Here is a 72,089-nt window from a genome sequence, read left to right as displayed (position 1 = left end):
CTCACATCCCAATTGGGCTAACTGCCAGAGCACATCTAGTTGCTCTTCCACTAGATCTACTCGCTGATTGAGGACCATAATTCCTCCTTTCATCTTTCCATCAAGTGAGGATTGGCGGTCCAGAGCAGTGGCTACTGAATCCGCAAGATTATTCAATTCTGCAGCTGCTTTAACAGAGGTGTCCAAGGCTATGGCAGCTGCAGTGGCAGCCACTGCAGCCAGAGATATTAAAGCCACTATGGCAGCAGTGACACCAAAGTCACGTTTCTCACGAAACAAGGTCATGGAATCAGGTGAATCTACTGGGACAGGGACCCAGCGAGGAATGCGGGCCACTAAAGCATTGGAATGGATAGTTATATTCCAGCACTGAGACAAGAAACAAGTGTCATTGGAGCAAGAGTCAAAACTGTTATTGGATAAGATAAATAGAAATGGGGGATACACGCATACCGGAGTAGGTGGATATTGGCCAGGGGCTGGTGCAACTCTTTGACATGAAATATTATAAGTAGTCTTATTCACCTGGTATACAGTCTTGCCATTTAAGGCTGGGCTTGTAGTTTCGTAGGTGCAGGAACTATCAGACATCCCGATCCCTCCCCCTTGTAGGACAATAAAGGGAGAAAGGTCTGAACATGAACCATTAACTCCACACAGCAGCCATTTATCGAAGGGGTTCCTGCCTACATCTTGTTGGAACTCTCCTCCTTCTGCCACCCTTCTATAAACACTGCCGGAAATTTCCTCCATATCTGGGGACAAGGAAAATTTGTGTCCCTTATCTGCCCAGGTTGTAGCATGTGACTGGCAATCAGTCCAGGGCCATTGTTCTCCCTCATAATCTCCCACACAATGGGGAGCATATTTGGGTTGACGGGGACAGTAAGGGAAGAATATGTTGCTGTAGTTAATCTGCTTAATAGGAGGTTTCATAAATGTACCATTAATCCAAAGGACCTTTAGGCTTACTACTGCATTAGTGTAGGTCTTATTCTCATGAAAGGACTGACTAAATTCACCCGATTTTCTATCACGGCTAAACCACCCGTACATATGCTGTTTAAGGGACAGGCAATTTGAGTGGTTACGAGTGGTGAAGCACAAAGATCCATCGGTTTCAAAGGTTCGGTTTTCTCCTAAAGACGCTGCTAGGGAATCTAACGGCAAATAAGGCAGGTTCATGCTAGAGTTAGTAGTAAAAAAGCGTGGAAAAACTGCTGCATTATAGCGAACAGGCATGGGCTTAGGGAAGACTGACAATATTCCCCATCTCAGTACTCCCTGAGTCAGGATTCCCATCGACAAGATCAGGATCCACAGGCACAGAGACGCCATCTCCTTTGTTCAGGACTTTCCTGGTCAGGCGTTCCGGGATCCAGAAGGGGTTTTCTTCACCCTGGGGGAAAACACACACAGCTCCCCTGGATCTTATTATAATTGGATCCGGGCCTTTCCATTGGTTAGATAATACATCCTTCCATTTTACCAGTTCTTGTGGGTCTTTTGGCCACTGATTATGGCGGTCTGCCGCTGTATGGCCTTGAGTATCCAGGTTCAAAAAATTGAGAGTGAAGAGTGCTAGGGCTATAGCTGTTTTGGGTGTGGGGGGTATGTCCTCAACTCCCCCTTTTTGTTTAATTAGATAGGATTTGAGAGTGCGGTTCGCGCGCTCCACAATTCCTTGACTTTGTGGATTGTAAGGAAGACCGGTGATATGTTTAATTCCCATGTGATGACAAAATTGAGCAAATTTGGCAGAAGTATAGGCGGGACCATTGTCTGTTTTGAGGATTTGGGGTAACCCCCATGCGCTCCAAGCCTCAAGACAGTGGTGAATGACATGGGAAGCTTTCTCTCCAGACAATGGGGAGGCAAATATGACTCCCGAACAAGTATCTACAGATACATGTACATATTTCAGCTTCCCAAAGGAAGAAATATGTGTTACGTCCATTTGCCAAACCTGTAAAGGCTTAATACCTCTAGGATTGATCCCAACATGAGGTGTGGGAAGAAAACTGCAGCAGTGTTGGCAGCTGAGAACAATGTTCCTAGCTTCGGCTCTGGTTATGCTAAACCGCTTTCGCAGCGTATCGGCAGTGACATGAAATTGTGAGTGGAATTTTGAAGCTGTGGCGACAGGATCTAGCAGAGGGAAAGCTATACTTCTAGTTGCAATGTCTACTAAGTGGTTGCCTTGGGTCATAGGCCCGGGAAGGCCTGAATGTGCTCTAATGTGAGTCATATATAAAGGAGAACGTCTAAGGAGTAATTGTGATTGTATTTGTTTGAACAGGGTAGCTACTGGACTAGATGCTTTGATCAGTCCTGCTACTTCTAGGGAATTAACTGCATTAACAACATAACTAGAGTCTGACACAATATTTAAAGGTTCATGAAAGGTTTGTAGTACTTCCAAAACTATATGACATTCTACTATCTGTGGAGTATTGGGTGTATAGTTTTTCGTTACAACTTCGCCATCATGGACATAGGCGCCTGTACCTGTCTTGGACCCATCTGTGTAGACTGTCTTTCCATGTGGTAGCGGGGTTAAGCTAGTGACTCGAGGGAACACCAGGGGATGATTTCTAGCAAAATTGATGAGGGGATGTTTTGGGAAATGATTATCAAAGGTTCCTGAGAAGCTATACGCAAGTATGGCCCAATCATCATTCATAGCACATAATATTTGTATCTGCTCCATATTGTAAGGGGTTATGATTGTTGCTGGAGCTTTCCCAAAATATGTAAATGAGTTTTTTACTCCCCTTAGAGCGAGATTGGCTATGGCAGCTGGGTAGTATTCTATCGTTCTAGCCTGAGAGGCTTGGGGATGGATTCAGAGCAGTGGCCCTCGTTGCCACAAAACTGCAGTTGGCAGTCCCTGAGTAGGAAGGATGCATAATTCAAAGGGTTCATTTAATTGTATCCTATTCAATTGTGCTGTCATTAAGGCCTGTTCTACCTTATGGATAGCTTGCACTGCCTCAGGTGTAAGGGAGCGTGGAGATGTTAGTTGTGAGTCTCCTTCTAGGATTTTAAACAGTGGTTTCAAGTCAGTAGTAGGTACCCTTAAAAATGGCCGCAACCAATTAATGTCTCCTAGGAGTTTCTGGAAATCATTCAAAGTTCGCAGCTGATCATGTCTTATCTTAAGCTTTTGGGGGCAAACTACATCTGTATAAATGGTGGCTCCTAGGAATTTGCTAACACTAGATTTTTGAACTTTCTCACTGGCTATAATCAGTCCCCAAGTCTCTAGGGATTTAGTGAGCTTCACATAGGCCTCTTCTACTTCTGCTGATTGTGGGGAGCAGAGAAGGATATCATCCATATAGTGAATAATTTTCAATTTGGGGTAGTTTTCGCGAATTGGTGCTAGCGCTTGCTGAACATACAGTTGACATATGGTGGGGCTATTTGCCATCCCTTGAGGGAGGACTTTCCACTGAAATCTGGCGTCTGGTTGCTCATGGTTAATAGCTGGCAGGGTGAATGCAAACCTTTCTTTATCTTTGGTGTTTAGGCGTATGGAAAAGAAACAATCTTTGATGTCTATCATGATTACTTTCCATTCTTTGGGTAGAGCAGAGAGAAGTGGCAGTCCTCGCTGGACAGGTCCAAACAGCCTCATTTGAGCATTTACTGCTCTCAAGTCATGAAGCAATCTCCATGATCCTGACTTTTTTCTGATTATAAATATGGGCGTATTCCATGGAGACACAGAGGGTTCTAAATGTCCTAATTGGAGCTGTTCTTGTACTAAGTGGTGAGCTGCTTCTAATTTCTCAGAGGATAGGGGCCACTGAGGAACCCATACGGTCTCCTCTGTAAGCCAAGGTATGGGCATGGCGTCTTCAATGGCCCCTAGGAAAAACCCAGGCCATGACGGTCATTTTTTACTTTGGGAAGGATAGGCTCTATGCGTCCCTGTTGGTGTTTCCCTAGTCCTTTACCAGGAATATATCCCATATCCATCATCATGCCTTGGGCAGGGGTGGAGTATTCATTAATAAGTTTAAGGCCTAGGCCCCGCATGACATCTCTCCCCCACAAATTGACTGGTAGTGGGAGCACATAAGGGGTAACTGTACCTTTTTGCCCTTCAGGCGCCTGCCATCTCAATGGTTTGGCACTAATGGTAGGACTAGACTCATATCCTAAACCTTGTAAAGAGTGTGAAGACTGGGTTACAGGCCATTTGGAGGGCCACCAGTTTGCAGAGATAATACTTTTATCTGCTCCAGTGTCTAGGATCCCTTCAAAACTCTTTTCTTCTATTTTGAGGGTCAATTTTGGTCTGTCTGCCAAATCTAATACTATAAAGGCTGAGTTATAATTAGAGGAACCAAAGCCCTTTTCTCCTCTCTCCGTGGTGGTAGCTGGATAATTGGCATGGAGACTAGGCAACACTAAGAGTTGGGCTACGCGGTCTCCTGGGGATATAGGGTAGATTCCCCTGGGGGCTGAACACATGATTTTTACCTGTCCTTCATAGTCTTGATCAATAACCCCGGGGTGGACTACAAGGCCTTTCAAGGTAGCAGAAGAGCGCCCCAAAAGCAACCCTACTGTATCTGGTGGTAAGGGGCCTTTAAAGTCTGAGGGGATGGGTTGAACTCCCATCTGTGGGGTTAACACTATTCTGGTGGTGGCACGGATGTCCAATCCCGCGGAACCTGGAGTGGCTCTCCTTGGGGGGCTGTGCTGCTCCTGAAGGACACTGGTGTGCTGGCTGCCCCATATATTTGCGGGCCCTGGAGGCGGGGGCCCCTCTGGGAGTTTTTTGGCGACTCTAAGGGTTTCCCTTCTATGTCTTTAACAGATCGGCATTCCTTAGCCCAATGTCTGCCTTTCTTACATCTCGGGCACACTCCAGGGGTTTTCTGGGCCGTCTGTTCGAAATTTGGGCCTCTACAGTCTCTCTTCATATGACCTAGTTGTCTACATTGAAAACACTTAACATTCTTATTAAGGGTTTTTGCTTGTCTATGACTCTGTAATATAGCGGCAGCTAGGCCTGCATTGGTGAGGGGCCCTCCTACCTCCCTGCAAGCTTTCAACCAAGCAGACAATCCTTTCTGCTTCCAGGGGGTAATTGCCTGTCTGCATTCTCTGGTGCACTGTTCAAACACTAGTTGTTGGACAAGGGGCATGGCCTGTTCTTGATCTCCAAACACTCGGCCTGCAGCTTCCATCATGCGAGCGACGAAGTCTGAAAATGGCTCGCTTGGTCCCTGAATTATTTTTGTTAAATTACCTGACACTTGTCCTTTATTAGTGAGGGCCTTCCATGCCTTAGTAGCACACGCATTTATCTGTGTGTACAATGGTACAGGAAAAGCGATCTGGTTGGCTACCCACTGTCCCTGGCCTGTCAACATATCATAGGACCAATGACACGCGGGTTCCCCCGCAGCAGCGTTATCACGCGCCTGGGTCATGCTTATATCATGCCATAGTGCCTTCCACTCTATATACTGTCCCATGCTAGAAAGACAAGCTTTTGCTAGATATTGCCAGTCTGAGGGTGTCATAGCTGATTCCGCCAGCCTTTCAATCTGCGCTAGGGTGTAATTAGCACTGACTCCATAGGTCCGAACAGCCTCTGCGAGGTCTTTAACCTCTTTATGGGTAAGGGGTTGATGGGCACGTGCTCCATTGTCTTCGATTACGGGGAACATCCGTCTAATTGCCCTTAAATCCTCTGGAGCACAGAAAGAATGTGCGCCGTTCGCATAGGGCGGCGGGGCTAAGGGCGATGAGGAGCGTCTCACTTTCATTTTCCTTTTAGTTTGCGTCTCCGTTTTGCTGACATCTGTACTTTTGCATTTAGCAGTTCTAGAGACTCTGGTCTCTTCCTCCTCTTCCGGGGACATTAATTCATCTTCTGATTCCCTATTGGAGAGTTGGAGTTCCCTCAACTCTTTCCAGGGGTATTTGCTATTTTCTCCGAGGCGGTCGTCACCTGCTTCTCGGGGCTCTTTCGCTTTTGCCCTAGACGGGCTCCCTCCCTCACTCTGGGGATTTTTAACTTTTGTTTTAGCGGTCCTCTTTCGGCCGCGAGCCAGCTCTGTCTCCCGTTCCGTTTCTGACATACTTTCTTGGATGTCGGACAAAGCTCTCTGACCTGCTTTTATCACCTTTTCACATTTCTCATCTTGTAGGCAAGCTCTAATCAGTTTCCATAGCGGTCTAGTGCCTCCTCTCAATTGTCCCTCTTCTTCTTCTCGATCGAGATCTTTCCCTAACTTGTCCCAGCTCGGGATGGAGAGGGACCCTGAACAGATAAACCAAGGGGCAACTCGGTCTACTTCTTTTACAAAGGAGCCTAAAACTTTGGTGGAAACTTTCAAATTCCTTTCCTTGAGAACTGCCTGTAAGGCTGAAACTAATGATGGTGCATTCCCCATGGTGTCTCTTTATCTACAGAGAACCATCAGCCGCCACCCTTAAAAGCGCGTCTCTCGGAACTTACCTCTCCGGGCTTTCTTCCGTCCTGCAGTTCTGAATCCTCTCCAGATGTCTGAAGGGTCCTCCCTGTGCCGGTGATGTTCTGAGTCCCGGGTTTCGGCACCACCTGTCGCGCGCCCCGTCCTCGCCAGCAAGAACAGCATGCAACAACAGCAGGATTCTTCTGCAGAAAGCTTTAATCTTCAGCTCTTTTGTGATACAATCATCAAGGGAAGGACCCAAAGGGGAAGACTGGGCTAGCTATATAGTTCTCATGCTCTAAGCTGATTGCGCGCTGCTTGTGATGCTCTATTAGCATAGCTGCTATGATACGCCAATTGGTTAGCAGGGGAAGGTCTAATTAGCATGTGGTATGCGGCCAGGAAGTGGCGGGATTATCCAGAAGTAGTCTTTGTTTTACCTACAACTTTTTCTCAAGCTGGGCGCCATTTTTGGGTGTGGCAGGTACGGCTACCAACACCTCCAGAGCCATAGCCAACCACCAGAACGCTGTGATCCAGGTCTGTGCAGTTGCAGCATGCATCATAATGCATGCCTGCAGAAGTAAAATTATAAGCTGGGAGATTCTAGACATTGTCTTGTGAAAGGATTTGAGCCCTGGGCAAGTTCTCTATGGAATCAGTGTGACCAAAGAAATTGACAGAAAAACCTTCTTTGGGGTGAAAGGGCTTATTACCAGGCTTGTTCTCCAGCAGTATGTCGAGCACTAGCATCTCTGCCCCTGACTAGAGCACCAGGCCAAGCTCTCTATATAGCATGATAGCTTATTGCCTAAAGGTGTGGAAGCAGTAGCCTAGCAACAGGCCAGTTACATCACCAGGTGGTTTAAGTTCAGTGCGGATCCTGACCATCAGAACCCCAACTTCCCCACACTCCACCCCTCCAAGATTCTCACTACAATCTACATGCTTTCAATCTTCCGCAATAGTCCCTGTGCAAGAAAGCTGGAGCACTGTTACCAGAATCCACAATATCAACAGAGGATAACAACAATTTAGGTGTAATAAAAATTAAGATACAGCAAGATTTTGATACAGGTAACAAAAATTATAATAATCCTCAAGCTAGAGTACATTCCCAATCCACAAAGACTTCAAGGGTGATAAGACACATGTTTTAATGCACCAGCATAGGCAAATCTTGTCCATCAGGTAGGATCCATGCATGAGAGTGGTCCTGTGATAGGACTGTAGCAGGAAGGGGGTCCCTTCTCGGTCTAGTCATATTGTACTTTTACTCCTTTCCCCATGGGGGTTACTGAAGGGTCTATATATAGTGCTACTGGAGGTGCATGCACTGGCCATAATGATAAAACAAAACTCTCCGGTAAGATGCTCCTACCTTCTGGCCATTCAGGATATACTACTGTGACCTTTGGCGGCCACTCTGCTGTTATTCCAGGAATACAGAGGAGGCCAGCTTCCAGGCCTTGTCCCCAAGGTGCCAGGAGAGCCAGCCATCGTTGGTCCATGTGTCAAAGGTCCAAGGCCACGTCCACTCAATGGAGTCTCCGGGGTTCAGTGCAGTTGGTGCTGGCAGCAAGATGTTATTCTGGTAGCTGAACCTTGGCTTCAGTGATTCTTCCTTGGTTTGTACTTGCCGTTGTATGGGGGAGGCAGCCATATGTGGTAACATGTCTACAGGGCTCAGAGCTCCCTTTTGGGGTTTCTCATTCCAATGCCCTAGCACAGTCCATAAGCAGACTGACCATCCCCACAGACTATTGGTATCTGACTTTAGTCCAGAATTTAACAAGCCGCTGTGACTCTCTATCATGCCTGCTGCGGTAGGACTGTAGGGCACATGAAACTTCCATTTTCTTCCCATCTAATTTCCTTCCATCTGCTCCTGCCCGTATGAAATCAATCCACACTTGGGTCTTTGTAACCTTCGTGGGGACCCTGTAAATTCTTCTTGTGAATAACAGGTCTTATTTCCTTCTAGATTCTAGTTGCCTCTGCCTCTCCTAAGTCTGCTACTGTATGTGTCACCTCGCTTATGGGCTGCCCTAAGCAAGAGGAAAGAATGGCCACTAGAGACCCAAAGAGGGATGTAGGAGCCGTTTGAAGTATAATATTTCTTATCCCAGTAGTGAGTATCTCTTCATCTGGCCATAGTTCTCTGGACTATAGATTGCATTTCTTAAGCCTAGCTCTCATAGCACCTGTTGGAGCTCAGCATATGTCTGCCATCTAAGAGGAGAGGATGGCAGATCACCCGATTGGGCCATACAGCACGAAGTGCAGCCATAAGCCAATCGAGGAGGGAGTGACTCCCTGGGGTCTGATGTGCATTTTGTAATTGCTGCCTCAAGGCGGGCTGCACTGCCAGGAAAGATAGCTCTCCCATCTCTGATCCCGACAGAACAACTCCATCCACCCCTAAGTCCCACAGATGCAGGAGCCAAGCTGATATTGACTCGGAGGGCTTCTGCCTAAACCGGGATCCCAAATCTACCAGCTCAGCCTGAGCATAGGGGTGGAGCACAGAGTGCTCCATGACCTGGGGAGGGAGCTGCTCCTCTCCTTTGGGGACTTTCTGCTGCTAGGTCTTTATTTCTTTACAACCACTGGGCATGCTTTCAATACAGGAGGAGCCAGTGCCTCTGGCACTATCCCTTCATCCTTCCTCAGCTCCTCCATTTCTGGGGCTGATGGCACCTTTCTCTTCCCTCCCCTGAGTGCCTCCTCTGCTACAACCTGTACCTTTTCTATGTGCCTCACAGCAATGCTACCTCTGTCTTCAGAAGGTCTCTTACCTTCAGCTCAATGCTTTGCAGCTGACGTTCTCATGCCACCTCGGCCTGTGCTTCCCTCAGGAGTTTGTCTTTTTCCTTGATGGCCTCTTCCTCCTTCAGAGCACCTGGCAGCACTTCCATCTTGTCTCCAATGGCACCTGGCTGCCGGTGCTCTCGTGTTGCCACCTCTCATATCAATGTCATCTCTTTCTTCAGGGAATCCGCAGAAGTTTGCTGTTGGTCTCCTCTCTGCCTCTGTCCCACATATAAGGGAGGAGACGTGATGAGACATTGAAGATAGGAAAGGGCCAGCCAGGGGACTCTAGGAGTAACAAGAGTCATGCCAAAAAGGCACTCCTCAGATTTATTGAGCAAATGAACACAAACATCCAAAGAATTCTGAGTAGGGGGTTCAAAACATGACCAACACACAATCATTACCTGGACAGGGGCCCAGTCCTGGGGAGGGGCCCAGTCCTCTAGGAGGAAAGCCACCTCAGAACACATACCTGTTGGGGTCAATCTGCTGTCTCCCCATTCACAGGGGCAGCCCACTGAAGCAGATTGTCTTTTTCCTTGGTCAACAATGAACCCTGCTGACTTCCACCAATTGTCTTGTCAATGGGTTTCAGCCCCAGGCAAGTTTGCTATGGATTCAATGTGACCAAAGAAATTGACAGAAAAACGTTCTTTGGGGTGAACGAGTTTATTACCCAGCTTGTTCTACGACTGGTAGGTCGAGTGCTAGCATCTCTGCATCCAGCCAGAGCACTGGGCCGAGCTCTCTATATAGCACAATGATAGCTTATTGCCTATGGGTGTGGAAGCAGTAGCCTAGCAACAGGCCAGCTACATCATCAGGTGGTTTAAGTTCAGTAAGGATCCTGGCCATAGGTACCACAACTCCCCCACAGACATATAAACAGAATCAGAAATGAGAAAGGAAATATCACTACTGACACCACAGAAATACAAACAATTATGAGAGAATACTATGAAAAATTATATGCTAACTAACTGGATGACCTAGAAGAAATGAACAACTTTCATTTCTCCAAGGCTGACCCAGGAAGAAACAGAAAATTTGAACAGACTAATTACCAGCAAGGAATTGAATTGGTAATCAAAAACCTAGCTAAGAACAAAGACCTGCGCCAGATGATTTCACTGCTGAATTTTATCTAACATTTAGTGAAGACCTAATACCCATCCTCCTTAAAGTTTTCCAAAAAGTAGAAGAGAAGGGAATACTCTCAAACTCATTCTACAAGGCCAGCATCACCAAAATACCAAAACTTGGCAGACACCACAAAAACAGAAAAGTACAGACCAATATCCCTCATGAACATTGATGCAAAAATACTCAACAAAATATTAGCAAACCAAATTCAAAAATACATCAAAAAGGTCACCCATCATGATCACGTAAGATTTATTCCAGGGATGCAAGGATGGTATAACATTAGAAAATCCATCAACATCATCCACCACATCAACAAAAAGGACAAAAACCACATGATCATCTCTATAGATGTTGGAAAAGCATTCGACAAAATTCAACATCCATTCATAATGAAAACTCTCAATAAAATGGGTGTAAAGGGCAAGTGAATCAACATAATAAAGGCCATATATGAAAAACCCACAGACAACATCATACTTAACAGCGAGAAGCTGAAAATTTCCTTTAAGTTCAGGAGCAAGACAACGATGCCCACTCTCCCCACTTTTATTCAACATAGTACTGGAGGTCCTCGCCACAGCAATAAGACAACACAAAGAAATAAAAGGCATCCATATTGGTAAGGAAGAAGTTAAACAGTCTATGTTTGCAGATGATAGAATATTGTACATTAAAAAACCCTGAGGAATCCACCTCAAAACTAGTAGAACTAATAACTAAATTCAGCAAAGTTGCAGGATACAAAATTAATACACAGAAATCAGTTGCATTACTATAAACTAACGATGAACTAGGAGAAAGAAAAATCAGGAAAACAATTCCATTTACAATTGCATCCAAAAATAAAATACCTAGGAATAAACCTAATGAAGGAAGTGAAAGATCTATACTTGAAAACTACAAGACACTCATGAGAGAAATTAAAGAAGATACCAATAAATGGAAATACATCCTGTACTCATGGATAGGAAGAATTAATATTGTCAAAATGACAATCCTGCCTAAAGCAATCTACAGATTCAATGCAATCCCCATCAAAACACCAACAGTACTCTTCAACAAACTATAGCAAATAGTTATAAAATTCATATGGAATCACAGAAGACCCCAAATAGCCAAAGCAATAATGAGAAGGAGGAATAAACATGGGGGATTATGCTCCCCGACTTCAAGTTCTATTACAAAGCTGCAGTAATCAACTCAATTTGGTATTGCACATAACAGACCCATAGACCAATGGAACAAACTAGAGAGTCCAGATATAAACCCAGGCATATATGGTCAATTAATATATGAAAAAGGAGCCATGGATATACAATGGGGAAATGACAGCAATTTCTACAACTGGTGTTGGTAAAACTGGACACCTACATGCAAGAGAATGAAACTGGATTATTGTCTAACCCCAAACACAAAAGTAAAACTCAGAATGGATCAAAGACCTGAATGCAAGTCATGAATTCACAAAATTATTAGAAGAAAACATAGGCAAAAATTTCTTGAACATAAACATGAGCAACTTTTTTCTGAAAGCATCTCCTTGGGCAAGGGAAACAAAATAGAAAATGAACAAATGGAACTACATCAAACTAAAAAGCTTCTGTACAGAAAAGGACACAATCAGTAGAACAAAAAGGCATACTATAGCATGGGGGAATATATATCTAACAAGGGGTTAACATCCAAAATATGTAAAGAACTCACGTGCCTTAACACCCAAAAAGCAAATAACTTGATTAAAAAATGGGCAGAGGATATGAACAGACACATCTCCAAAGAAGAAATACAGATGGCCAACAGGCACATTAAAAGATGGCCCACATTCCTAGTTATCAAGGAAATGCAAATTAAGATTACAATGAGATGTCACCTCACACCAGTTAGGATGGCCAACATAGAAAAGACTAGGAACAACAAGTGCTGGCAAGGAAGCGGAGAAAGGGAACCCTCATACACTGCTGGTGGGAATGCAAACTAGTTCCACCATTGTGGAAAACAGTATGGAGGTTCCTCAAAAAACTCAAAATAGAAATACCATATGACCCAGGAATTACACCCCTAAGAATTTTCCTAAAGAATGTAGGATCCCAGTTTCAAAAAGACATATGCACCACTATGTTTATCACAGTAGTATTTACAATAGCCAAGAAATGGAAGCAACCTAAGTGTCCATCAGTAGATGAATGGATAAAGAAGATATGGTACATATACACAATGGAGTATTATTCAGCCATAAGAAGAAAACAAATTCCACCATTTGCAACAACATGGATGGAGCTAGAGGGTATTATGCTCAGTGAAATAAACCAGAATGGAAGAAAGAGAAGTACCAAATGATTTCACCCATCTGTGGAAGATAAGAACAAAGGAAAAACCGAAGAAACAAAACAACAACAGACTCACAGAACCCAAGAATGGACTGACAGTTGTAAAGAAAAAGGGACTGGGGATTGGGGTGGAGTGGTGGGAAGGGAGGGAGAAGGGGAATAAGAGGCATTATGATTAGCACACATAATATAACCAGGGGCGGCACCACACAGGCAGTATAGCACAGAGAAGACAAGTAGTAACTCTACAGCATCTACTATGCTGATGGACAGTGACTGTAATGGGGTTTGTGGTGGGGACTTGATGATGGGGGGAATCTTGTAACCACAGTGTTGCTCATGTAGTTGTATATTAATAATACCAATTTTTTAAAATGGAAAACTGGTGTCCATCAAGAGCATCTCCTTTACTGTCCTAGAATAAAACTCTCAGATAAAACTGTTTCTACACAGATAATTTTCTTTTCATCTTATGTTATTTTTTACTGATGTATAGTAGATATACAATATTATGATGGCTTCAGCTGTAGAACAGACTGATTCTAATGTGTGAAGTGCTCACCATGGTCAGTGCGGTTACCAACAAAGACGTTACAACGTTATTAACTAAATTCCCTGAGCTATACTTTTCATCACCCTGAATTATTTACTTTATAATTCATATTTAGTCATTCTTTATGACCTTTGCTTGTTTTGCTTGTCCCCACCCCCATGACAACCATCAGATTATTCCAACACAATTAATCTTAAATGCTCAATACAATGCTGTGGCTGTGATATAACAAAGATATTGAGGAAATATTTATAGGGAAGTGTACCGTCAGCATGTCAACGCTGGAGCACAGCATATGAGAAGATGTAATGAAACTCGCAGATACATGTACCATGCATAGAAGCTCAGAATGCAGTGTCTCCAGATGCCCATGGATGTCAAAGGCTGAATGGCAATTCACACACTGCACTCCATGCTGACATGATTTTCAGAGGTGAGGACAGAGCTCATAAAATATAAATACACACACACACACATATACGTGCTTACACCAACTTATAAATAGTTGTGCTCTTGGAAAACTAGCCATGCATGAAACCATGCCACCCATACCTTCTGGGTCAAATGTAAAACACAGTTCAGTCTCAGATTACTAAACAGGTTTTTCTCCTGTGTAAATGTCCTTGTAGACACGAAGTCAGGTTGACTCAGGATAATTCTTCCCTCTCCTATCACTGTGTGTAAAGTTGGGACACCTGGCACCAACTCTCAGTGGCATCCACAAATATTGAGAAATAAAATCACTGCCTGCGATGTCCAAAATGCCCACTAGGGGAGTGATGCCCTGTTGGCAAAGAAGGATCAGAGGTCACTAGCACAGAGTGGGGGTAGGAACATTTGAGCTTTCAGCTGAGCTGTGAGTTTGTTATATGAGATTGCAGGGTGTTTACTGGAAAACATAAGAGCACTCAGCTGGAATAGATCAGCAGATCAGAACTGGAAGCTGTGGTCTCCCAAGACTGGGATCACACTGAGACATAAAGGCAGGTGGCCCCCTCTGAAATGCTCTCACAGGGGTCACCTCTGAGTCCAGTCATTTATATAACACCTCCTCCCTGAGCTTCCTGCTTATGCCTAGTGCTGGGGACACCATGTCCACCTCAAGCTGGCTCATAGTCCAGAGGGTGAGAGTCTCACTCAGTTACCCTATGGGCCAGTGGGGTCAGGATGGACACCCCACCTGGGCCTAAGCCTGCTGGGGAGGAACTTTGGGAGAGATCACAGCAAAGTGGTCTCATGGATGTGTGGAAGTTACCAGCCTAAAGCCAAGGGCTCATCCTAGGTAGGGAGAAGGGGCCACCTCAGGCTGAATTCCACAGCTCCAATAGATGGTTATGGGGAGCCTGAAGCCAGGCTGGGCTAGTGGAAAAGGAGGCCGGGGCGTGAGGCTTGGATGGAGGCAGGGGGCAGGATGGATGCCTCACTACACAGAAAGTGAGGTGCATTCTCTGGGTGCACAGACACTTTGACAGCACCTTCCAGTCAAAATCTAGCATGTTAGGTTAAATGTCAGAGTGCCACATGCTTGTATCTCCCAAGACCCTGGATTGGAGTGGGTCTAGACATTCCAATTCCCAGGACTGTGATTAGCACCTGGAAGCCTCTGTGAATGTTTGTTGGTGAATAAACGAAAGAATGAATAAGTGAATCATGAATTATCCAGAGTTGGGGCAACTCCTGCTCCCCCTGCAGGACTGAGAAAGAAATAAGAGGAAAGGCAATCTTGTCCCCCCTGCCATGCATGGCATTTAGCTTTGTCGCTCATGATTTCCCTTCTCCTCAGCACCTGGTCCCATCACAGGGTTCTGTGGACCCGGACCCACCACCAGAGAGGATCAAATGCCTCTGGCCAGGTTAACAGGGTGATGCTGCTTCACTTGTAAATAGATCTCTTCATGGGAATGGCTCCACAGAGCTCATTAAACACCAAAACACAGTGGAAATGTGCAAAGACATGAACACATAGAGCAGCTTGGTGGAGCTCCGGGCTGGGCCTAGGGAGAAGGAAGTGTCTGTGGTGGGTGCAGGACCTCCTCGGGGTGATGGTGATGCCTGGAATGAGACACAGTGGTGGGTGTAAAGATGGTTTGTGCACCAAAATCTGAAACAGCCCGCTTTAAGTTTGTTAAACTGGTAATCATATGTTCTGTGCACTTTACAGCAAAGTGCTTATTATGTAAAAGGGAGAGAACAAAATGTATCTGGTTTTTACTGCAGACCAGGAAGAAGGCAGTGGGGGTGCTGAACCATGAGCACTAGCCCTGGTGCCCAGCACAGGGCTTTCTCTCTGCCTGGGCTTGACAGGCCCCTTTTATCTGTGTTCAGGATGCACACCGAGGACTTCATTCAGCAGCAGTGACCCCATGGCACCTCCAGGAGAGAGCCGGACTGTAGCCATTGGCCACCTGGGGGCTGGGAAACTGCCCTGTGGCCTCTCTCATGGTTGGCTGCAGAGGGGTTTGTTCAAACTCTGCCAGTCCAGACTCCCCCCACCAGCTGCCCCCATGTGTCCACCTTAGCCCCTGGCCTCTGAAAGGGTATCTCACCACCACCGTCCTTAACCAGAAGGACTCAGGTGACACGGGCCCATGCAAGAGATTTTATTATCTGAAAGAGAAAGTGGCTGCCCTCAGAGAGAGGGAGCAACGGGACAGCAGGCACAGGAAGCAGCAGAGACAGAGAGGGCAGCAGTGTGGTGCAGAGCATTGTGCCTTTTATTGTGGTGGATCTGCTCAGCCTGTTGCCTTGGGGGAGGGTCGGGATGTTTAGAGATAAGGTGAGGTGAGCCCAGGCAAGCCCTGGCATATGTGCTTGGGACCATGTGGTAAATGGAGGATAAATTATTATACTCTTACATTCCTCTCTTTTCTGTTTTATAAGTGGTAGAGGATTTGGGAAGGAGTGAAGGTCAGTCTTCAGTAACAGCTTCCTGCTGATTAGGGGTGATGAAGTTCATTTTTGTATTGAGGGGGGTGGTCCTCAGATGAGCCCTTGGTCTACAGTGGTGATGGTGATGCCGGGGTTCTTGTTTGCAGAGCCGAAGAATGAGCTTCACAGTCAAGGTAGGAGAGTGTAAAGGAGGGCAGAGAGCATCAAGAGTCAGGAAAAAGGACTAATAACATTTAACCTAACTGCCTAAAGCATGGGCCACCCAGTTTTGAATAAACAACCCGAGGCTAAGCTTAGAAATGCACCTGCTTTAAGTTAGATAACTAGAAGTGGGCAACAGCCTGGGGACATGATCCGTGATAAGTCACGTAGACATGCTTGGGTAAGCAAGAGATAACAATTGAAGTGGTCAAGCAACTGGAGTGTTCCTATATAAGCAATACCTAAAGTTGCCTGGGGGTCGGCAGCTCGGACTCGGCCTGCGTGTCAGGGGAAGTGCTGTCGACCCCAACTTGCTGGCTGAATAAACTTACATCTCCATGCCTGTGTGCTTTGTTCTCTTGGGAAAACCCTGAGTTCCTGGACCCTAACATTTGGGAGCTCGTCTGGGATCCATGCGGCTTCCCTGAGAACAAAGGACGGCTGGAGGCAAGGTCTAATTGTCCGGACGGGGCAGTGCAATTCGAGGGTCGCCCTCTCGTGTCTGCATAAATCCATTATAAAGTGGGAGTCGCCATCCTGTGTATGGTCTCGGGTTAGTGATCCCGAGTGAGAGAGTCCGGGTTGGTAGTCCCGGCCCCCAGGTTAGCGACCCTGGGTGAAGCCCAGGTAACTAATCCTGGCCCTAAGGTTTGAGTGACTCGGCCTTAGGAAGGCAAGTCTGATCAGCAGAAAACTGGCGCCCGAGGAGGAAAAGATCGAGCTCGTCACCCTGCGGCGGTCCGAGTGGAAGCCTTTCGGGAGAATAATGAGAGTTTTTGGGGATCCTAAAAATGGTGAGTGTGGTGCGCACCAGAGTGAGAGAAGGACCGGTCCGAACGAGTGTGATCAGATGTGGTGTGTGTGCTTGGTGTTTATTTTACTGTGTTTTGGTTTCGGTTTATATTTTTTTATGCGCTTCTTATTTTAAGTTTCCTTGTTCTAAGGCTCTCCTGCTCTCTCCGTTCCTCCTTTCTGCCACTACATCATTCCCCGCGGGCACGGGTTGGGCAATTAAGAGCCATTAGGGCGCCTGCCGCTAGAAGACTCCCGTGACAGTATAAAGGGGTCACAGCCGCGAATCCCAGATAAATTTGCGTTCCCCGCAGAAGAAAAACTGTGCAACAACAGGCACCCGTTCACAAGCACATATAACAGTCATCTTGTTTGAAGTGGCATCTTCATCCTTCGCCTTTGTTTCCCTCATATCCTTTTTCTTCTTCTTTTTCACTATACTCCTCCTTTCTGCCACTACATCATTCCCCACGGGCACGGGTCAGGCAATTAAGAGACATTAGGGCACCCGCTGCTAGAAGACTCCTGTGACAGGATAAGGGGGTCACAGCTGCAAATCCCAGATAAATTCGCGTCCCCCACAGAAGAAAAACTGTGCAATGACAGGCACCCATTCACAAGCACATATAACAGTCATCTTGTTTGAAGTGGCATCTTCATCCTTCGCCTTTGTCTCCCTCATATCCTTTTTCTTCTTCTTTTTCACTATGGGTCAGGCTCAGGCTACTCCTAAGAGTCTGATCCTTTCCCATTTCCCGGAGGTCAAGAAACAAGCCTTAAATATGAGCCTTGGCATCAAGAAGGGTAAGCTTGACACCTTTTGCTCAGTCGAGTGGCCTTCCTTTAGAGTAGGCTGGCAGACCCAGGGATCTCTTTCCCTGGACCTTATTGGCAAAGTCAGAACCATTATCTCCCGACCAGGCCCTGAGGGCCACCCTGAGCAACTCCCCTATATCTTAGTCTGGGAAAATCTAGCCGAGAATCCTCCATCCTGGCTGAGGCCCTTTTTAGTGGGGAAACCTCATACTGACCCACTAAAGACCTCCGTCCTAGTTGCTCAGGAAAAATTAGAGCCCTCTGATCGCAGGGCCAGAAATCCTGTGTGCCCGAGTGCACCACCTGTCCTCCCAGACAGTTCTCTCTACCCCCTTCTGCTAATTGAGCAGCCACCCCCGTATGCAGAGGAGGGGGGTGAAGCTGCCGGGAGGATAGAAAACGAGGCTGGGGAACCCAGTGGGAACCAGGCGGCCGCAGCTTCCCCAGACTCTTCAGCAGAGGGAGGCAGGAGGCCGGAAAGAGCTTCCCCACACTCCCCCACCCTGGCCCCATGCTGGGCGCCAGGTAGAACAAGAGGAATGCAATTAAGGCCTCGGGGGGCCAGGGAACAAGAAGGGGAGGCTCCCTCCTCTACCTCAGAAGGAGCAGTGCCGGTTCTGCCTGTGCACGCCATCGGTACAGGCATCGCTCAACAATATCAATACTGGTCCTTTTCATCTAGTGACCTCTATAATTAGAAGACTCAGAACCCTCCCTTCTCAGAGGACCCCAAGTGTCTTATAGGTTTAGTAGAGTCCATTATGTTTACCCATCATCCCACATGGGACAACTGCCAGCAATTGCTCTGCACTCTCTTCAGGACGGAAGAGTGAGAGCGTATCCTCAATGAGGCCAGGAAAAATGTCCTCAGAGAGAATGGAAGACCCACTACCCTCCAGCCCATCATCGATGAGGCATTCCCACTTACGTGCCCGGATGAGGACTTCAGGACTGCAGAAGGTAGAGAGCGTCTCTGGGTCTACCGCCAGACTCTGATGACCGGTCTCCGGGCGGCCACCAGACGGCCCACTAACCTGGCTAAAGTAAAATCTATTGTTCAGGGGGAAATAGAAAGCCCAGCCGCGTATCTGGAAAGGCTGTTTGATGCTTACAGGCAGTACAACCCCATAAACCCAGAAGCAGAGGAACACAGATCAGCTGTAGTCCTCTCATTCATCAACCAGGCAGCCCCCGATATCCAGAGAAAACTCCACAAGCAAGAGGACCTGGGGGAGATCTCTATTAGAGAGCTGCTGCAGCAGGCGGAGAAGGTCTTCAATGCTAGAGAAACTCCGGAAGATAGAGAAGAAAGGCTGAAGAAAGAGAAATAGGTAATACAAGAGAAAAATAGGAAGGAAGACAGAGAATTTCAGAAGAGGGAGAACAAGAAGCAGAGGGAGGAGACGGCCAGAATATTCCTGGCTGGGGTGAAAGAGGGCCCTAGGCCACCTCGAAGAACAGGACCCTGCCAATCCCGACTAGGACAAGATCAATGCTCCCTGTGCAAGAGATATAGACATTGGGAAGAGGTAGTGCCCCCAAAAGAGGGAACAAGGAAGAGGGAACCCTGTTAAAACCCTGCACCTAGGAGAGGAAGATTGACGGAGACGGGGCTCGGCACCCCTCCCCGAGTCCTGGGTAACCCTGTGCTTGGAGGGGACTCTGGAGCACAATATTCAGTTCTCAACCAGGCCCACGATTCCCTGAACCCAAGATGCACAAGTATAGTCCAGGGAGCGACAGGGTCCAAGAAATGTGCCTGGACCACTAGCAGAAAAGTGGACCTAGGAAGGCATCAGGTCTCTCACTCATTTCTGGTTGTACCTGAGAGCCCCGCACCGCTGTTAAGTAGAAACTTACTATCCAAGGTTAGGGCGTGCATTCATTTTGAACCAGAAGAGATAAAAATCATGGACAAAGAAGGGCAGCCCCTACAACCAGAGCATGTGTTAACTCTGTCCCTGGCCTATGAACATCATCTGTTTCAGGCGGATCAAGAAAAGGCGGGCCGAAGAGAAATAGACTCTTAGTTACAGAAGTTCCCTTCCGCATAGGCCGAGACCAGAGGAATTAGTCTCACTAAACACCTATCCCCAGTCGTTGTTCAACTCAAAGCCGCGGCTCTACCCATCCGGGTCCGGCAATATCCAATGCCGGAAGAGGCTAGGAAAGGAATAGCACCCCATATCCATAGACTATTAGAAACAAGAATCCTTAAAACCTGCCAATCTGCATGGAATACGCCCCTGCTTCCAGTAAGGAAGCCTGGCAGTAGAGATTACAGACCGATGTAAGACTTGCGAAAGGTCAATGAGAGAGTAGAAGACATCCATCCTACAGTGCCCAACTCTTACACCCTACTCAGTTACCTGCCACCCGCACATGTGTAGTATACTACTCTAGACCTGAAAGACGCCTTCTTCAGTATCCCACTCTCTGAAGTTAGTCAGCCTTTGTTTGCCTTTAAGTAGCAAGAACCAGGGGGAGGAAGAAAAAGGCAGCTTACCTAGACTAGACTGCCACAGGGCTTCAAGAACTCTCCCACCTTATTCAAAGAAGCCCTAAGCCAGGACCTAGAGCACTTTCGCAGAAGCCACCCCCGCGTGACACTGCTGCAGTATGTAGATGACCTGTTGCTAGCTACAAAAACCCGTGAAGAGTGTGAAGAAGCCACAGGGAACTTGCTGGCTGAACTAGGCGAACTGAGATATCGAGCCAGCGCCAAGAAAGCCCACATCTGTCAGAGGTCAGTAGTCTAGTCTACCTGAGGTACGAAATATCTAATACGGCCAGGTGGCTAACTCAGGCTATGAAACAAACTATCCTGACTATCCCCGTCCCTTCCTCACCCCGGGGAGTGAGGGAATTTCCTGCCTTGATTTCTCTCTGGGACACCGGCGCCTTGGTCCGGGAGCACATCAAAAGGCTGCCTGCCCAGCCCCCAAGGTGGGCTGAGGTATTGTCTACTTGCTAAAGAATCTTGCTTCCTGAACTTCCTGGGTGTTAAAATGCAATCTTATCTTTAAAATGGAATTCTTCTTGCCTTTTACTATGGTCTGCAGCTGGGTCTGCATGCTAAGTTAGTTGCTCAGTTTGCAGAATCACCTTGTCAGATCTGAAGGAGGAAAGACAGCACATAGGCCTGGGCCTTTTAGCATGCTAAAGTGAATCTTACACATGGTTACAAATGATTAGCATAACAAAACATGTGCTACTCTTCTTTATCTGGGGAACATTAACTGATCTCACTAAAGAATGATTCTAGAGCTCAGTGTTTAACATTGAGTTTTAGTAGGGGGGTTTCCTTGCATGTAGTTACATTGCTCTGACTACAAATATCCCACCCTGACCCCTCCAGAGCTCCTCACCCTACTCTGACTACATCCATGGTCCCTGTCTCACTAACAGTAGAAGATTTGGAAAGGAATGAAGGTCAGTCTTCAGTAACTGCTTCCTGTTGATTAGGGGCAATGGAGTTCATTTTTGTATTGAGGGGGGGTGGTCCTCAGATGAGCCCTTGGTCTGCAGTGGTGATGGTGTGTTCCAGGTTTAATAAGGATCATCGTCTTTGGAGAGGGGTTGGTAATCCTGTAATATAAGCTGGTTAAAGGTTTGGTTATAAATTGTTTGCATTTGGGCTGATTTATATGTTTATGTAGGGCGGCTGAATTAATAGCATTTTTTTGGGACATATGTGTAGGCAGTAAAGCAACCTGTAGGGCAAAGGGAATCCTTAATGGTGCAATCTTTTGGACAGTCTCAAAGAGAAGAAAGGGCTTGAAAGGAAAGGAGCGACACACAGCAGCAATTCACCGGAGAATTCCGCTTTATTAGGGAAAGGTACTGGGTTATATAGGAAGGGGCATGGGGTAATTGTGGTGTTACTTCTACAGGGCTGGTGGCTGTTGGCTAGGTGCTGGGATTGGGAGGGGGGTGAGAGGTGATTGGGCTTCAGGTGGCGCCGGCAGGAACCGAGGACCCCCCCCCCCGAAGAGAAGCCGGAAGTTTGCCATCTTACTGGTGGGGGCCCTTCAGGGCTGGCATTGGGAAGATAGGTCTGGTGAGAGAATAAGTACTGAGACCAGGGTTAATAATCCTGAAGCATGACACATGGCACTTGTAAGGGAGGTGTTAGGACTCTGTGCTGGCAGAAACTTCTTCAGTGGTGAGTGGAAGCAGAGATGAGCAGAGCAAAATGTGGAGAGTAAGAGGTCCCATCAGGGTGAAGGGGTAGGAACCTATGGGAGATTTGGTGGGAGGGGAATAAGCTGAGACAAACAGCTTAAGGTGGGAGTAGTGTATCTAGTGGGGAAGACCCTGGAGTTTAACCGCAGTTGGTGTGGAAAGGATTACTGTGTATGGTTGAAAGGAAAGGAGCGACACATAGCAGCAATTCACCAGAGAGTTCCGCTTTATTAGGGAAAGGTGCTGGGTTATATAGGAAGGGGCATGAATTGATTGAGGTGTCACTTCTACGGGGCTGGTGGCTGTTGGCTAGGTGCTGGGATTGGGAGGGGGGCGAGAGGTGATTGGGCTTCAGGTGGCGCCGGCGGGAACTGAGGACCCCGAAGAGAAGCTGAAAGTTTGCCATCTTACTGGTGGGGACCCTTCATTCCCCCCTTTCTCCTCTATGGTTTTGTGGACGTTGCTTTCTGTCTGGCTGCTTCCTGCTGAACAGGGGCGGAGAAGGGAGTGAGGGCTTGAGGATTGGGAGGAAAGGGTTGATAGGACTCCCCGCAGTAAGGACGAGTAGATGTGGACTTCTTCAGGTTTGGAAATCAATGAAGGTTCCCTGTAACTATAGGTTGGCCAAGAGGATATGGGTGTCAGGAGCCAGGCGTCTGTGGCTATTGTTTCTAGGAACAGTTTCCAGTGGAGAGAGGGGTCCATCTCAGCGTGTGGTAAGGAGGTCACGTGAGGGTGAGGGATCTTCTGTGGATAGAAGCAGGTAGTTCCTGAGTAAAAGCTGGTTGAAAGCTTGATTAGAGATTTTTCCGACTTGGGATTTGATGAACTTTATTATACAGGGTAAGAAGAGACAGGCGAGAAGAATGATTATTATGGGGCCTGCAATGGGACAGAGCCAGGTGAGGAGGAGGTTTGTTAGTATTGACGAGAATGGGTTGGAATTGGAAGCAGAGTGGAGACTGGAGGCAAGGTCGGTGAGTTTGGTAATGTCAGTTTCTACAATGCCAGATTCGTTGATGTAATAGCAGCACTCTTCCCAGAGGAAGATGCAGGTGCTACCCTTCTCTGCTGTAAGGAGATCTAGGGCCCGCCGGTTTTGAAGGGTTACTTTAGCTAGCGAAATGACCTGTCTTTGGAGAGAGGCTAGAGAATCGGCAGTGGATGTCAGGGCTCCCTCAAGTTTGGCGTTGAGATCTCTAACTGCCTATAGAGAGTGACCCAAGGCTTCTCCCGAAAACCCTGCCCCAATGGCTGAGGTGGTCTAAGAGATACTGACCATGATGGGAAGGAAAGCAGCCCTTTTTGTGCGCGAGGGCAAGGGAGGTTGGAGCTCAAGGAATTCTGCCATGCTGTAAAGTGTTAACTGTGGGAGTAGGGTGACGAGAATGCAGGGTGTATCGCAGTTGAGAGGCAGTGAGTTGAAAAGACTGCTATTACACTAAAAGAAGTGTCCCGGTTGCGTAAAAGTCTTAGAGCCGGAGGTAGGGGTGTAGATAGAGAGGCAGTGAAGTGCGCTGGAGGGGGGTGGAGTTGGGCCTACACAGTGGTGGATGGTGAGATTATCTGAGTATTCTGGTTCCCATAAGGGTATGTCTGCCAGGGGGCAGAGGGGTTGTCTTTCTGCATGGAAGGAGTAGTTGGAAATATTAAGGGGCATGGCGGCCAGCAGTGGGCGCTGTAGTGATGTGCACAAGAAACAATTGGCGGTGTTAAGGGTGTGGTTGAGAAAGATGGTGGTGTCCTGAATGAGCTGTAATGAAGAGTAGGAGAAATGGGAAGAGGGGTGGGGATAAGAAGATGAAGAGGCACTATCAAGAGTTTGGATAATGACTTTTTCGGAATGTCTGCTATCTGATGCAACTTGAGAGATCTGGGAATGAGAGGGAACATACTTTCGAGAGATATGAAGGGTACTGTGGGGGGGTCGAGGACCCCCCGTAGTAAACTGAGGCTGTGACTCTGGCAGCCCATGAAGAGTCCCAGGGATCTGGGATTGATAAGGAGAATGAGCCATTGGGATATTTCATGAAACGGTTGGAGGAGTAATACTGTGGGTACTGGAAGTTACCTATGTAGTGAATGGTGCAAGACTAGTAGGGACATCTCCTGTAGGTATCTGGCCATCGCCTGCAATAGGCTTGTTTTTGGTCATAGAGGAAGCAGAGGTAGGGAGAATAAGGGTAGCTGCTAGTGAACACTTCGGTGGAGGGAGGAAAGTGGAGGTATAAAGGCTCAGAGCAGCTTTTCAGAGGGCAGTCTGGTGTGGCAATGAGGGCAGTAACTTTTGTTTGATGCTGTGTGTAAGTCTGTCTGACTTTGAATCGCCATACGAAGGAGGCTGGGGTGGTGGGGAAGACAATAGGAATGAGGAAAAAAAGCGAGAGAGCAGTAAAGGAGGAAAAAGTCATGATTCGGGTATGGATGGCAAAGGGGGTGAATGGGATTTTGGAGGAAAGAGGACAATAAGGTCAGGAGTCTGGAGTGAGGGAAAGTTTATAAACTTTTGTAGGTTAAGAGATCTTTTAGGTGATGTGGGGACAGAATGGTAAGGGGCACCCTGAATGTCAGTTTATGAGCTGCCTTCTGCAAGAGCTGCCCAGCGGCTAACGCCCGTAGGCAGGGGGCCCATCCCCGAACTGTGGGGTCTAATTGCTTGGAGAGATAAGCTACTGGGGCAAAGGATGGGCCATAATATTGGCCTAGGACTCCTAGAGCTTGACTGGAAAACTCATGAATGTATAATGAGAAGGGCTTCGACAAATCAGGAAGATGGAGAGCTGGGGCTTCCACAAGGGCTTGACAGAGCTTAATGAAGGAGTGTTGGGGTGAGGAGGATAATGGTTTTTTAGGGGGGGCTCTTGCTGAGGTCGTATAGGGGTTTTGCCAACAGGGAGCAGGGAGAAGTTAGGGATTTACGGTCTAAAATATCTAGCCAGGCTTAGAAAGGAAAGGATTTCTGTCTTGGTTTTGGGAATGGGCAGGTCAGAGAGGAGCCATTTACTGTCTAAGGTAATGGACTTTCTTTGTTGAGATAGAAGGAATCTGAGGTAAGTGACAGGAGGGGAAGAGATTTGAGCTTTGACGGGGGATACTCGGTAACTTCTGGACGCTAGAAGGTTAAGTAGGGAGGCAGTGTCAAGTTGAGACTGTTCTCACGAGAGACTGCAGAGTAGAAGATTGTCCATGTATTATAATAAGGTGGACTTGGAGTGATCATGATGAAACTGTTTGAGGTCTTGAGCTAGGACCTGTCTAAAAATATGGGGACTATCTCGGAAGCTTTGTGGCAAAACTGACCAAGTGAGTTGTTTAGAATGCCTTGTGTATGGGTCCGTCCAGGTGAAGATGAAAAAATCTTGGGAGCAGGGGTCTAGAGGGATAGAAAAATGGGTCTTTGAGATCTAGGACTGAGAAGTGGGATGCTGAGGCTGTATGGATTTGGAACTAAGGGATGGATAGGGACAATGGCCATGTTGATGAGGCGAAGGTCTTGGACAAGGCGGCAAGATCCGTTGGTTTTTTTAACAACTAATATGGGGGTATTAAATGGGGAGTGAGTGGGTCTGCTTGAATGATGGGTTGGAGGCCTATGAGGGCTGAAGTGGTTAGGGGGTATTGGGCCTGACAGATATACTGAGAGGGGTCACATAATTTGATAGAGGCAGGGGGACATAGGGCCACGGAGGGGCTTGTAATGTCCCAAACTTTGGGATTTACAGGGTGTATGAGGGCAGAACCGGAGCTTTCATTGGGTAGAGGGGGGTTGTCGGCTATGAGGGCCATCAGAAAGGGAGTACTGGGGGCTGTGGGAGTGGATATAGTTATGGAAACGTGGAGGAGGGAAAGGATGTCTCGTCCTAGTAAAGGGATGGGACACTGGGGCATAACCAGGAAGGAGTGGGAGAAAGGTATGGGATTGTCTTGGATTGTGCATAAAAGGGTGGGTGGGGGGTTTAATGGGAAAATCTTTTTACCTCCTACTCTGACTATAGGAGTAATGGCTGGCGTGGTAGGGCCCCGGTATTCTCACAAGACTGAGAAGGTGGCTCCTGTATCTAGGAGGAAGGAGATGGGGTGACCGTCTACTGTTAAAGTAACCCTGGGCTCCTGTTTGGTGATGGAAATGGTCGGGCGAGAAGCCCCCGGGCCCCATCAATCTTCTTCTGCCAGACCCACTACGGCGGGCTTAGGATGGGGGTTGTTCATCCAGCCTCCCCTTCGGGTGGTTGGGCAATCAGACCCCCAGTGGCCCTTTTTGTGGCATCTGGGGCATAGGGTGGTAGGAGATCTGGGGGAGGGGCACGCCCTTGACCAATGTCCCTCTTTTCTGCACTTGAAACAAGCTCTTGGGGGGCTTGTTTGTAGAGGGGCGCCCAGGTTGTGGTTTTATCAGCTGTGCCAACATCTGGAAATTGGCCTGATCAGCCTTTTGTTTACGGCATTCTTTCTCCTCCTCCCGCTTATGGAAGACTTTAAAGGCCACTGTTAGGATCTCAGTCTGTGGGGTAGCGGGGCCCTGTTCTAACTTTTTGAGTTTAGCTTTAATGTCGGGGTAGCCTTGAGCTAGGAAGTATGTCATAAGGACATGTCTTCCTTCAGGTGTTTCTGGGTCCAGGCTGGTATACTGTAATAGGGCTTGAGTGAGTCTGTCTAAGAACTCGGAGGGGATTTCATCTCTCTTTTGAATTATGTCTTGGAGCTTTTGAAAATTGACTACTTTACAAGCTGCCCTTTCTCAGACCTGCTATTAAGCAGGAGCAAAAATATCTCGAGAGCGGAGACTCATGGCGGTGTTATAATTTCAGTGTGGGTCTTGTTCGGGGACAGCAGTGGGGCTAGGGGGATAGGTGGGGTCAGTCCTGTGGGTTTCAGTAGCCTGCATTTGAGCGAAGTACTAAACTCATCTACGCTCATCAGGGAGGAGAGTATTTATCCAGGAGCATGAAAATGTCATGATGTGTGAGGCTGTAAGACTGGAGGGTCTATTGAAACTCCCTGATGTATGTCATGGGATCAGTGGAAAAGGAACTTAGGCATTTCTCTAGTTAGGCTAAATCTCTTAAGGAGAAAGGGACGTGAACGCGCACGATGCTTTCGGATTCTGCTACCTCCCGGAGGGGGGCGATAATTTTGGGAGGCTCTCGGGACTGAGTCTGAGGGGGACTGAAGGGTTCTGGCTCAGTCTGTGGTGGAGTGACGCGGTCTAGCCGTGCCTAGTCGAGCACGTCCTGAAGTGCAGAAGGGGGGCAAAGAAAATAAAGAAAGATAGAATCGGACCCACATGTTGCCAGCTAGCAGCCCAGCTGCTTACTTCTGCCGCTCTAGTTGGGCTTGAACTCATGACTCTGAATTAAGAGTCCCAGGCTCTACTGAGCTACAGCAGGGCTCCAGTTAATTGCTTATGGAATGCGTTGTTTTCTATTCCTGCCACATCGGCAAGTGGGGGAAGGGCATAGCTAGAAGCAGGGGCGGTGTTTCTACACATCTTCAAGGTCTCCCTATTTTCAGAGTGAGGAGTCTTGGCAAGATATGTTTTTGTGGACAGATAACTTCTAAGGACTGCACCGGTTGTTCTCTAGCTTGTGCTTTCCCATGCTGCGTTCAGACATGGGGGGAGGTGCTTTCCCATTCTCTCTACAAACATGTGAGAAGACAAAGGCGGTCCCTAACAGGGGAGAAACAGGTGATGAGGGCAAAGATGGAGGAGGCCCCTGGTACCTAGTTAAAGGGGGGCTGAAAGGCTCAGGCTTAATCTGCAGGGAATGAAGGTGGAGGAGGTGAGATGGGGGAGGAGATGGTTGGGGAAGAAGGGAGAAGGGCTGTTGTAGGAGAAGAAGGGGAAGGGAGTGAACAGGAGGCTTCTGCGGGGGCAGTGGCTTGCAGGCTAGGAGAACTTGGGAGGGGGCGGGGAGAGGAGGAGGCAGAAAGCTTCGATATAGGGAATCTCTTTCCATTTTTTCAGGCGCTGGCAGTAGTTAAAAACATTGCGAGTGATGTTAGGATCAAGAGTTCCCCCTGCGGGCCATTGCTTGTTATTGTCTAGGGGGGTATGTCGGCCAATCTTGGGAGCAATATTTACGGAGAAGTTTTGGTTTTATATCAGGCGTCAGGGAGAGGGTAGCCAGATGCTTAAGCAGGCATTCAAGAGGTGAACTTTCAGGGAGGGATGAGGAGGCTCCCATGGCTAAAGGACATAGAAGGAGACAAACGGGAAGACGAACGGAGATCCTCGTACTGGAAGCAGACCACAAGGAGACAAAGGGCGTCCCTGATGATCCTTAGTGGTCTGCGGAAACTCGTATATGAGTCGGAATTTCTTGAGAAGTGTGGGTCGTCACCCAGACTTCCCTAAGAAGGCAGAGTGCCGGAGTCTCGAGGTACCTAGCGCTAGGCGTTTTCGGCGGATGGAACAGAAGGAGGAGGGGGGGAAAAGGGAGCGTTCTCATCCACAAAGGAGTCACCTCGTTTATGGCTGTTGGAGGGGGCTGCCTGAGAGTCAACCGCAGCCGTGAAGGCCTGAGGCGGGGATTTATGACTGTCGGAGGAGGGGTTTGAGCGTCCGCCACAGCCGTAAAGGCTTGAGGCGGGGATTTATGGCTGTTTGGGGAGGGGCCTGAGTGTCTGCCGCAGTCGTGAAGGCCTGAGGCGGGGAGATTTCCCTCCTCATCCCCGAGCGTCAGGGCCTTGCCGGACGATGACGGTCAATGGCACTGTGATAGCTCAGGGAAGAGTGGCCCACCCCGGGGAAATTTTGCTTAAAAACTTTCAGCACTGATGGAAGGGATGGTGAATGCATCTGACTGTGGGAGGAGGGGCCTGAGCGTATGCCGCAGCCGTAAAGGCTTGAGGCGGGGATTTATGGCTTTTGCAGGAGGGGCCTGAGGGTCCACCGCAGCCGTGAAGGCCTAAGGCGGGGAGCGTTCCCTCCTCATCCCAGAGCGTCAGGGCCTTGCCGGACGATGACGGTCAATGGCACTGCGATAGCTCGGGGAAGAGTGGCCCACTCCGGGGGGAAAACTTACCTAAAGGCCAAAGAGGAGTGGTGAGTGTGATGAGCCAGCGCCGGAAAAAGAGGACGAGGGCAAGCTGCTGCTGGTGTCGGGGGAAGACGGGGCCCAGTTGGGGTGTCCCGTCTCCTGGGTTTCGGCACCAATGAAAGGAAAGGAGCGACACATAGCAGCAATTCACCGGAGAGTTCCGCTTTATTAGGGAAAGATGCTGGGTTATATAGGAAGGGGCATGAATTGATTGAGGTGTCACTTCTACGGGGCTGTTGGCTGTTGGCTAGGTGCTGGGATTGGGAGGGGGGCGAGAGGTGATTGGGCTTCAGGTGGCGCCGGCGGGAACTGAGGACCCCGAAGAGAAGCTGAAAGTTTGCCATCTTACTGGTGGGGACCCTTCAATGGTCCTTGCCATTTGGGAGTTAGGGATTGTGTCTTTGTTGTTTGGAGCGGGCATGGTTTGGAGAAGTTTTTTCTTGTCTATGGTAATGGCCTTGTAGTGCAGGGAGAGATGAACTCCCAGGTATGTGACCTGAGCGGCAGACTGCTGAACTTTGGAGGGTGAAACTTGATAGCTGTGTTTTGAGAGAACGTTTAAAAGGAGAATAGTATCCTGTTGAGAGGTTTGTAGGGAGGGACTGCACAGGAGGAGATCATCTACATATTGCAGGAGGGTGGAGCTTGAGAGAGTAAGAGATTTGAGGTCTTGTGCTAGAGCCTGTCTAAAAAGGTGGGGACTATCTCTAAAGCCTTGGGGAAGGACTTGTTAAGTGTGTTAGGCTGGAGAATGGAAAAACAAGGACATGCAAACAGAACAGAGATATGCCATAGGGGGAGAACAGACCAGACCCCAAAGTCCGTGCCATATATGGAAAGGGGACAGCTCTCCCTGAATTCCATCCTGATGTGCCAAATAAGACCCGGATATCAGCCTCCTCCCTCTTGGAAAGAAAAAAGTTTCTAGTTGACTATTATGTCACCTTTAGTCAATCATACCTCTCAACACCCCCTAGGACAGCTTGCCCACTCCTCCCCCTCCTAATCCCTTATAAGCGCCCCACCTCCCTAACTGGGCATGACTTCTCTGGCCTCCAGCAAGAAGGCCATAGAACCTCACCCGGGGGTATTTAAATAAATTACCTGGCCCTTTGTTGCCTCTCTTTGCCTGCTTATTCCGGCTAGAATTTATCTTACAAAGTGTTCTCTGAATATTGAAAATTAACTTAACATAAGGATTTTCCTGCCTTGATTATTCTCTAGGATACCAGCATCTTGGTCTGGGAGCATATCAAAAGACTGCCTGCTCAGCTCCCAAGGTGGGCTGAGGTATTGTCTATTTGCTAAAGAATCCTGCCTTTTACTATGCCATCTACATCTGGGTCTGCATGCTAAGTCAGTTGTTCAGTTTGCAAAATTACCTCGTCAGATCTGAAGGAGGAATGACAGCTCATAGGCCTGGGCCTTTTTGTATGCTAAAGTGAATTTTACACTTGGTTACAAATGATTAGCATAATAAAACATGTGCTACTCTTCTTTATCTGGTGAACATTAACTGATTTCACTGAAGAATTACTCTAGAGCTTAATGTTTGACATAGCTTTAGTCGGGGGTTGGTTTCCTAGCATGTAGTTACATTGCTTTGACTGCAAATATTCTTCCTTGCTTTTTCCAGAAGCCCTCACTCTATTCTGTCTAAGCCTATGGTTCCTGTCTCATTCTCCCCTCTACAGATAGAGAGACCTCAGCTGCTGCTAGGGAAAGTGGGCAATGACCGCTCTGGCTGCTTCATGCTGAGAGGGATCACAGTAAAGGGTGCAGTTAGGTCTCCATCACTGGTCAGTTGAGAGGGCCTCAGAAGGTTGGCGCTTCTATTCCCAGTTTCATTTCTATCACTATTTGCAGTTTTGTGGCTTCTAGGCAAGATAGAACAAATTGCGTTATTAGGTTAAGTAGAAACATCTGGAGTTGGATTTTCCATTCTAGAAGGACAGACTTGATGAGATTAAGAATGCATGGCTGAATATGAGAACTAGAAATATGGAGTCTAATTGCGAATCATAGCCAGGTATCACGAGGAAACTAGAATTCTGGATAGAGTTTACATCTCAATGACTAGTATTAGGATTTAGTATAGATAAGACTGCATTATTGAAACTGAAGGGCCCCCACCAGTAAGATGGCAAACTTCCGCCTTCTCTTCAGGGTCCTCGGTTCCCGCCGGTGCCACCTGAAGCCCAATCACCTCTCGCTCCCCTCCCAATCCCAGCACCTAGCCAACAGCCACCAGCCCCGTAGAAGTGACACTGTTGGATTTTCCCAGAGGAGGACGCCACCCCAAATCACTCACGAAAGGCGTCTCGATGCAATAAGCAAGAAGAATTTATTCAGGAACCAGCTAGCTGGGGTCCAAGTTAGCCCGACGCAGCAGGTCTCAACAAGGACCCTGAGCACACAAAGCCAGAAGGTTTTATAGCATTTTCAAAGGGGGCAACATTTTCCACAATCACAATACAGTGTTTTTTCATAGACACATAAATCTTTGGCTGGGGCCACATCCTGGGGTCTGGTTAGATAAGATTACCTTCGGAATGTTTAGGATGGTTCTAGCAAGATAAGCTTGGTGTGTATGATTAACTGATTTGAGGTCAGCTAATTAAAGGTCACTACATTTAACACTGGCTGACTAACTTGTTTTTCAAGATTCTAATAATTTTTCTCCTTCTAGGTTAGGGGGTGGTATTTAAGCCTTTAAGATGGCTGTACTTATGCTAACTTTTGATTCTTCAGATCCTACATTTCCCCACTTCTCTTTAGGGACATTCCAATCATGGAATGTTTGTGTCTCCTTGTGGGGTGAGTGAATGATATTGTTGCCTCAACATCAGTACATGAACGGCACTCACTCTTTCTCTAATAAAAGTTATCAGTCGATTTAGTATGCAGGGTTCTAAAGTGAGGAGCAACACAAGGATGAGTAAGGGCCCAGACAGAGTGGATATCAGGGTTGTAAACCACGGGGATCTAGTGAACCAAGATTCAAATAGCCCTTGGCCGGCTTCCCGTTCTTTCTTTCTCTGGTCTAGCCCTTCCCTAAGCTTTGACATTGAATCTCTTACTATTCCGGAATGGTCTGCATAAAAGCAGCATTCTTCTTTTAAAGCTGCACACAGTCCTCCTTCTTTTAGGAACAACAAATCCAGCCCTCGTCTATTCTGCAAGACTACCTCAGAGAGGGAAGTCAGAGATTCTTCAAGTTTTGTAATGGATTGCTCTATGGTCTTTAAGTCTTCATCAATAGCTGTCCTTAGTCCTTCATAATGTTGGTTCCCTTGGACAATAGCGGCTGCCCCCGTTCCCATTCTGGCTGCGACTCCTATCCCTAACAACACAGCTAAGGTCAGCGAGACCGGCTCTCTCTTATATCTATGCCTAGGTTCAAATTCAGCTACGAATGAGAGATCATCATGATACATCAACCTGGGCACCAGCTGAACCATGATACAGAAATCACGGGAGGAGTTGAAGGCAGAAGTAGAGACACATGGGGTCACTCCAGTGTTACAAGCCCACCATCTTTCGGGAGGAGGGATTAAATACCTGTTTTTACCGGGGAAGGCTATGGGTATGGTCTCATTCTTTCTACTACAGATAGAGACTGTAGCTGCTGCTAGGGAAAAGGGGCGATGACCGCTCTGGCTGCTTCATGCTGAGAAGGGGGCGCAGTAAAGGGTGCAGCTAGGTCTCCATCACTGTTCAGTTGAGAGGGCCTCAGAAGGCTGGCGCTTCTATTCTGGGTTTCATTTCTATTACTATTTGCAGTTTTGTGGCTTCTAGGCAAGATAAAACAAATTGTGTTATTAGGTTATATAGCAACATCTGGAGTTGGATTTTTTTATTCTGGAAGGAGGCTGCATTATTGAAACAATACTTCTCTCTAAAATCACTCTCATTTTTACTAGAAGTAACTAGGTTAAGAAAATAAGTAACAGCTGGCTTGATTATTTGCACAGGTGCAGCAAGAAGAGCAATTGATTACACAGGCTCTTTTAAATATGCTTTGCTGGAACTTTTTGTAAGGAATTTCAGATTGAACTTTTAAAGGCTTCTTGAGGCCAGACAGCCAAGCTAGACTTGCCATCAGGCTTTGCCTGCAGTACCTGTAGATTTGGATGAATTTCTCTCTTCTCGAGGTCTCTGCACCTGCCAGGAAGTGACCTTCTTTACTCACCTGGTAAGGTTGCTGGGAACTCTGTAAGCAAGGTACCAGGCCAGTTCTTCTAAGGGCTTTGTTGGCTTTATAAAGTCAATCTTAGTTCTTTAAAGTTGTTCATATCTGAGTCCATGCACATGTCTCTCAGGTATGACATTCCAGTCAAAGCCCTGGCAGTATAACCAGTGTTCTTAAGTAGTCTTCTCACAAGGAAAGCAGATTCTTATTGAACTCGTGCAAATAAACATACTGCCTTGGAATACAAAAACAGTCACTGAAAGTTTTTAAACTCTGGAGGGATCAGGTAGAGAGAAGGATGTTTCAATTCTGAGTCATTTACTAAACTGTTGTCAGTTTAAGAGAACAAGTTTAAAACACTTTATCAGCAACATTTGAAACAAAAAGACACAAAATCATTTTCTTTAGTTTATGTAATCTTATGTAACTAATACCTGTTCTGCTGAAATCTAGTTCTTTACCAGTTTAGGGATAATACTATAAATGACAAAAGACTTACAAATGACAATGGTTAAAGATCTGATGAGAGCTTACTGTAAAACAGTTGACATAAGGAAATTCTGATATTTCTGTAATACAAAACATTCAGTAACAAAGTTTAGCATCATTCTCTTTGACAGTGCTTTCCTGGTAAATAAATAAATAAATAAATAAATAAATAAATAAATAAATAAATAAATATATATATATCAGATAAATAAGCCAAATTAGTCAAATACTTTCTCTAATGAGAAAAAATTCTTCTGACATGTTCCAGGGGCCCTCTGGAAAATATCAGAGTTAACTAGAGGTAAGAGCACCTTTATGCATTTAATTTTTTAGAACTATCATTACACATTTATTGTCTATATACTCAGCAAAGTAAACAAGATATCTTAAAAAGGTGGGGCAGCAGGGGAGACTGCTGCTGTCAATTTTTAAAGACAATATACAGAAAGTCAAAATCTAGGTTACTAAGCATTCTTGAGAGAATGGTAGCAGATGGTAGATTCTTCTGCTTTCATCTTCAGGAGGGGAAAAAAGCTACAATAAGAATTCATATTTAGCTGAAAGAACTGTCTAAACTCAAGGCAGAGTATAATATCACCAGGCATACAAAAGACCTGTTAGAGATACATACAAAGAATGAATATGGCTATAGTCAAATTCAACTTAAAAGTTTAAGCAGAATCTCAAATTTAAATGTCTCTTTCTTTCACACAGATATTCAGATATGACCAGAAATATGCTTTGAGATGAAAGAGATCAGGCATTTTACTTCTTCATTTAGGGACTGAGAAATGATGACCTTTGGCTTACAATCAATAGCTTACAAACAGTGAAAATAATAAGAACATAACTCAGCATAAGTGTATAAGACCAGATACAAAAAAGCAGAGAACATGCTTAAGTCTACAGGTCTTCCCTGAAAGCTTCAAGAATGTTTTACTCTTTAATAGTAGATATAAGCTGCTATGCAAATTCTATTAAAAGCTCTAAGATCATTTGCATTAAAAATATAGAGAGTTCCCCATGTTTTTTAAAACATACAAACATATCCACAGCATATAAATTAAACAAGACCTGGTGGTTCTAAAAAAAATCTATTACAACTTTTCTCAAAAGTGGTCACACGTTCGTCCATCTAAACCTTTACAGTGAAACCTGTTTTTCTGGGAGAAACATAATCTTGTCTAGATTCTACATAGTTTAATTTTTAAGAATAAATTTTGGTTTGTTAACTAAGTGCATTTAATCAGCTGAAAAAAGCTTTGTTACCATTCTGCTTAGGATAAATTAAGAAAACAATCACTAACAACTTTAATCATTTGTTGGTTAGAGATTTTTCCACTTATAAAAATATATGGAATAAATAATTCAATTTCTCGGGCCATGCAATCATTTTCAATAACAAAATATTTCAAAGGCAAATAAAGGTTATACAGTTGTTAACAAACTTTAGCTTTTAGTCCCTTTAACATTACGATTTCATTGCAACTCACTGAGACTTTAAGCATGAGAAACTGCTTTGATCTTTCAACATTAAGAGCAGACTAACAGGTAAAGAAAACTGTTTAACTGGAAACGAGATTCTAATTTTGCTGTGCACTCGATACCAAGACTTACTCGCTTCAATTTCACATAGCATGACTATACTAACTCTTCCACAAGCCTTCTACAACTTTCTTTTTACATTCAGTGTTCTCTCTCTTTAAACAAATAGCTGCACTTCAGAACAATCACTCTCTTTTACTTTCAACAAAACAAATTTCCGTTCTTTACACTTTCTCTCATTAAAACATACATCCTCCAGCATAGAGAAATGCCCTCTCCATCAGTTCTAACCAGAACTCAAAACTATTAGAAACTTCAACCTCCAGTGAACACTGAGAAGCAGGACACTGCAAACTGTCAAACCAACATTCCGTAGACTGACAAACTTATGAATACATTCTACAATTTCTGCAACCATGAGCTTCACAGCACAATCTCCCAGCAAACACAGAGCACATCTTCTCAACTTAACAAAACTCTAAGGCTTTAAGTTACTACAAAGATTCTCAGGCTGCAGGTAGGCATACACACTGCAACACACAATTAAAAAGGTGTTCACTTGCCACACTTATCCAGCTCACCTACCTGCAACAACTATGCTAGCCTACTCACAAGACCCCCACTGAACACTAGACAAAGCCAAGCTTCTAAGCATTCTATTCTTAAAAGATTTAGCAGATAACATGACTCAAATGACTCTAGGTAAACTCAGGCAGTCGACAACTACCAAGACATGCCTGCCTTAGGCAAACTCAAATTAGCATTAATGCTTAACACTTTTTTTTCAGGTTTTCTGGAAGTTTTAGAATACTCAATTTTCACAAGCGCTTGTCTTTAAATCAATTTCATTAATACCATCTGGAGGTAGAAAGATATATTCATTTACACACTTAGGGGGTTGTCTGAATCTGTCCCATTGTCAGTATAACAATTATTAGGCACGTGAAAGACACAAAAAACAGACACACACAGATTAGACACATAGCGGCCGCTTCTTGTTTTTTCTCAGATTTTCAAACAGAAACCGAAAGGAATCAGAGGGTTGATATTCCTGGCGCCTGAAAATCAACCCTATCTCATCAGATTCACCTTGCCGGAAAAACAGATGGGAGGCTACCAGGTGTCCCTGGCCTCCCAACCTCCCCGAGGCGTCCCCCAGGGTTGCAGCCTGCGGTGCTCCTAGTACGTCTACCGACCGCAGTCTCGACCCCTTTACGGGATCGGGACAGCTGCCAGACAGTGGGTACCCCCTTTCAGAATTCTAACTGGTCTCACTGAAAAACAGAAAACAGAACACAGACAAACCAAGGCGCCACTAATCTTACCTCTTCCTCCAAGAGCGACTTCGGGAGTGAAGCAGGGTGAGTGCATGATCCCAGACGAGCCCCCAAATGTTGGATTTTCCCAGAGGAGGACGCCGCCCCAAATCACTCACGAAAGGCGTCTCTTCATGCAATAAGCAAGAGGAATTTATTCAGTAACCAGCTAGCTGGAGTCCAAGTTAGCCCGACGCAGCAGGTCTCAACAAGGACCCTGAGCACACAAAGCCAGAAGGTTTTATAGCATTTTCAAAGGGGGCAACATTTTCCACAATCACAATACAGTGTTTTTTCATAGACACATAAATCTTTGGCTGGGGCCACATCCTGGGGTCTGGTTAGATAAGATTACCTTCGGAATGTTTAGGGTGGTTCTAGCAAGATAAGCTTGGTGTGTATGATTAACTGATTTGAGGTCAGCTAATTAAAGGTCACTACATTTAACACTGGCTGACTAACTTGTTTTTCAAGATTCTAATAATTTTTCTCCTTCTAGGTTAGGGGGTGGTATTTAAGCCTTTAAGATGGCTGTACTTATGCTAACTTTTGATTCTTCAGATCCTACAACACCTCAATCAATTCATGCCCCTTCCTATATAACCCAGCACCTTTCCCTAATAAAGTGTAACTCTCCAGTGAATTGCTGCTATGTGTCGCTCCTTTCCTTTCATTGGTGCCGAATCCCGGGAGACGGGACACCCTAACTGGGCCCCGTCTTCCCCCCAACACCAGCAGCAGCTTGCCCTCGTCCTCTTTTTCCCGCGCTGGCTCATCACACTCACCACTCCTCTCTGGCCTTTAGGTAAGTTTTCCCCCCGGGGTGGGCCACTCTTCCCCGAGCTATCGCAGTGCCATTGACCATGATCTTCAGGCAAGGCCCTGACGCTTAGGGACGAGGAGGGAACGCTCCCCGCCTCAGGCCTTCACGGCTGTGGCGGACCCTCAGGCCCTTCCTCCAAAAGCCATAAACCCCCACCTCAGGCCTTAAACTTTTTAAGCAAAATTTCCCCTGGGGTGGGCCACTCTTCCCCAAGCTATCGCAGTGCCATTGACCGTGATCGTCCGGCAAGGCCCTGACACTCGGGAACGAGGAGGGATGCTCCCCACCTCAGGCATTCACGGCTGCGGGGGACCCTCAGGCCCCTCCTCCGACAGCTATAAATCCCCACCTCAGGCCTTCACGGCTGCGGCAGACCCTCAGGCCCCTCCTCCGACAGTCATAAAGCCCCGCCTCAGGCCTTCACGGCTGCGGCAGACTCTCAGGCACCCCCCTCCAACAGCCATAAACGAGGTGACTCCTTTGTGGATGAGAACGCTCCCTTTTCCCCCACTCCTCCTTCTGCTCCGTCCACAGAAAACGCCTAGCGCTAGGTACCTCGTGACTGCAGCACTCTGCCTTCTTAGGGAAGTCTGGGTGACGACCCACACTTCCTAAGAAATTCAGACTCGTATATGAGTTTCAGAAGACCACCAACGATCATCGGGGATGCCCTTTGTCTCCTTGTGGTCTGCTTCCAGTCCAAGGATCTCCGTTCATCTTCCCCTGTTTGTCTCCTTCTCTGTCCTTTAGCCATGGGAGCCTCCTCATCCCTCCCTGAAAGTTCACCTCTTGAATGCCTGTTTAAGCATCTGGCTACCCTCTCCCTGATGCCTGATATAAAACCAAAACTCCGTAAATATTGCTCCCAAGATTGGCCGACATACCCCCTAGACAATAACAACCAATGGCCTGCAGGGGGAACTCTTGATCCTAACATCACTCGCAATCTCTTTAACTACTGCCAGCACCTGAAAAAATGGAAGGAGATTCCCTATATCGAAGCTTTTCGCCTCCTAGCTCAAAATCCCAGCCTCTCCACCACCTGCTCCCCGCCCCAAGTTCTCCTAGCCTGCAAGCCGTCTCCATCCCCTCCATACACTCCCAGTCCCTCTTCAATTACCTTTGACCCGGCTGATGAGCCTCCGCCATACAGACTTCCCCGTTTGGCCCCTCCCCCTCCTACAACCCCTCCACCCTCCGCCACCGCTGCCGCCTCTTTCCCCGCGGCAGAAGCCTCCCGTCCTCTCCCTTCCTCTTCTTCTCCTACAACAGCCCCTCCCCCTTCCTCTACCGCTGCCACCGCTGCCTCTTTCCCCGCGGCAGAAGCCTCCCGTCCTCTCCCTTCCCCTTCTTCGCCTACAATAGCCCCTCCCTCTTCCTCTACCCCCGCCACCGCTGCCTCCACCCCCGCAGAAGCCTCCCATCCTCTCCCTTCCCCCTCCTCCACCATCTCCTCCTGCACCTCACCCCCTCCTCCTCCATCCCCCTCACCTTCCCCCCTCCCACAAATCGAGCCTGAACCTTTCAGCCCCCCTCTAACTAAGTTCCAAGAGCCTCGTCCGTCTTTGCCCCCTCAGATTCGGTCCCGAGGGCCTCCCAAAATTATCGTGGCTTTGCCCCCATCACCTGTTTCCCCCACACAGACTGAGGCAGAACACTTCAGTCCCCCTCAGACTCAGTCCCGAGGGCCTCCCAAAATTATCGCCCCCCTCTGGGAAGTAGAAGGATCCGAAGGCATCGTGCGTGTTCACGTCCCTTTCTCCTTAGGAGACTTAGCCCAAATAGAGAAACGCCTAGGTTCCTTTTCCACTGATCCCACGACATACATCAGGGAGTTTCAATGGACCCTCCAGTCTTACAGCCTCACGCATCATGACATTTTCATGCTCCTGGCCAATACTCTCCTCCCTGAAGAGCGTAGACGAGCTTGGGACTTCGCCCAAATGCATGCTACCGAAACCCACAGGACTGACCCCAGCTGTCCCCCTGGCCCCACTGCTGTGCCCGAACAAGACCCACACTGGGATTATAACACCGCCGTGGGTCTCCACTCTCGAGATATTTTTGCCTCCTGCTTAATAGCAGGTCTAAAAAAGGCAGCTTGTAAAGTAGTCAATTTTTAAAAGCTCCAAGACATAATTCAAAAGAGAGACGAAACCCCCTCTGAGTTCTTAGACAGACTCACTCAAGTCCTATTACAGTATACCAGCCTGGACCCAGAAACACCTGAAGGAAGACAGGTCCAATGACATACTTCCTAGTGCAAAGCTACCCCAACATTAAAGCTAAACTCAAAACGTTAGAACAGGGCCCCGCTACCCCACAGACTGAGATCCTAACAGTGGCCTTTAAAGTCTTCCATAACCGGGAGGAGGAGAAAGAACGCCGTAAACAAAAAGCTGATCAGGCCAATTTCCAGATGTTGGCCCAGCTGATAAAACCACAACCGGGGGGCCCCTCTACAGACAAGCCCCCCCAGGAGCTTGTTTCAAGTGCGGAAAAGAGGGATATTGGTCAAGGGCGTGCCCCTCCCCCAGATCTCCTACCAGTCCAGATCTCCTACCACCCCATGCCCCAGATGCCACAAAAAGGGCCACTGGGGGTCTGATTGCCCAACCACCCGAAGGGGAGGCCGGACGAACAACCCCCATCCTAAGCCCGCTGTAGTGGGGCTGGCAGAAGAAGATTGACGGGGCCCGGAGGCTTCTCGCCCGACCATTTCCATCACCAAACAGGAGCCCAGGGTTACTTTAACAGTAGACGGTTGCCCCATCTCCTTCCTCCTAGATACAGGAGCCACCTTCTCAGTCTTGCGAGAATACCAGGGCCCTACCACGCCAGCCATTACTCCTATAGTCAGGGTAGGAGGTAAACAGATTTTCCCATTAAAACCCCCCACCCTTTTATGCACAATCCTAGACAGTCCCAAACCTTTCTCCCACTGCTTCTTATTTATGCCCCAGTGTCCCATCCCTTTACTAGGACGGGACATCCTTTCCCTCCTCCACGTTTCCATGACTATATCCACTCCCACATACCCCAGTACTCCCTTTCTGATGGCCCTCATAGCCGACAACCCCCCTCTACCCAATGAAAGCTCCGGTTCCGCCCTCATACACCCTGTAAATCCCAAAGTTTGGGACATTACAAGCCCCTCCGTGGGCGTATGTCCCCCTGCCTCTATCGAATTACGTGACCCCTCTCAGTATATCTGTCAGGCCCAATACCCTCTAACCACTTCAGCCCTCATAGGCTTCCAACCCATCATTTAAGATCTCTTAAACAAAAACTACCTCAGACCCACTCACTCCCCATTTAATACCCCCATATTAGCTGTTAAAAAAACCAACGGATCTTTCCGCCTCGTCCAAGACGTTCGCCTCATCAACATGGCCGTTGTCCCTATCCATCCCTTAGTTCCAAATCCATACAGCCTTTTATCGCAGATCCCTGCCTCGGCTTCCCACTTCTCAGTCCTAGATCTCAAGGACCCATTTTTCTCTCCCTCTAGATCCCTGCTCCCAAGATTTTTACATCTTCACCTGGATGGACCCATACACAAGACATTCTGAACAACTCACTTCGACAGTTTTGCCACAAGGCTTCTGAGATAGTCCCCATATTTTTAGACAGGTGCTAGCTCAGGACCTCAAACAGTTTCATCATGATCACTCCAAGTCCACCTTATTATAATACATGGACAATCTTCTACTCTGCAGTCTCTCATGGGAACAGTCTCAACTTGACACTGCCTCCCTACTTAACCTTCTAGCTTCCAGAAGTTACCGAGTATCCCCCGTCAAAGCTCAAATCTCTTCCCCTCCTGTCACTTACCTCGGATTCCTTCTATCTCAACAAAGAAAGTCCATTACCTTAGACAGAAAATGGCTCCTCTCTGACCTGCCCGTTCCCAAAACCAAGACAGAAATCCTCTCCTTTCTAGGCCTGGCTGGGTATTTTAGAGCATGGATCCCTAACTTCTCCCTGTTGGCAAGACCCCTATACGACTTCAGCAAGGGCCCCCCTGAAGAACCATTATCATACTCACCCTGACACTCCTTCATTAAGCTCTGCCCAGCCCTTGTAGAAGCTCCAGCTCTCCATCTCCCTGATTTGTCAAAACCCTTCTAATTATACATTCATGAGAGGTCCAGTCAAGCTCTAGGAGTCCTAGGCGAATATTATGGCCCATTCTTTGCCCCAGTAGCTTATCTCTCTAAGCAATTAGACCCCACAGTTCGGGGATGGGCCCCCTGCCTACGAGCATTAGCCGGTGGACAGCTCTTGCAGAAAGAAGCTCATAAACTAACATTCGGAGCGCCCCTTACCATTCTGTCCCCACATCACCTAAAAGATCTCTTAACCTACAAAAGTTTACAGACTCTCCCTCCCTCCAGACTCCTGACCTTACTGTCCTCTTTCCTCCAAAATCCAAACATTTCTTTCCTCTCCTGCCAGCCCCTGAATCCGGCCACTCTTCTTCCTCTACCCTACTCTCCTCATACTCCCTCGCATGATTGCCTAGAAGCCCTTCACAACTTCCTTCCATGCCACTCCACAATCTCCGAAGGAGCCCTCTCACACTCCGACCTCATCTGGTTTACTGATGCGTCCTCCTTTAAACATGAGGGCGCCCACTACCCAGGATACGCAGTAGTCTCCCTCGAAGATGTCATTGAGGCACGAACCCTACCCCCTGGTACAACCAATCAGCAGGCTGAACTCATTGCAGCTGCCAGAGCTTGCACTCTGGCCCGGGACACGTCTCTCACATTGTACACTGACTCCAAGTACGTATTCCCATTCTCTTGTCTCACACGGCAGTATGGAAAGAATGAGGCCTCCTCACCACAAAAGGGAATTCCATAACTAATTCAGCCTTAATTACTAAACTTCTAGAGGCTTCACAACTCCCACACCAACTAGGCATAGTCCACTGCAAATCACATCAAAAAGATGACTCCCCCATTGCAAGAGGTAACAACAAAGCCGACAGAGTAGCCCGGTCAGTTGCCCTATCAGAAAACACACCAGACAACAATCCGTCTGCCCTTGCGGTTTTAGCCTTATCACAAGATGCCCTCTGCTCCCAGGACAAAGATTCTCTCTTCCCCCTCTTACATGACCTGTTCCATCCCAGCCCCCAATCCTTGATCCATTTTTTACAATCTTTTTTTCCTCTCTCTCCTGAAGACAAAACCCTACTTAACCAAATCACCTGCAAGTGCACCATCTGCCAACGCACTAACCCTAATACCCCCTTCAAAGCCCGACCCTTCCCGGCTCATCAAGCAAGGGGTAATGTCTCTGCTGCAGATTGGCAAATAGACTTCACTAACATGCCCCCTGTACGACGTACCAGATACCTACTCGTGTTAGTAGATACATTTTCAGGATGGGTCGAAACTTTCCCCACCACTAACAAACGAGCGTCCGTGGTTGCCTCTATCCTCCTCACCCAGATCTTTCCTAGGTTCGGGATGCCCACTTCCCTCCAATCAGATAATGGCCCTGAGTTCACTGCCCAAATTATCCAGAACCTCTCCAAGTCGCTCTCGCTCCCCTGGCATTTACATTGTCCTTATCGACCACAAGCTTCAGGAAAAGTAGAAAGAGCTAATAGGACTCTAAAAGACATCCTGACCAAACTATCTCTAGAACTACACCTTGACTGGGTTCACTTACTTCCCTTAGCTCTACTCTGCATTCGAACCCTCCCAAAGAAACCTTCCTTCTTGTCACCCTTTGAGATCATGTACGGCTGCCCAATTCTACCCCCGGGGCTCCCTTCCCACAAAGGACCAATTCCTCCCAATATAGCCCTTCCACTACTCTCTCTCCTCCGCACTGAATTGTGGAAATATCAGGATTGGCTCCTTCCTGATCCATCCGCCTCCCAAAATCCTCCTGTCTTACAGCCTGGCCAACTAGTGTTTTATAAGCCACCAGAAGATCGGCCCTCTCTCACCCCAAAATGGGAAGGTCCACACACAGTTATTCTCTGCACCCCCTCGGCCGCCAAGCTCTCACTGCCTGATAACTCTGTCACCCTTTGGATTCATATCTCCAGGTTGAAACCAAATACCCAAGACCCACCTTCTCTGGACACCCAAGACCCATCAGTCACAATCCAGAGTCCTTCAAATACAGCCCAAGACACTGTCTACTCTACCACACCTCATACCTCTGATCCCTTGAAGCTCCGCATCTCCCGTGCACCCCCTTTACCATCCATACCCGAATCATGACTTTTTCCTCCTTTACTGCTCTCTCGCTTTTTTCCCTCATTCCTATTGTCATCCCCGCCACCCCACCCTCCTTTGTATGGCAATTCAAAGTCAGGCAGACTTACACACAGCATCAAACAAAAGTTACTGCCCTCATTGCCACATCAGACTGCCCTCTGAAAGGCTGCTCTGAGCCTTTGTACCTCCACTTTCCTCCCTCCACTGAAGTATTCATTTACAGATACCTTTATTCTCCCTACCTCTGCTTCCTCTATGACCAAAGACAAGCCTATTGCAGGCGATGGCAAGACACCTACGGGGGATGTCCCTACTGGTCTTGCACCATTCTCTACATGGGTGACTTCCAGTACCCACAGTATTACTCCTCCAACCATTTCATGAAATATCCCAATGGCTCATTCTCCTTATCAATCCCAGATCCCTGGGACTCTCGATGGGCTGCTGGAGTAACAGCCTCAGTTTACTACAAGGGGTACTCGACCCCCCATGGTACCCTTCATATCTCTCGAGAGTATGTTCCCTCTCGCTCCCAGATCTCTCAAGTTGCATCAGATAGCAGACATTCCGAGAAAGTCATTATCCAAACTCTTGATGGCACCTCTTCATCTTCTTATTCCTCCTACTCTTGGATACAGCTCATTCAAGACACCACCATCTTTCTCAACCACACCCCTACCTCCGGATCTAAGACTTTTACACAACGGGGACACTTCTTTTGGTGTAATGGCAGTCTTTTCAACTCACTGCCTCTCAACTCCGATACACCCTGCATTCTCGTCACCCTAATCCCACAGCTTACACTTACAGCATGGCTGAATTCCTTGAGGTCCAACCTCCCTTGCCCTCGCGCACAAAAGGGGCTGCTTTCCTTTCCATCATGGTCGGTATCTCTTTGATCACCTCAGCCATTGGGGCAGGGTTTTCGGGAGGAGGCAGTGTCAAGTTGAGACTGTTCCCACGAGGGACTGCAGAGTAGAAGATTGTCCATGTATTGTAATAAGGTGGACTTGGAGTGATCATGATGAAACTGTTTGAGGTCCTGAGCTAGCACCTGTCTAAAAATATGGGGACTATCTCAGAAGCTTTGTGGCAAAACTGTCCAAGTGAGCTGTTCAGAATGTCTGTGTATGGGTCCGTCCAGGTGAAGATGAAAAAATCTTGGGAGCAGGGGTCTAGAGGGATAGAAAAATGGGTCCTTGAGATCTAGGACTGAGAAGTGGGAAGCCGAGGCAGGGATCTGTGATAAAAGGCTGTATGGATTTGGAACTAAGGGATGGATAGGGACAACGGCTATGTTGTTGAGGCAAAGGTCTTGGACAAGGCAGAAAGAACTGTTGGTTTTTTTTAACAGCTAATATGGAGGTATTAAATGGGGAGTGAGTGGGTCTGAGGTAATTTTTGTTTAAGAGATCTTGAATGATGGGTTGGAGGCCTATGAGGTCTGAAGTGGTTAGGGGGTATTGGGCCTGACAGATATACTGAGAGGGGTCATGTAATTTGATAGAGGCAGGGGGACATACGGCCACAGAGGGGCTTGTAATGTCCCAAACTTTGGGATTTACAGGGTGTATGAGGGTGGAACCGGAGCTTTCATTGGGTAGAGGGGGGTTGTCGGCTATGAGGGCCATCAGAAAGGGAGTACTGGGGGCTGTGGGTGTGGATATAGTTATGGAAACGTGGAGGAGAGAAAGGATGTCCCGTCCTAGTAAAGGGATGGGACACTGGGTTATGGAAGACTTTAAAGGCCACTGTTAGGATCTCAGTCTGTGGGGTAGCGGGGCCCTGTTCTAACTTTTTGAGTTTAGCTTTAATGTCGGGGTAGCTTTGAGCTAGGAAGTATGTCATAAGTACATGTCTTCCTTCAGGTGTTTCTGGGTCCAGGCTGGTAGACTGTAATAGGGCTTGAGTGAGTCTGTCTAAGAACTTGGAGGGGGTTTCGTCTCTCTTTTGAATTATGTCTTGGAGTTTTTGAAAATTGACTACTTTACAAGCTGCCTTTTTCAGACCTGCTATTAAGCAGGAGGCAAAAATGTCTCAGGAGCAGATACCCATGGCGGTGTTATAATCGCAGTGTGGGTCTTGTTCCGGGACAGCAGTGGGGCCTGGGGGATAGGTGGGGTCAGTCCTGTGGGTTTCGGTAGCATGTGTTTGGGGGAAGTCCGAAACTCATCTACGCTCTTCAGGGAGGAGAGTATTGGCCAGGAGCATGAAAATGTCATGATGTGTGAGGCTGTAAGACTGGAGGGTCCATTGAAACTCCCTGATGTATGTTGTGGGATCAGTGGAAAAGGAACTTAGGCATTTCTCTAATTGGGCTAAGTCTCCTAAGGAGAAAGGGACGTGAACGCGCACGATGCCTTCGGATCCTGCTACCTCCCAGAGGGGGGCGATAATTTTGGGAGGCTCTCGGGACTGAGTCTGAGGGGGACTGAAGGGTTCTGGCTTAGTCTGTGGGGGAGTGACACAGCCTAGCTGAGCGTAGTCAAGCAGGTCCTGAAGTGCGGAAGGGGGGCAAAGAAAATAAAGAAAGATAGAATGAGACCCACGTGTCACCAGCTAGCAGCCCAGCTGCTTGCCTCTGCTGCTCTAGTTGGGCTTGAACTCATGACTCTGAGGTTAAGATTCCCATACTCTACTAACTGAGCTACATCAGGGCTCCAGTTAATTGCCTATGGAATGCCTAAACAGAATGTTCTTTGTTCTCCATTCCTGCCACATCCGCAAGTGGGGGAAGGGCATAGCTAGAAGCAGGGGCGGTGTTTCTACACATCTTCAAGGTCTCCCTATTTTCAGAGTGAGGAGTCTTGGCAAGATATGTTTTTGTGGACAGATAACTTCTAAGGACTGCACTGGTTGTTCTTTAGCTTGTGCTTTCCCATGCTGCGTTCAGACATGGGGGAAGGTGCTTTCCCATTCTCTCTACAAACATGTGAGAAGACAAAGGAGGTCCCTAACAGGGGAGAAACAGGTGATGAAGGCAAAGATGGAGGAGGCCCCTGGGACCTAGTTAAAGGGGGGGCTGAAAGGCTCAGGCTTAATCTGCGGGGGGACGTAGGCGAAGGAGGTGAGATGGGGGAGAAGATGGTGGGGGAGGAAGGGAGAAGGGCTGTTGTAGAAGAAGGGAAGGGAGTGAACGGGAGGCTTCTGCGGGAGCAGCAGCTTGCCGGCTAGGAGAACTTGGGAGGGGGTGGGGGGAGAACGAGGCGGAAAGCTTTGATATAGGGAATCTCCTTCCATTTTCTCAGGCGCTGGCAGTAGTTAAAGAGATTGCGAGTGATGTTAGGATCAAGAGTTCCCCCTGCCGGCCATTGGTTGTTATTGTCTAGGGGCTATGTTGGCCAATCTTGGGAGCAATATTTACGGAGAAGTTTTGGTTTTATATCAGGCATCAGGGAGAGGGTAGCCAGATGCTTGAGCAGGCATTCAAGAGGTGAACTTTCAGGGAGGGATGAGGAGGCTCCCATGGCTAAAGGACAGAGAAGGAGACAAACAGGGGAACACAAACGGAGATCCTCGGACTGGAAGCCGACCGCAAGGAGACAAAGGGCGTCCCCAATGATCCTTGGTGGTCTGCGGAAACTCATATACGAGTCGGAATTTCTTAGGAAGTGTGGGTCGTCACCCAGACTTCCCTAAGAAGGCAGAGTGCTGCAGTCACGAGGTACCTAGCGCTAGGCGTTTTCCGCAGACAGTTAGGCGGACAGAACAGAAGGAGGAGGGGGTTAAGGGAGCGTTCTCATTTGCAAAGGAGTCACCTCGTTTATGGCTGTTGGAGGGGGGGGGCCTGAGAGTCTGCTGCAGCCGTGAAGGCCTGAGGCGGGGAGATTTCCCTCTTTGTCCCCGAGCATCAGGGCCTTGCCGGACGATCACGGTCAATTGCAGTGTGATAGCTCGGAGAAGAGTGGCCCACCCCAGGGAAATTTTGCTTAAAAAGTTTAAGGCCTGAGGTGGGGGTTTATGGCTTTTGGAGGAGGGGCCTGAGGGTCCGCCACAGCCGTGAAGGCCTGAGGCGGGGTGCGTTCCCTCCTTGTCCCCAAGCGTCAGGGCCTTGCCGGAAGATCACGGTCAATGGCACTGCGATAGCTCAGGGAAGAGTGGCCCACTCTGGGGGGAAAACTTACCTAAAGGCCAGAGAGGAGTGGTGAGTGTGATGAGCCAGCGCCGGAAAAAGAGGACGAGGGCAAGCTGCTGCTGGTGTCGGAGGGAAGACAGGGCCCAGTTGGGGTGTCCCGTCTCCCGGGTTTCGGCACCAATGAAAGGAAAGGAGCGACACACAGCAGCAAATCACCAGAGAGTTCCGCTTTATTAGGGAAAGGTGCTGGGTTATATAGGAAGGGGCATGAATTGATTGAGGTGTCACTTCTACAGGGCTGGTGGCTGTTGGCTAGGTGCTGGGATTGGGAGGGGGGCGAGAGGTGATTGGGCTTCAGGTGGCACTGGCGGGAACTGAGGACCCTGAAGAGAAGCTGGAAGTTTGCCATCTTACTCATGGGGGCCCTTCATAGGGAATTTGGATATTTCTGTAACAAAATATTCAGTAACAAAGTTTAGCATCATTTCCTTTGGTAGTGCTTTCCAGGTAATTAAGCAGGTAATTATGTATCAGGTAAATAAGCCAAATTAGCCAAATATTTTCCTCAAATGAGGAGAAAAAATTCCTCTGACATGTTCCAGGGGCCCTGTGGAATATGTTAGGCTTCAGGCATCAGGGAAAGGGGTGAGCCTGATGGAAAAGCCCAGGCCTCACACAACAAGGCAAAGAGACCACCAGATTATGGTCTGACAACATTCCAGAGCCTGATCGGGGAACTCTCCCAACTAGAGCCCTTCCCCCAAGCTAAAGGATTAGTGGTAACTTTCCAGTACCTGGCTAAAGGCCAACGAGAGACCCCCACATACCCTGGATGAGCCAATCCTCGCGCCAATGTACACCTTTGCTCTCTCTCCCCCTGCCTTCTTTAAAAACTTGCTGCCTGCCCTGCTGGGTGTGACTTCTCCGGCCTATAATGCCTAGGCTGTGGGACATCACCCAGAGGTACATTCAAATAAACTACCTGGCCCTTTGTTGCCTCTCTTCACCTGCTTACTTCGGTCGGAATTTATTGGAATTTATCTTACAGAAAACATCAGAGTGAACTAGAGGTAAAAGTACCTTTTTGAATTTGATTTTTTTTTGGCACTTGCTTAAATAGGATTATAGATTGCCATGAAGAAATACTCATCTGTTTAACCAGAATGACAACAAAATACCTCAAAGGCAAATAAAGAAGGTTGCACAGTTGTTAGCAAAGTTTAGCTTTTAGTCCTTTTAATATTAAGATCTCATTTTCTTAAATACTAGATAACTCACTGAGACTTTAAGCATGAGGAACTGCTTTGATAAAACAATTAGAGGAACCCTCTGCAATCTTTCAACATCAACAGTTGACTAATAAATCTTTGTTCTTTGAATAAAGAATTCTAGTTTTTCTGTGTACTTGATATTGATTGAGACTTATTTGCTTTAATTTTACACAGCATGACTATCAATTTTCCACAAACTTTCTACAACTTTCTTTTTACATTCAGTGTTCTCCCTCTAAATGAACAGCTGAACTTTAGAACAAAGTTACTTTCTTTTGTCAAAAAACACATTCTTTAGCATGCAGAAATGTTTTCCTTATTTAGGTAGTTTTAATTAGGACTTAAAACTATTAGGTACCTTAATTTTCAGTGAACACTGAGTAGGCTATTGTAAACTGTCACACTAGCATTCTTTAGATTGATAAATTTATGAACAGATTTTATAATTTCTGAGCCCATGTGCTTTACAGCACAACCTCTAAGCACAAAATATGTTTAAACTTAGCAATTAAGATGTTCACTTGCCACACTTAGCTTACTCACAGTTAACAACTATGCTGAATATTAGACAAAGTCAAGCCTCTAAGCATTTCATTCTTGAAAGATTTAACAGATAACATTTACTAAAATGACTTTAGGTAAACTTAGGCAGCTGATAGCCATATGGACATGTCTATTTTAGTTCAACTTCTATTAGAATTTTCAGTTCATCTTCTATTAGAATTTTCTGGAAATTTTAGAATGCCCAATTTTCACAAGGGCTTGTCTTTAAATCAGTTCCATTAATACCACCCGGAGGTAGAAAAATATTTTTCTTTTACACACGTAGACACACAAACATCAGATTGAGATGTAATGATACAGTGAGAGGACAGACAGAGCTCCTGGCATGAGCCAGGAGGGGACAAGAGAGCCCATCGTGGTGCAGTGTCTAGGGGTTTAATAGGCTGTTGAGGATATTTGGAAACTTGAAAAAAGCTTAGGGGTGTGGATTTTAAGGCAAGTAGTAGGTGTTTAGGATTGCAGGGGAGACAGAGAAGAGAGCTTGGTTGGGAGGTAGGAGAAAGCCTGGATATATGGGATCTCTTCCCACTTGCCCGTGTGCTCACAGTAGTTGTATAAGTCATGGAGAATTTTAGGATCTAAAGAGCCATTTGGGGGCCATTTAGACTGATTGTCCAAGGGATATTGTGGCCAGATCTCATTACAGTAGAAAACAGGTTTGAGGTCTGGAGTGAAGTGGAGGGGCTTTAGATTATTGAGTAAGCACCCTAGTGGAGAATCTGCCGGAATGGAGGCGCCAGATCCCATGGTGAGAATGAGACCATTCAGAAGTTGCTGAGGCATCCCTGAGCGATTGAGAAGGTTGCAGAGAAGACCAGGTACAGTTAGGGGGTTGTCACCACCTCTAACTGCGGGGTCGAGGCAAAAATGCTGAGGAGGCTCAGTACCTGGTACCAGGAGTTTACGAGTAGAGTAGACACATAGATCAAGGGAGACCGGGCCTCAGTGGATGAGTATTCTCACCATTGGGAGGCAGAGAAAGGTCAACTATGGGGGTCAACCATGATTCTGAAAGTCGTGGTTGGGGGTGCCCCTGTCCTGGAGGACCCCTTGGGGGTGCCAGACACTCAACGGTCACTTCCCAGGTTCCAAAGGGACATTTAAGTCGACCATGAAGGGGAGACTCACCAAATCGAAGGCCGGTATTGAGAGAGAAGACGAGCGACCGGGGAAATGGATGGTGAGCCTGTGGAGGAGGATCGGGCAGTGAGGGTTCCCAAAGCAGCTCAGGTTCCCGGAGGAAGAGCAGAGTCAGTGGGAGAGCCTCATCTGAAGTCACGGCACCAATGAAAGGGTATCTCGCCATGACCCTCCTTACCCAGAAAGACTCAGGAGACATGGGCCCATGCAAGATATTTTATTATCAGAAAGAGAAAGTGGCTGCCCCCAGAGATAGAGGGAGCAGTGGGACAGCAGGACAGAGAGAGCAGAGCAGAGAGAGCAGTGGGACAGAGAGACAGGGAGATAGAGAGAGAGCGACAGAGAGACAGAGCTGATGCAGAGCATTGTGCCTTTTATTGTGGCAGATCCGCTTGGCCTGTTGCCTTGGGGGAGGGTCGGGATGTTTAGAAATAAGGTGGGGTAAGCAGAGGCAAGCTCCAGCTTATGTGCTTGGGACCATGGGGTAAATGGAGGATAAATTACTATATTCTTACAACGTGCAAGCCTGCAGGTAGGATTCTTGTGGATTCACTCTCCCTTCTAATCTCACACTGGGTTGGTGGTTTGAAATACTCCCTGATGGTTTTCATGGCAGATCCATCTGATCTCCATAGTTGAGAAGCAGTCTTTGCTGACTTCCCTCACCCTCTGGAGACATGTTTATGGGGGATTCACACCTGGAACTGTTGGATAGCCTGTCCTTCTCCAGTGGGAAACAGTGGCAGTGAGCAGTCAGGAACCGTGATAGCTGGGATGTTATTTCTACTGGACCCCACCCCCCAACGCCTTATGGCGAGGGAATTTAGCTTAGTAAAGATAAGTATAGACTTTCAAAGAGTTTCCTAAACTTTGACAACTTGGAAACTCTATGCCTTGGATTTATTTTCTATTACTTTTATTACAAAATTTTGTATCTGTTCCTCAGCATGAAAACAACTGTTTAAACTTTGTGTTTCTTTGTACTATTCATCTGTCCATGAGGAGAATGTCTGGGGAGCACTAATTGGGGGTGGGGTGGGAGACAGTTGGCTGAGACTTTCATGCCCCTTTTCAACTTCTTCTCTCTGAACACGGTGAGGGAATTGAAACTTGGGGAAGAAATGATAACCAATGTGGATTTACAATTAGAATGATTGTAACCTTGCTGGCACATATTGCTTATACTCATTGAGCACTAACTGTGTGCATTGAGCACTAACTGTGTGCCAGGAAGTAGGCAAGTGTGGTTCATGTGACACATCATTTAACCCACATGACAGTGGGTACTTGGCCACTGTTTTCCTGAAGCTCTGAGAGGCAAGTGGCTGCCCAGAGTCACACAGCTGGCAGTCCAAGTGTCAGGCCCCCAAGCCACTGCTTATTAACGACTCTTGTATCTCCATCTGAGTAATTTCTCTATTTTCCAAGATACGTTTGCTCCAGTTTGGGGATATAAGACTGGTGACATCTATGATGCCACTGTTTTTCCAGATTTAATGAGTGGGTTCAGCCTCTGAGTGTGGCCTAGGTCAATGTTGCTGGTTCAATGTCAGCTTCTCTGGCAGTTCCTGGTGTCACTCCTAGTGGGAGCCATCTCTCCCCCGCTGTGGGTTAAGGTCACTCCAGGCTGAGGGAATGGGAGCGAAAGAGACCGTGTGTGTGTGTGTGTGTGTGTGTGTGTGTGTGTGTGTGTGAGAGAGAGAGAGAGAGAGAGAGAGAGAGAGAGAGAGAGAGAGGAGAGAGGAGAGAGAGAGAGAGAGAGAGAGAGGAGAGAGGAGAGAGAGAGAGAGAGAAAGAGAGAGGAGAGAGAGAGAGAGAGAGACAAAGACTGAGAGAAATAGCTCAGAGAGAGATCTATGTGGATCTGTGATCTGCAATTTTTGTAAGTCCTCATTGGAATAAAGATGTTGCCCCAGGAGCCTATGAGCTCAAGTGAACCAGCTGCACATCAAGTGGTGTACAGGTTCCCTGGAGGGGGAGGTTTTATCTGCAGCTCAGCCCTCACCTCTCAGGAGTAAGATCTCCATGATTCTGCCTTCTGGTCAATTTTCCACATCTGGAAGACTCTCATGTAGATTCTTGATATAATGCAGCTCAGGATGGCTGGAATATCAGCAAGAGACTCCAAGTGTAACTGAGTCCTTCAACCTGTGCTGAGAGAGACTTGGGTCCTGGGGCTCAGTTATGGAAGAGTCCCTCCAGTACATTATACATTTTTAATGATAGCTGAGCCTCACAGCTGTAGTCAGCACGGAAAGGCTGTGGGACTCACGGGAAGGCTCTTTCTCTTGTTCAGAGCAGCCTTCACCAGACAAAGCCTGTCACTTTCATGTCAGGGTGACTCATTAGCATAGCCTGGCTTCTCTGAAGGGCTCGTAGGGGCCAACACTGCTCTTCCTTATCCCATGCAACTTAGTTATTCACAGTCATCCTAGTGTCCTGAGGTCCAGAGGGTGCTGGCTCTGCAGCAGAAGGAACGGAATGGAGAAGACCTTCAAAATGTGTCCCTACCCCTGGGATTGACATCACAAACCCCAAGGAAGTGCAGTCTCCCGCTGAAGTCACTTCCCTAAAAGGAAGTCACTGAGGATTTGCAAGACTTAAGGGAGCAAATGCTGCCAAATGACACCAAAAGATATCCAGTGAGCAAGGCTGCGGTTCCCTGGGGACAGAAAATAAAACCTGTGTAGAAGCAAGAAAGCGTGGAGAGGCCCACATGGGATGAAGGTATAGGTGACCTGTGTTCCAGGTGCTATACATGTGTCCGCCACTGGGTCCTCACCACTTCTAAGGTTGCCTCATAAACCCATACAACCTCTGTCCTTCCCTGTCATCATCCCATGAACACTGTCAGTGAGGTGCAGGAGTCGCTGCCATTTAGTGAATCTTCTCTGTGCTCTCTGGGCAATCCCGAGGACCACATACCTCCAAAACCAGGTTTGTCCTGACAGTTGTCATCATGGACACAGGCTCCATGGCTCTGGGAATGGCAAACACACTACAGCTTCTATGAGACTGGGACTAACCACCTGCAATGGAATACGCTACAGGGTCGCTGTGACGTTGACAGTTGAGTCATTTTGTTTTCTTCTTCACTTTTCTGTTTGTTAAGTTTTCTACTTTTATAAATAGAAAAAAAATTTGTATAAATGAGTAACTGTTCCTGTCTCACTGGCCTTCCTCCTCCTGTCACCCCAACACTGACCTTGGGTCCACTTTTCTGCTGCACACCTTGGATGATCCCCAAGTCCATGTCTTCTCACCAAAAGCTTTGGTTTTTAAACAATGGGTGTCCTTTGGGTCTGAATCACCAATTTCAAAGTCAGGTGGGCAGATGAAATGGTCATTTCTTCAGTTCCTTGCAATGTTTGTCCCTATTAACGGCAAACCAACATACAACTAGGGGTGCAATTCCCCTCACTGAGCCCCTCCCCCAGTCAGATGGGCTCTGCCTTCACATGCTGGTGGGGCTCTGTGGGAAGGGGGGTGAGCCAGCAGCGCTGAGACAGCAAGTGAGCCAGGGCTCCATTCCTGGGGACGCAGGCTCTGTGCCCAGACACAAGAACCCACACTGTGTGAATCAGCTGCCCCCACCCCCATGTTCCACAATGCTTTCTTATGTGATATTTTTATCTGATTCACCTTCTTATTACTAAAATACATTAACTTGGAGATGAAATGGTTAATATACTACCAGGATGTAAAACCATGTGCCACTGCCAGGAATGTAGGAAAATGCAGTGAAGAGAAAACAATGTGATTAGAATCCCACCATGTAAGTTTGCCCACTCACTCCTTGTAAAAAGGGAGTGTTAGCAAGGAGTGAATAGATGCACACGGCTTCATGCCACAAATTGAGATTGGCTGCTGGAGCAGCAAAAAAGCCTTCAGTGGAATTCCACAGGTATGGCTTTCTCGCTGTGTGGTTCAGTGTTATTTAATGCCACAGCCTGCCATGGGTACAGTCACATTCAGTCAACCTAAAACTATCTCATGTACCACAGCAGTATTGTCTCATCTGCTTCAATCAGGGTTCTGGTGGGAGTTTATTAAAAGGCAGAGTATCATACAAGAAAAGGATCTGTGTTAGAGGCCAGGAACAGAGGGGAGCATTACCTCCCCTGGGGCTGATGGAACAAGAGGAGTCATATTCCTGGGAAAGCTGGAGCTCTGGGGAGAAGCCACTCCTGGGGGGTCTAGACTCAGAGAGGTACAACTGCTGTCAGGGAAGAAGGGAATGAGGATTGAAGAAATACCTCACCTTTCTTTCCTCCCAGCCTCTCTGGTGCCTCCCATTGGCTGACGCTAACCAGACGGCAAATGGCCAGCAAGCCTGGGAGTTGCAGGCCATGGGGTCAGCCTGCAGGGCACAGAACAGGGCAGGAAAGGGACATGGCAGGTGGAGCAGAGTCAACCCAATATTCCTGGAGACATAGCTGCACAGCACACACAAGGGGCTCGCACGGCCCAGCCTGAAGTAGGAGTGGGACGGGTACAGAGAGCATACTGGAAAGGGACAACATATGGTTAAAGACTTGAGGGACAGCAAGTGCACACACTGCCCTGTGTGAGGTTTCACCTGCTTCCTCCCTGGCCTGCAGTCTCCATGAGCATCAACACCCTGCACCCAGGCTGTGAGAAGGTCAGCATGAGGAGCCACAGCATGGTGTTCGAGCTGGGTCTCAGCAAGGGGACTCTGGAGGTGTGGCAGCCCCTTTCCACCACCCACACTGCTCCCCCTGTACCACTCCATGAAGGCCATCAACATCCAGAATGCCTATGTGCATGGTAAGGTCCACCACCCGAAAGGGAGGGACCTCATGTTTTCCTATGCTGGACTGTAAGTCCTTCCGCTGAGGGAGCCTGTGCTGATGGGCATCTGTCACAGCCTCGAAGGGACAGAGGAGGGACCACACACAGGGATACGCCCCAGGATGGAAGCCTGACAGGTTAACACCCCTACAAAGTAACACTCGACACTCTGCTGTTCCCCAGTGCCTAAGAAAGCACTGGACACACAGTAAGCACTTCATACGTGACTCTTGGGTAAATTCATACATGTTTTAATGTAGGGTCAAACGTCCACCTGGAGGTGCCCATAGGCCAAGGGTCTCAGCCTCCATGCGAGCAGGGAGCCCTGCTAGAACTGGCCAAACAGGGAGGGAGAGGAGGGGTGTGTTCCAAATGGGAACTATTTTATGCCACATGGTTTTTTTTGGGTACTTTTACTTTTTTAAGAAATAAATATGACTGGTAAATCTCAAGTCCCCTCTAGCCACAACCTGTAGCCTCATACCTATGACCCATTTCAGGAGCCAACCACTGTCATGACACCATATCTTTCCAGGCCTTCCTTCGGTGTATATGTTAACAATTTACATAAAGGTATAATACAACATTCTGAGTCTATTTTGAAAGTTCAAACTTCCAGCGAAGTTGCAAGATAGTGCAACAGATTCTCATCATTCTTCACCTAAATCAGCCAATTGCTCACATTCTGTCCCATTTACTTTCTCCCACTGTCTTCTCTTACTTATTTTCCCACATCATGACATTCCACCCCTAAACAATTTAGCCTGTATCTCAGATGGAGAAGGATATTCTTCACAAATCACATGATTATAACATTCCAGAAACACAGAATTGATAAATACTATTACTGAGTATATGGTCCTCATTCAAATGTTGCCACTTTTATTTGAATAATTTCTTTTATGTATCTTTTATTCATTCATGAATTTATTTTGTGTTTGAGAATCCAGTCAGAAAGTCACTCAGTGCGTTTGGATGCCACCTCTCCTTATCTCTCCGTTTTGCTCATCATTATATGGACCTATTTAGGGGGCAAAGGTGGCCTTCCCAGAGTCTCCCTTTTGAGAGTTTAAGGCTGGTTCTTTGGCCAATATTGATTCTGAGATCCATCCACATGCATGCCCTGGGTCCGTTCTGCAACACAGTAACATATTTCACCCTTTGTGCTCTGAGCACTCGTGCATGTGGCCATGTATGTTCCTCTAGGTGACCTCCTTTGTTCCCTCCAGCAAACAATACCATACAGAGTGAATCTGTGCAGGACCTCCTGCTCCTGGAGCCCCGCAGACTCTGCACGAAGACTCTGGGGAGGCCGTATTTTTTCCTGACTCCACACTCCCTGCACCATTCCTGGGGTCACTACACCAGGGAGGACATCCAGTGCCTGGAGACAATGCAGAGGAGATACAGCAAATCCTACATGGCGTGGGCCTCTGTGCAGGGTCCTGGGCAGCGGGACCATGGGGAACACCCCTCATCTCCGCTCTCAGACGATGGGACTAGGGCCAAGTTACAGCAGCATGGCACCGTCCCCGTGGACACCTGACCCCTGCCTGAGTGGCATCGTTTACAAGGTCCAGAGCACCTGTGCCAGTGCGTCCAAAAGCAGAGCTGAAGGGGGTGTGACATCGCTTGTGGAAGAAGGGCTGCAAGATTTCCACCCGCGGGGCCCTGCTGCAGACGCTCCCTGTCAACCTTCCCCAGGGTGACCAGGTCCGGTGCGTGGGGCGGGGACGGGGAGACCAGGTGCTGCCCCCTGCTGGACGCAGGGTGCACACACCCCAGGCCGGACCTCGCGCTGCAGCGGCTGCTGACTGAGAAGCAGGACAAGAGCCCCAGCAGCTGAGGGACTCCAGGAGTTCTGCCGGGCCCAGCAGCTGCGCTGCTTCCTCCAGGCGCAGACCTTGAAGGAGCCCTCGCTGACTGACACCGTGGGTGGGTACCAGGCAGGCGTCTGCATCTCCATGGGCGCCGGTGTCAGATGTCTACCCCCAGGCCAGCCTGGGGTGGACATCCTCGTGTCAGATCTGAACCTGACCTGGAGGAAACTCTGCCTCCTGTTGGAACCACCCTATCCCATGGGGAAGAGCTGGTGGCTTCTTTCCAAGACCTTTGGTCTCGTCCCCTCCTGGCAAAGCTCACCTCCAATAAAAGGGCTCCCGGGTGGGTCTTCCTGAGATCCATCCATGAGCTGCGCTGAGAAGGGACCCCCCATTACCCAGGACCAGGTGGGCGTCCTCACACCTGAACTGGGGGAGCTGGGGCACCAGGACAACTGGGACTGTGCTGAAGGAGTCCCCATGCGTGCAGTCAGCCTGCACGCCGATGGCCAGGAGGCTTACTACTCAAGTTGTAGCAGTGGCACATGATTTCTTTAGCTCCACCGTGTCCCTGGGGAGCAGCTTCGGTTTGGGCGGGGGCTCCTCAGGTTGCAGAAGCAGGGGGCTGCAGCCCCTCTCTCCACGGGACACACAAGGGCACCCCTTCCTCTCCCACGTCGTGCAGGGCACCACCTCCCTCCTACTTCACCTACTTCTCTGCCACTGCCTCCCTCCACCTCGAACATTCTGCTGTGCGAATGCTCTTCCCAGTTCAAGAGGAGACCATATCCTTTCCTTTGGACACTGGAAGCGTTAGCATCCCTGCTCTCTGTGTTCTGGGCTCCATCTCTCTGCTTCCAGTACCTTGTTTCCTACTGATAATTTTACTGGAATTCCTAACTTTTAAGTGAAATTTGTTTAAACTATACTACTTATTGTCCCTTACCTAAAAAAAAATAGCACTATTTATCTGGAATGCATATTTCTTATACTCTTTTCTTTGTTACATCATGTCTTCAGCTCATCCCTTATATGTTTTGGAGAAATATTTCTATGGATGGGCTCCCACTGTATGATTATAAATACATGAGTATTTATACATGAATGACTTTTGCAAAAGAGGACGTGTTTGACACCATCGCCATCAGCCAGGAGCTGCCTGCCAGAAGATGCTCCCTCTCTGTCCCTTGTATGCTGATCATCGCCAGAGGTGCTTTACCTGGAGGTTGTTTCTGGCAGTTCTGGTGTCTCATCTGTCAAGAAAAGGGGACAAGGAGCCCTCCTCTATTGAGATCTATGGCCAGTGTTGCTATGATTAGACATTTTCAGTACTTTTGTTTAAACATCCATGCGTGTGGCCACAGGGAACCTACACCCTGTCAGGATTACATCCCCCTCCCCAAAGAGAGAAGGCTGACACAGCTGTAGGCTCATGAATTTGGGTGAGAGGTCCCCTGCCTCATGATTCCTGCCAGTTGGTATCATTTGTGCACTGTAGGTGGCTTCCCACATTTTAGGTCCCAGCTTGATTCTATATGATTTTTTTGCCCGGATCCTCCTCTGCCCCTTTTCCTGTTAATAGAACTCCCAAGCAGGGTACTTACTGTACTTGAAGGCCAAAGAAGGAGGTAAAGAAAGCCAGTGTTCCTGCAGAGAGTTTAAATTGTGATAGGGTTGAAATTGATATGAGGGAACATGCTGTATATGTTCTAAGTCTTGAAAAGTATGTGACTTTACTGTCATACCACACATGCATATATATATGCAGGATGCATAGACATATATATTAATATAGGTACTTTTATTAATATAAAAGATGTAATAAAAAGATTTTTCTCCTATTTTTTTCTTTTCTTTTTTCCCTTTTTAAAGCTGTCCTCTTCTCCTTTCCCTTTTTTAAACTATTGAACAAACTATTTATTGCTCAATTGGTTTGTTGGTCTTTAATTAAAAGGAATTCTTCTTCTTTGTTTTGTTTTCCTTGCAAATACCCCCCACATAGTGGCACGACCAAGCTGAAATTTTAAAGATCATTAACAAAGTCCCAGGCATGTAAAACAATCCAGCTTATTTAGGTTGCCTCCTCCTTTCTGTAATTGGGAATGGCACAGGGACACAGAAATGCCCAGACGATTTTCACATCATTTTCACTTTAATGACAAAACCTCATTCCATTTCCTTCAAAGGAACTAAAATCCAAATTGAATAATTTAGTCAGGAACAGGGGAACATATGAAATATTTTATTTCTATGCCAAGGTGGAGGTAGCTTCTGCTGCTGCAAAAAATGTGCCTGCCTGGTCTTTACATGGAGCTACATTGCCTCCAGCCAGCAGCTAGAACTCTACTTCTGACCTGTATGGTGGCCACAAGTGACAAAAGGTCTAAGTGACAAAACCTATATTTAGTAAAAACTCAAGTCTGCTTTAAACAGTTTGGCAAAGAGGAAAGATTGGAAAGAAAGACACTAAAATGCTAGCAGTGGTTTCTGTGTGGCACTGAGAAGACAGCTCAACTTTGGTTTGGTCAAAGCATCCAAAATAAGAATGATTTACTTAACAAGGTGAGTAATGCTATGGAAATAAAACTAAACACTACACCCAGACGTGCCCAGAAACCAGGGCACTGAAATTGAAATTGAGGCTGCCTTAGAGGAGTGGAACCTGCTTTCTTGGGCAAATACCCTCCTGACTATTAACTTCCTTTGCTTACACCTCCAGGAGACCTCACATTGCAGAGATGCAGCACTGGCCACTGTCCCCAGAGAACAGGTTTACCTCTGGCAGCGTCTATGTGTCCCATCCTGGGCAGGGATTCTCCCTGGTACAGCTTGGGTCTCGGGGCTTCCTGGGCTTGTATGGGGTTGCAGAGAGAGTTCTCTGTCTGGCCTGGTCCCAGTGACCCAGGATTCATGTTGGGAAGGAGCAGATCTCACCACAGAGGGGTCATGTTAACAGGAGCAGGGCATAGGGAGGGTGCTGGTAAGTCCAGGTGAAGATTTGCGCCATATATGTACTTCTGTCTATGCAACAGCTGGTGGGCCACCTGCTCATGAGGTATGGGGCCACCCAGGTCCTCAGTGTGGAAGCCACACTTGGGGATCATTCAATGCAACCATGTGAAGAACAACTGAATGACCACTGGGCTCACTGCCCCATTCTGGGAAAGGACATGGGGGCCACTCCAGGGGCCTCTATGGGGACATCAGTGCTGTGACCTGTGGTTGGCCTGAACCTGTCTGGCAAAGCCCCACCGTGGGTACTGGGTGTTCCTTCTGTAAGAGGAAGAAGCCAGAGGACAGCTCTCCTTCTTTGGCTACAGTGAGAATCAGAAGATGAAGGTCCTCAGGAGCCAGAAAAAGCCCTCTGAGGGGACATTTTCCTTAGAGTTGCTGTGAAATGCACTTGGGGATATTGTTCCTCATCCCCTCTGGGCTGGGCTGCATCTCTGACACAAAGTCCAACCTGGGGCTACCCTGAAGACGTAAGGTCTCTCTATGGAAAAAAAGCTTCCCAGGGCTCCAGGGCCTCTGTAGAATGGCCTGGAGTGCATTCCTGGGAGCTCTGATTGGTGCCCAAATCTGGATGTCACCCTTTTGACAAGGAATCACAATTCTGGGTGAGATTCTGGAGGTTTTTTGCAGAACTGGGTTAAATCACAACCATGAGAGTCCTTGAAATTATAAAACTACATATGCCCCATCAGTGTCCATACTGGTCTCCTAAACCCTAAGGGTGTGAGCCCTGACCTACTGCTCCAAAGGGCAGGGCTGGACCTAGATACCCCTGCATAATCAAGGACTTAGTTCCAGTCAGTGTGTAGCACTTGTGGGGGCCCGGCCTACGGCCGAGGCTGAGCCCCACTCTAGCTGGACAACGCCCCAAAGATGGCGCCTGCTTCCTAGACACCACCCTTCCTGGCCCTACAGCTCAGCGCATAAGGAAGTCTCCATGATTGGCTTGTCCCCATTTCCGTGCTCGTGCTCATAGCATGCTTTTCACATGTTTCCAATAAGACTGAACCTGGCGCATGATCAGTCAGCTGATTGGTTGGGATATGCTATATAAGCTGCTTCCCTGGAGGAAATGTGGTGTGGTTGTTGTTTTTTGCCTTTGCCTTTCACTAGATGGATGCTTGGATGCCCATAATAAAGATTCCTAATGAACCAGGCCTTCGGTGATCATTCTCCTGCTGTCGCCCTAGGTGGCGGGATGTGATAGCTGGTGCCGAAACCTGGGACGAAAACCTGGCGTCCGAGGACGGAGTGGAACTTCTCACCCTGCGACGATCCGAGTGGACACCCTGTGGAAGAGTTACACGAGTGACTGACATTTTGGAGTGGTGAGTATGGTCAGGGACAAAGTGAAAGCAACATCAGGTCGTGTGAATGCAAGCAATTGTGGTGTGTGTGTTTAGCCTTTGTGTTCCTTGTCTTGTTCTGTCTTAGTCTGTATATGTTTCTGCGTTTCCTCACGTAAGAATAAGAGCACTGTGGAAAGTTCGCAGGTAAAGCGACGTAGACTAAAGTTCGCGGGAAGTGATGAAAGCCAGTTAGCAAGGACTCTCAGGCTGTAAGGAGACTCAATTCAGGGGTACGAGCGCGGGCGCACGTAACCTCAACTTAGAATAAAGTCAACCTCCTTTCCTCTGCACTATGGGTTCAGAGGTGTCTAGGATGCAGGCGGAGGAACCACTCTGGTCACTCCTAAGGGCTAATGGAACTCCATTAAAGGCTAAAACCGCGAGGTCTTTCTTACATACTGTTGAGAAGCATGCGCAGTGGTTTTTGGATGAGGGAAGGATCACTGCCCCCTTTGTGGGAAAGACTAGGGAACGATCTGCGCAAAGCAGATCAAGTGGAACCGCTCCCAGTAGGGACAATACCTATATGGAGTCTAGTCAGGGGGTGCCTTAAGGAGGATAAGCCAAGCTGCAGAGAGGCTATAAGAGAGGGGGAGGAAGTCCTGGAAGATGTCCAGGAGGAAAGATCCTCCGCTAGTACCTCAGAGAGGGGGTCCGAGCGAGGAGGTTCTACAGATGAGGAAGGGGAGCTATTGGGGGAGGAATTAGAAAAGCATATAAGGAGACTTAGAATCGCCCAGAGGAAGGAACGCCCTATCCCCCGCAGTTATCCCTCCCTAATACAGCTGAGGCAACAGAAAGAGGAAGAGGAGTCGGAGGACACCTCCCTCTCAACAACCCTGAAACCGTCCTTGAAAATGGTGCCGTCAGCCCCCCCTCTTCCTCCGGCTTCATTTGCAGAACCGCCCCCGTATCACGTACAGCCCTGTCGTCGTACGTGTGATTGCAATCAAGGACTACAAAGAGGGGGGTGGAGGGAGTGGCTGAGAGAACAAGGAAGTGCCGCTTTCCCTGTATTTGCAGACCCTAATACACAACAGAGGTATCATCAAGCCCTAGATTTCAAGGTCATTAAAAGTCTGAAGGAAGCATCCACAATGTATGGCCCCCAGGCAGCTTTCACTGTTTCTTTAGTGGAGTCAGTAGCTTCTCTTAATCTGACGCCGGATGATTGGGCCAATGTAGCAAGAGCAGCCCTCTCTGGAGGTCAGTACCTGACATTTAAGACAGCCTGGCAAGAATTTTCACAAGACACAGCTCAGCGTAATGCCGCAGCAGGTAATCATCAATGGAACTTAGACATGTTGATGGGCACGGGTCCATATTTGGGTCAACAGAATCAGGTAGGATTCCCCCCAGCGGTATATATGCAAATAGCCATGCAGCAGTGAGGGCCTGGAAGATGCTGCAAGGCACAGGTGACCTACAGGGTCAGCTGTCAAAGGTGTTGCAAGGATCTAATGAGCCATATGCAGACTTTCTAGCCAGACTGATGCAAACAGCCGGTCGCATATTTGGTGATGTTGATACTGCTATGCCCCTTGTGAAGCAGCTGGCCTATGAGAAGGCCAACAAATGGTGTAGGGAGGCCATAAGACCCTGGAAGAACAAAGATCTGAGTACTTATATTAAGGTTTGTAGGGACATTAATGACAGCGTGGTGCAAGGACAGGTTATGGCCGCAACCATAACTCAGGGATTGAGAGATGCTCGTGGCAGGTCAACCCCTCCTGGGGCCTGTTTCTACCGCAAACAAATGGGTCATTTGAAAAGAGATTGTCCCAAGTTGAAGGAAGCCAATGAACCTGCTAGCAGGCCCAAACCAAGATTATGCCCGAGATGTAGAAAAGAAAATCACTGGGCCAGCGAGTGTAGGTCAGTGGTGGATGTGGAAGGCCGACCGCTGCCCCCTCAAGAGCCAAAAAACGCGAGGAGGGGCCCTCCACCTCAGGGCCTGCAAATGTATGGGGTGGTTCAACAGATACCCAGAACTCACCACCCTTTGACAGATCAGGGAGTTCACCCAGCACTGAGGGATCATGGAGAGCAACAGCAGGAAGCGCAGGAGTGGACATCTGTGCCGCCACCAGACTCGTATTGACCCCCCGAGATGGGAGTTCAAGTTGTAGAGTCAGATTTTAAGGGACCTTTGGCAAAAGGAGTAGGGGGTCTCTTATTGGGCCGGAGCTCCACTATTAAAGCAGGGTTAATAGTACACCCAGGAGTTATAGATCCAGACTATGAAGGAATAGTTAAAATTATGGTCTCCTCCCCACGAGGAATCATGGCTATTAGCCCAGGAGATCGCATTGCTCAAATTCTTATGCTTCCTAGCAAACATGATTTGTATGCTCATAAAAATGCTGTTCGAGGACAGCAAGGGTTTGGGTCTTCTGGGGCTGTGCTGGCTTGTCTTACATTGGATTTGGGAACCAGGCCCATGCACACCTTGGAGATCAGAGGTAGGCATTTCTCAGGATTGCTGGACACAGGAGCAGACCGTAGTATCATAAAGGAAGATGAATGGCCGAAGGAATGGCCTTTAAATCAAGCTGCACAAACCTTAAGAGGACTCGGGATAGCCCAAGCACCCCTATGTAGTGCTGCTTCACTGTCTTGGATGGACCAAGAAGGGCACCAGGGGATAATTCAACCCTTCGTGCTAAACATACCTGTGTCCCTCTGGGGAAGAGATGTACTAACCCAATGAATCTCAAATTGACCACGGAAACTTTCTACAGTGAACAGTCTAACTGCATTATGAAAAGACAGGGCTACCTCGGGACAGGTGGACTTGGGAAGAACTTGTCGGGTCGAGAAAAGCCCATTCCTTTGTCTAACATTACGCTCAGTCGATTTGGAGGGCCCAGGCTGGGTTTTTCCTAGGGGCCACTGAAGGAGAACAGCAAATAAAGATTCAGTGGTGATCTGAGAATCCTGTGTGGGTTCCTCAGTGGCCCCTTATTAAAGAGAAGAAGGAAGCAGCCCACACTTTAGTACAGGAGCAGCTTGCTGCCAAGCATATTCAGGCCTCTACCTCCCCCTGGAACACACCTATTTTTGTGATAAGAAAGAAAACAGTGAAGTGGAGGCTTTTACATGACCTTAGAGCTGTAAATAAGCAGATGGTGCTTATGGGCTCAATACAACTGGGTTTGCCACTGCCCATGGCCCTGCTTAAGGATTGGGAAATGATAGTTGTGGATATCAAAGACTGTTTCTTTTCTATCCCCCTTCACCCTGAAGATTGTGCCAAATTTGCCTTTACCATACCTGCCATTAACCATGACCGCCCAGAAGGCTTTGTCAGTTGTCAGAGGAAAGTTTCCTAACATGATCATCTATCATTATATGGATGACATCCTTTTGTGTCATGAGAGCAGCGGGGAACTAGAGCAAGGTCTCTGTTTCTTGCAGTCACACTTCCAAAAATGGGGCCTGGCTATAGTCCCAGAAAAAATCCAGAAGACTAGTGCCAAGAATTATTTAGGAATGAGATTATAAAGTACCCTGGCCAGACCCTTGAAAATAGTTATAAGGACAGATCACCTAAAAAATCTTAATGATTTCCAGAAACTGCTTGGTGATATAAATTGGGTGCGACCCTACCTAAAGCTTCCTGATGAAGAGCTCCGACCTCTCTATGCTATACTGAGAGGTGACCCAGATCTAACATCACCCTGCTCACTCACTGATCAGGCAAGAAGGGCATTGGAACTCATCCAATCCTGTTTAGAACTTGCTCAAGTGGATAGAATAAATTATCAGAAACCTCTTTCCTTTATTACACTTCCCAGCAATCATGGCCCCACAGGCATGCTCTGGCAAAAGGGACCCCTTCTGTGGGTGTGTTTAGCTCATTCACCAGGAAAGACGTTGATCTGGTACCCACAGTCTATAGCGGACTTAATCCTCAAGGGAATCAAGGTGGCAGTCAAAACTTTTGGAATAGCGCCCTCTATTATCATAACTCCATACTCAGCGACACAGTTAGAGTGCCTTGCCTCTTGTTGTGACACATGGGCCATGGTACACACCATCTCTCAAGCCTCCTTTGACAATCATTACCCAAAGCATCCGTGGCTACAATTTTGCTTGTCTAACCCAGTTGTTTTCCTGAGAAACACCAGACATAAACCCATACCTAAAGTAAGAGTACTGTTCACTGATGGTTCTAAAACTGGCATTGGGGCCATAGTCACTGATGATGGCTCGTGGACCTTCAAGTTCGCGACTACCTCGGCCCAACAGACAGAACTATTGGCAGTGATGTGAGCATTTGAGTTCTTTCCAAAGGAACCCTTTAACCTTCTATCAGACAGCCAGTATGTAGTGAATACCGTCTCTGCAGTAGAGTGCGCAGGTCACATTAACCCCTCCTCATCCATCTTAAATATTCTTAGATGCCTACAGCAGATAATTGGGGACCATTCAGACCCCTTTTTCATTGGACATATAAGAGCTCATACCTCCCTTCCGGAGCCCCTCGCCGAGGGAAACCATCTCACAGATTCCCTGACTAGGGAATCTACTATGTTTCTGGTAACAGACCCTGCGGAACAGGCCAATCTATTTCACAAGAAATTTCACGCTAATGCCACCACCCTCCGCCTGAAGTTCCAGATCACTAGAGAACAGGCGAGAGCCATAGTGGTCAGCTGCAAGTGGTGTGTATCGCTTCTTCCTCCTACCCCCATAGGGGTTAACCCAAAAGGATTGCTTCCCAACCACATTTGGCAAATGGATGTCACTCACATCCCCGAATTTGGCAGCATGAAATATGTTCATGTGTCTGTGGACACCTGCTCAGGTGTTATCTTTGCATCCTGCCACACGGGGGACAAATCTCGGGATGTCATTTCCCATTGTTTGCAAGCATTTTCGGCCTGGGGAAAGCCCAAGCATCTGAAAATGGACAATGGGCCAGCGTATTCATCCAAACCATTCCTTACCTTTGTCAAAACTCTAGACATCAAACATACTACTGGCATTCCCTACCACCCTCAGGGTCAGGGTATGGTGGAACGCACCCACCTCACCCTCAAGAATGCCTTATATAAACAAAAAGGGGGAATAAGAGAAGACTTTAGATCCCCCAGAGACAAATTAAACATCATATTATTCATTTTAAACTTTTTAACACTGGACAAAAATGGCTGCAGTGCAGCAGAGTGGCACGGCCAACAATCCAATCCAAAACACATGCCTAAAGTTTTGTGGAAGGATGTGTTGAAAGGAACATGGAAAGGCCCGGACCCAGTGATAATCTGGACCCGAGGCTCAGTTTGTGTTTTTCCACAGGACCAGCAGAACCCCGTTTGGGTGCCTGAACGTCTGAACGTCTGATACGCAGAGTGGAAAACCCCAGAGCGGAGGTACAAGATGATCGCACTGCTTCTGCTCCTGCCGTGGATCCTACAGCAGGCGATGGCGGAGCCGAGCTGCAGCTGCAGCCACCGCTGCGCTGACTATCACCATTCCTACGGCAGAGATGCTGAATGGTCTGTCCCAGGCCACTGCCTCGGCAATGACAACGCAGAACGTCATCAACGGCCATTTTAAGAATGGGATGGCCTTGGTCAACCAATGCATGAACCTTCTTCAAGAACAATTGGGCCTCTTGGGGGAGGTTTTGTCTGTGGGCTGTGTATATGAGGGTGTATTACTGGTATTCCTTTTCATAATTATTCTAAAGCTGCCAACTTGTCCAGACAGTTAGGCAAGATGTTAACCACAAATTGGTCCAGTGAGCTTGATGAGCTCACCACTCAGCTATGGTTAGAAATTTTGAATGTTAGCTCCAAGAAGGTAGAGATGCTCTCTGTAGCTCAAATAGCTGAAGCTGTGTTAAATGCCACCAAAGCCTGGTCAGGTGTAGGTGTCATAGGAATATTGCTAATTGTGGGCCTCCTCCTGCTTGGGAGGAAAGTCTGTTCCATACAAAAACAGCAACGGGGAGAACGGAAGGTCCTGTTGCAGGCCATGGCAGCGCTAGAGGAAGGCATCTCCCCTAAAGTATGGCTTAATATGCTGGATCAGTAGTCAAGGATGGGTAAGATCGGGAGCTGTGCATATCAACCTAAGACAGGGCGCAGACCTAAGTTGTCTGTTGCCTGAGGATGGGTAAGAATGCTGCAGACTCCGGACAACCTAAGACAGGCATGATCCCGACAGCCCTTTGGTTATAAAACAATAAAAGGGGAGATGTGGGGGCCTGGCCTATGGCCGAGGCTGAGCCCCACTCTAGCTGGACAAAGCCCTAAAGATGGTGCCTGCTTCCTAGACACCACCCTTCCTGGCCCTACAGCTCAGCGCATAAGGAAGTCTCCATGATTGGCTTGTCCCCATTTCCGTGCTCGTGCTCATAGCATGCTTTTCACATGTTTCCAATAAGACTGAACCTGGTGCGTGATCAGTCAGCTGATTGGTTGGGATATGCAATATAAGCTGCTGCCCTGGAGGAAGTGTGGTGTGGTTGTTGTTTTTTGCCTTTGCCTCTCGCTAGATGGATGCTTGGACGCCCATAATAAAGATTCCTAACGAACCAGGCCTTCAGTGATCGTTCTCCTGCCGTCGCCCTAGGTGGCGGGACGCGATAGCACTGAGAGGCTTGTGGGGAGATCTGAGCTTCAGAGTGGAAGACCTTCATTGAGAGTAAAAAGGTAGTTTCAGTTTACAAGGTGACAAAAGCGGAGTTGGAAGGCGGCGGTGGCTGCAGAGCACTGTGCAGGCAGTGATGTTGCCACACTGCATGGGTGAAAATGATACAGTGAAAAGTTTTGTTATGTGTCTCTCCACAACTTCTGAAAAAGAACAGAAAAATATTGTGGAGCCTAATACTACAGGGAACACTAAAGCTTGCAGGGCAGTGTACAAGACTCCCCAATGCAGTCAGAGCAGCTCAACCAAGCAGGGCTTCCCAAAAGGGGGATAAAAAAAATGATAGATTGCTTTGGGGAAGAATTTTATATTTGTTAAAAAATTCTTTAAAGTATTTACCATAAAAGGAAGAAGTAAGATTTTTGGTTTACTTCTTCTCTCTTTGGTTTGCTGTTTAACATTATGCTTCAGCTTGAATTCATAGGTAGGATGCACTATACTGTTTTCAGGGCTTTTGTTTCTTCAGGATTTTATCAGGTCAGATGTTCATGAGGAGTGATGTGCTCTGCTCCCACATTCCCCAGTGTTTGCTGAGCACCTGTGTCAGCAGGCCACAGAGCCGAGGGGAGCTTTGACTGTTCACTCAAGTGGCCGCATAGCTCAACTCAACAGGTGCCTGAGAAACTTGTCCTCAGGGGTTATTTTCAGGGTTGTTACCATTATTTAGTCAGCCAACTAGTCAGGTGGATCAGGGTTTATATTTGCAACCAAAAGTCATGCTCTGCAGAGAGATCTGAACCTCAAACCCCTTAGGCCCAGGACTCAGCAGCTTCCAGACCTGAGCCAGGACAGGGACAGAGTGTCTGTCCCAGCTGAACACCCTGGCTGGACAGTGGCCCAGAGAGGTGCCTCTGAAAGGGGAATTTGAGGAGTGGTCAGCCTCCTTCCATCTGCACCCCCAGAAATTGTGACAGCACAGAAAATGAACCCAGGAGACAGCTCCCAAATCTTCCCTAGACTACCCAGCCTCTGATGGCTGCTAAGCCAATTATTTGCTCAAAAAGGAGTGAAGAGGTGCATGGCATAGGGGAGAGGTGGGAAAGAAGTGTCACAAGTATATTCATCAGGGGTGTCCTGGGATTAGGTGTTGTGGCCTCAGTCTCAGGGCTGATGCTTGGGGAGGACACCTGGCCAGGCACCCAGGGCTGGGACTCCAGCCTGAAGGATTCCTGTCAAGGCCACTGAGAAAGCACCCAGTCCAGCTCTTAGTGGTGAGTGTTGGTCCACTGAAATCACAGAATTTGACAACTACAGAGAATTACAGATGGGTCGGTTCAACCCCATTCTCTGGGATTGGGAAAAGAGTTCAGGGGATTTAGACAGTCTTGTACTGTTCAATTATTAAACCTCAGCCTGAGTGTCAGGCCATCTGAGCACAGTTGGGCCCCTTTATGCTGCTTTGCTAAGTATTTATACTGTAATGTAGTCTGTGTGCATGTGTGTATCATGAGTGTGCTTACATATATGTGTATATTGTGTATGTATATATTTGTACACACGAGTGTCATGTGTTTTTGCTTACATGTAACTGTATGCATGCCTGTGTACATTTATGTATGCACATATGTATATAGTTTTGTATTGGTGTGTGAGTGTATGCTTGTGTGTATATGTGTATAAGCATCTCTGTGTATGTGATGTGTGTACTGTGTATAAGTGAGTGTATTCTGTGTGTGTTGCACGAGGGGAGGGAGTCTCTGCCCATAATGAAAGTATTGTTCTCTTGCTTGAAACATCATGAAGACTGTCTTATTCTTCCTGCAAGAGCCTTGATTCCCCCAGATGGCCCCGAGCACCCATTTCCACCATCAGGGTGAATAACAGCATATGAGAACTGTCCCCTGCTCTCACCTCCAGGCCTTCTTCCCCATGGGAGCCCCATAGGGTTCTGCAGAGCCCTTGGGGCTGTGTCACAGCAGCACTGATGACAATCTGCCTGCCTTCCAAGGGAGAGGGCTGGTCGCTAGGAGGGAGGCCAGGGCTGCTTCCTCTAGATCATGTGATTCAGTGGCCGCAATCTGAATGGGTGGGAGAAGTCAGGCATGTCTTGCTGACAGTCCATAATCCTGCCTCTGTACAGGAAGTCAGCAAGCTGAGATCCATGTGGTGCCCCTCGTGGGGCTCAAGCAGTGACCCCTCAGCTTCTGGTGAGCCTCACTGCAGACATATTTTAATGTAATTGAAATCATACAAAATGTACAATTTCATACCCAGCTTTTTCTAACCTAACATTAAGGAAGCTATTTTTCATGTTATTAGAAGCCCTTCATATACATGATCTTTGATGGCTTCAGAATTCTGTACTTGTGCTGTCTTATCCCATTGACTTCACTGCTCTTCACCATGAAACACAGGTCTTTTCCCCAGTATAAATAAAGCTGGGGTAGAAATCTTTATGACTTCTTAAAAATGTATTTTGCAAACTAAATTTTTTCTTTTTTGGCTTTTCTCACATGACAAAACCCAAGGAGAGCAGCACTTACTACTGAGCCAGGAATTGCAGTTGTGTTTTTCGCTCTCTGGTTTCTTCTTTCCTGGAAATATTATCTGACTCATTAACTATTGACAAACCTTATACTACATTCTTACTACATATTTTGCTGTACTTCATAACTTTTATAATATCACTCTTTGGGCAAGGTTAGAAAAAGCAGGGTATGAAATTGTACATTTTGTATGATTTCAATTACATTAAAATATTTCTCAAAAAAAAGCTGAAGGGAACATATGCACAATCATCAAGAGAGACAAAAGCATAAATAGTCAAAATTTACAGTTACTGATCCCAAACTTTCAGCTTCAAAACTCACTGCAAGTAATGCTGTGCAAACTTTTGGGTTTGCTTTCCAATCTGGGAACCTCCATCACATTCTAGTTTTCATATCTAGGCTGTAGAACATCAGGATGTATTGTTTCTCATCTAGTGATGTACTTTGAACACACACTGAGTTCCAGACTGGGTGATAAAAGGAACTGCTCCTTGAATAGTCATCACTCTTAACCAGTTCGGTGAGGTTGCTGCCCTTGTCTATCTGGGCCGACGTCCCAATCTGTGTGCAGGCCCCTCGCCAGGAGGCAGCTTCCCTGAGGTTTGGCTCATCTCTTTGTGGGGATCCCCTGTGTTGGGGCCAAGGTCAGGCCTCCCCAAGATGTGGAACTGTGGGTGTTTATTATGTCAGAGCTGAAAACAGTCAAGGCTCAAAAGATGCAGAAACTTCTGATTGGCATATAGTTTGAGACAATATTACATTTGTTTATATGTGCAACATGGTGACCCAATAATTATAGACATTACTAAATGTTCACCACAGTAAGATAGTTACCCCTGTTACTATGCCAAGATATTACAATAATACTGGTAATATTCTCTACACTGTACTTCCATTCCTATGACTAATTTATTTTATAGTTTGGAATTTGTACCTCTTTAAGCCCTTCACCTATATTACCCATCCACCCCAAATCCATCCTTATGGTAAGCAAGTTTGTTAATACACATGGCTTCATTTCTTTTTAGTTTGTTTTGCTTTGATTTAAACACATCTCAAACCACCACTAACTGTATACAAAATA

The 72,089-nt window shown here is 47.5% G+C and overlaps 1 pseudogene; it reads left to right on the top strand.

Moving 5' to 3' along the window:
* Positions 1-18,914: 18,914 nt before the first annotated feature.
* On the top strand, positions 18,915-57,221 carry LOC140845278 (uncharacterized; annotated as a pseudogene).
* Positions 57,222-72,089: the final 14,868 nt, after the last annotated feature.

Source organism: Manis javanica, chromosome 12 (genome assembly GCF_040802235.1).
Source record: "Manis javanica isolate MJ-LG chromosome 12, MJ_LKY, whole genome shotgun sequence".
In the NCBI taxonomy this organism is placed as follows: domain Eukaryota; kingdom Metazoa; phylum Chordata; class Mammalia; order Pholidota; family Manidae; genus Manis; species Manis javanica.
This window is presented reverse-complemented; position numbering and strand designations above follow the sequence as displayed.